Source organism: Sesamum indicum, linkage group LG11 (genome assembly GCF_000512975.1).
Source record: "Sesamum indicum cultivar Zhongzhi No. 13 linkage group LG11, S_indicum_v1.0, whole genome shotgun sequence".
In the NCBI taxonomy this organism is placed as follows: Eukaryota; Viridiplantae; Streptophyta; class Magnoliopsida; order Lamiales; family Pedaliaceae; genus Sesamum; species Sesamum indicum.
This window is the reverse complement of record NC_026155.1, coordinates 4,757,550-4,829,638: the sequence shown is the minus strand read 5'-3', so window position 1 is coordinate 4,829,638 and position 72,089 is coordinate 4,757,550. Positions and strand designations below refer to the sequence as shown.

At 36.1% G+C, this 72,089-nt stretch overlaps 1 protein-coding gene and 2 pseudogenes across 1 annotated transcript; 1 reads left to right on the top strand and 2 right to left on the bottom strand.

Moving 5' to 3' along the window:
• LOC105173760 lies at positions 27,795-30,172 on the bottom strand (annotated as a pseudogene).
• Positions 37,198-39,396, top strand: LOC105173354 (UDP-glucuronate 4-epimerase 3-like). The gene has a single exon (XM_011095059.2). It carries the CDS (start codon positions 37,727-37,729, stop codon positions 39,029-39,031), a length of 1,305 nt encoding a protein of 434 aa, XP_011093361.1. The 5' UTR covers positions 37,198-37,726; the 3' UTR covers positions 39,032-39,396.
• On the bottom strand, positions 40,897-65,933 carry LOC105173758 (annotated as a pseudogene).

Genomic DNA, 72,089 nt, shown 5'->3' with positions numbered 1-72,089 from the left:
GGATAAATATTTTGACTAAGATATGACTGTTTTAAAGGTCTTGTAAGGTCTGTCTATATTTTTGGGAATTTGTTGCTGATAAAAAATGGATTACAGTCGGACCTTTACGAGTTTGTTGGGTAATAGGAACACCGAGGGCGTCCATCAAGCAAAAGAAATTCAAGATCCAATGGACCAAGATTTAACCAATAGAAGTGGGTCAGTGACAAGAGAAAGGTTGAAGAGAATGCAATAAATAATTCAAGCCCAATCCAACTTAGTCTTTGCTAATGGGATCAAGTCATAATCTGAGGCCCAACATGTGAGCTTAATTTCATTAATTCAAGCCCAAGAAAGCCCACAATAGGAGCCCAACTCGTCCAAGTGCTTCTTCGACACTAGTAGAGGTAAGTTATCAATTTTTTTTCTTTTTCTTCCCTACTCTTGTGACCCCCCCACCCATTTTCTAAAAATATTTTCATATATGTTTGACAAAAGAAATTTAAAAGTATTTTCAGAATATATTTCTGAACATATTTTCAGAAAAATATAATTGAAAATTTTTCTAAAATTTTTTGTATTTTTTAGAATTTTTTTCATATTTTCTGTAAATTTACCAATTTTTATCTTCTGGAAATTTTAATACATTTCTGTAATTTAAAAAAAAAAATCAAATATTTTCGATAATTTTAAAATTTTTCTTAATCTTATGAGATTTTGAAACAATGTTTGTAATTTTTATAAATATTTCTAATAATTTTCTATAATTTTTTAAAATTTTAATACATTTCTGAAATTTAAAAAAATCACAATTTTTGGTAATTTTAATATTTTTCTGTAATTATTATAAATTTTAATAATTTTATGTAATTTTAAAAATACTTAAAAAAAATTAAAAAGGTTAACAATTTTCTGTAATTTTTAACATTTTCATAATTTTCTATAAATTTTTGGTGATTTTAAAAAATTTCTGTAAAAAAATTTTATTTTATGTAATTTTTGCAATTATAGAAATATATATATATCACACTGAAATTGTAATATTTTTCTACAATTTTTGTGTAATTTTTTGAAATTAATTGTATAGTTATGTAATTTATGCAATTATTGTGTAATTTATTGAATATTGTAATTATTTGTGCAATTTACTGTATAACTCTGTAATTTATGCAGTGTATCTGTGTATTGTATCATATTGCTTAAATGTTTTGTGAAATTTATTGTATAGATGCGCAATTTATTGTATAATTAGGCTAATTGATGTAATATTATTTTTTACATGACATTAGCCCAATATTCCCAATAAAATAATTTTTACATCATAATATAAATAATTACAAAAAATTATACCAATATATAATTCTAATAATAACATTATTTAAATAATAATGTAAATAATCATAAAATTAAACCAATATTCCCTATAATAATATTTTTACATCATAACATCAATAATCACAAAAATTATACCAATATTTTCAAAAATAGTATTATTTAGATAACAATGTCAATAATCACAAACATTAGGCTAATATTCTCAATAATTATATAACAATGTCAATAATCATAAAATTAGAAAATATTCCAATAATCATATTTTTATATATAATATCAATAATCCCAAAATTAGACCAATAATCTCAATAATAATATTACTTATAAATTAATGTCAACAATAACAATATTAAGGTAATATATTTCAAATTAAAATACAATTACATTATCATTAGAAATAGAAAACAAATTGAGGACAATAACTTCAATAATTAATAATTATTTAAAAATATATAGTTCCTTTGTTACCACATACAAATAGATCATGTGTGCGTTTAAGTTTGTTTAGCCCATCAAGTAAGTAAATTTTGCCAGTAGAACTAGTTAGGTTTATCCATCTTCATCTGTCAACAAAAGACAATGTTAATAAATAAGATGCTAACCGTGTTTTTTCTTTTTACAAGAGGCAGAGCTCAGTCGGCCGCCCAAGCAGATAGAGTTATTTGAAAGGTGCTACAAGAAAAAGGAGGACGACAGCTGGAGCGAGCCGAGGACGGCTGAGGTGGCGGTAAATAGATTATTAATATTATTGTTTTAAAAAAAGAATAATTCTTGGTTAAAAGTACTAATAATTTTATTTATTTTGTAGGAGACGTTCTAGAACTACCTCCGACAAACCTAAAGGGACAAGCGGATCACTTAGGAACGCGCGAGCGGAAGCGGGAAGTGGAAATGCGTAAAATAAAATTTTAAACCAACAAACTAAGGGGTGTACCCTTGGAGTTTCCCAGGGGTTCAATGTAGTATGGAAATAAAAATATAAAATAAAACTATACGAGACTAGCTGGAATAAAACATGAAAATTAAAAGGGTGAAGATGATACCTTATAGTTTTCGTTTACTTAGCCGAAACATTGATCCGTGGTTTAATGTAGCACCCCTTCGCTACAAGAGCTATATCTACCTTAAACGTCATAGTTATAGTAATCCCTGTATTCATATATATATATTTGTACATAATCAGCTAATCAATTTGCATATGTAATCACAACATCATAACGACATAGTCAACCCACAACATCATATATATACAAATCAAACACCACAGGTGATCCACCACAGTTGATCGCTACGCCTATGTTCTCTTTATACAAACAAAATTAGATTTGTACTCTAGCTGACAAGAGGAGAAAACAGCATACTGGCCGGACTTGCCTGAGTATAGTGCGTAGACCTATTCTTCAACAGTCAGATACCTCAAAGTCTACTCCTGAAAGAAAATGTCAACAGAGGGATGAGCCTGCCATTCAGTAAGTAAATAATCAGCCCTATCTATATATGTATATCAAACACAACCCAAACAAGACAAGTAGGCAAACATGCATGGGTTACAGTCAATTTAATTCCAACATAATCAATTGTAGTACACCACATAGCTATCTCATAATAAAATAATCAATTAAACTTCCTTTTTCCTAGTTTGCTTACCAGAAGGTGATCGTGTTTTCCCGTCAACTCAATCACACCGTTATATAAATTTAAGTGAATCCCCTTGACAGCCGGCTCATCAATCTCATTTCGCATCATAGCTCTTTTATTTCGCATCATAGCTCTTTTCACATCACATCTTTTTCATATTGCATCAAAGCTCTTTTCATTTTATTTCTTTCTCATATCGCATGAAAGCTCTTTTCATTTCATTTTGCCTTATAGGCTTTTCAACACATCAAGGGGTATTCACACCACAATTATATTCTTATATAAATTTAAGTGAATCCCCTTGACAGCCGGCTCATCAATCTCATTTCGCATCATAGCTCTTTTATTTCGCATCATAGCTCTTTTCACATCACATCTTTTTCATATTGCATCAAAGCTCTTTTCATTTTATTTCTTTCTCATATCGCATGAAAGCTCTTTTCATTTCATTTTGCCTTATAGGCTTTTCAACACATCAAGGGGTATTCACGCCACAATTATATTCAATTTCCACCACTCCCTCATTTTCATATATCACCATTCTTGTAAGCAACTAGTAACGTAAAACAATATATCATTACATTCTCATTTTCAGACACCCACAACACAACATACAACAAACATGATATTTCAACGTGTCTTCGCATTCCACGTATACAGTATCGTCAATCAAATCAAATCATTCCCCACGCATATATTTTCAGATAAAACAATATCAGCATGAACCACAAAGTCATATAATAGTAATACCACAAATAAAGAGAACATATATAGATAATACTAATTATTTACTTACTGAATGGCAGGCTCATCCCTCTGTTGACATTTTCTTTCAGGAGTAGACTTTGAGGTATCTGACTGTTGAAGAATAGGTCTACGCACTATACTCAGGCAGGTCAGGCCAGTATGCTGTTTTCTTCTCTTGTCAGCTAGAGTACAAATCTAATTTTGTTTGTATAAAGAGAACATAGGCGTAGCGATCAACTGTGGTGGATCACCTGTGGTGTTTGATTTGTATATATATGATGTTGTGGGTTGACTATGTTGTATGATGTTGTGATTACGTATGCAAATTGATTAGATGATTATGTGCAAATGTATATATATGAACACAGGGATTACTATAACTATGACGTTTAGGGTAGATATAGCTCTTGTAGCGAAGGGGGTGCTACATTAGGTGGTATCAGAGCAGGGATTAGATTTCCTTGGGATAGTAGATGAAATGTTATTTTATACGTAAGGTGTATATGTTAGGAATCTACTCACATGTGTGTATTTTATATAGGATAAAAGTGTCAAGAGAAAACGCTGCTGGCCCAACTGAGTCAATAGAGTCTGTGCAGGGTCATGATTCAGGATCAGAACATCAGGTGTTAGAATCCGAAAATAGAAATGCCCCAAAACCAGAAATTAACCCTTTTATGCAACAGTTTATGGAAATGATGCAGAGGATGGCTCCACCGCCACAATCACAACCACAAGATGTAGTTATTGACAAGAATTATGAAATAGTGAGGAGACAGGGGGCAAAGGTATTTGCCGGTACAACTGACCCTGCTGAAGCAGAAGAATGGCTGAGAAATACGGAAAGGGTGTTGGACAGAATCGAGTGTACTTCTGAGCAAAAATTGAGGTATGCAGTGTCCTTACTGGAGAAAGATGCCTTAGATTGGTGGGAAACAGTCCCAGGGAGCAGGAACCGACCAGCCACTTTGACGTGGAATGACTTCTTAAAAGAATTTGCTGACAAATATACTCCACCAGTCTACAGAAACCGTAAAAAAGTCGAATTCCTAGAATTAAAGTAGAATGAGTTATTTGTTGCTGAATATGAACTGCAATTTGTGAGATTGTCAAAATATGCCCCAGAAGAAGTGAGTACCGATGAATTGAGAAGAGACAGATTTGAAAGGGGGTTGAGACTTGAGATTCGGGAGAAAATAGCAATCAAACCTCCAAGTTATGTTGCACTGCTGGAAGCGGCACTGAGGGCAGAAGAGACGTCAATTGAAAGGAGTTCTACTGAAGCTAAACGAAAGAAATTGACAGGTAACCTGAATCCTATAGCGGGACAGAGTGGTGCATTTTCTTTTAGGGGCTCTGGTCCGTAGAGAGGTTGGTTCAAAGGCCGAGGAGTGGATCAAACTAGCAGGCCTTCTTCAGTATTTTTGAGTAGAGGCGAGCCTACTTCGGTTAGATCTGGAGCAAGACCAGGTCCAGCCAGATCGTTCAGTGGAAGATCTATTCCCTCTTGTGCTAACTGCGGTAGGAGACATACTGGTGAATGTTGGGGAGTTCAACCAATTGTATGTTATCGTGCCATCAACCAGGACACATTATCAGGGACTGTCCTACATGGAGGGATAATTCCAGAAGACCTCAGACTTTAGAGTTTAGTAATGTGGAGGAAAACACACAACGGGCAGGTACGAGCAGAGGACGAGGTAGAGGTGGTCGAGGTAGCGGGAATCTTTCTATGACGTCAACAAGACAGGGTAGTCAGCGTCAGCCACAAGCCAGGGTGTATGCAATCACAAAAGAACAAGCTCCTACGGCACCCGAGGTTATCACTAGTTCCTTCTCTATTTGTGATTCTAGTGCACATGTATTGATTGATCCAGGATCTACTTGTTCATTTATATCACGTGATTTTGCATCTCATGTACATGCTAAAATAGAACCATTTGGACATGATTTACATGTTTCTATGCCTGCTAGTGGGTTTGTATTAGTGAATACGGTGGTGAGATCTTGTCCAATAGTGGTGGAGGGTGTTATTTTATATGCAGATCTGGTTGTAATAGACCTTAGGGAATTTGATATCATCCTGGGGATGGACTGGTTAGCTAGTAATCATGCTCTAGTGGATTGTCAAACAAAAGAGGTGATGGTTGAAGTCAATGGGCAGATGAAGATGGTTATAGTGGGGGAAAGAAAAGTGATACCTAACTGCTTAATTTCTGCTGTGACCGCTTTTAATCTAATTAAAGAAGGGTGTGAGGCGTATCTAGCCAGTGTGCACGATACCGTGAAAGTTAGTCCGGGTGTATTAGATGTTCCAGTGGTGAGGGAATTTCCTGATGTTTTTCCTGATGAATTACCTGGACACCAGCTCATCGAGAAGTAGACTTTGAAATAGATACTTCCTGGGGCGGCGCCTATTTCAATTGCAACGTATAGAATGGCTCCGTCAGAATTGAAAGAATTGAAGAAGCAGTTAGAAGAGCTATTGGATAAAGGGTTCATCCGACCTAGTATTTCACCGTGGGGAGCACCAGTATTATTCGTAAAGAAGGAGGATGGATGTATGAGATTATGTATCGATTATAGACAGCTGAACCGAATCACAATCAAGAACAAGTATCCTCTGCCACGGATTGACGATCTGCTTGATCAGCTAAAGGGTGCCACTGTGTTCTCTAAAATTGATTTGAGGTCAGGATATTGGCAATTACGGATTAAGGAAGAGTCAATCCCAAAGACAGCTTTTAGGACCAGGTATGGCCGCTATGAATTTGTCGTTATGCCATTTGGATTGACGAATGCCCCTGCAGCTTTCATGGCTCTGATGAACAAGACGTTACAACCATTCCTTGATCAATTTGTGATTGTGTTTATTGATGATATTTTGATATATTCGAGTAATCCCGAGGAACATGAACAATATTTACGAACAATTTTACAGATCTTGAGAGAGAAACAGCTGTACGGTAAATTCAGCAAATGTGAGTTTTGGATGGAGGAAATTGCTTTTTTGGGCCATGTCGTTTCAAAAGAAGGGGTACAACCTGATCCAGCAAAAGTTAAGGCTATTTTAAAATGGGAACTATCTAAAAATGTGTCGAAGATCCGGAGTTTTCTGAGATTGGCTGGTTATTATAGAAGATTTGTAAAGGACTTCTCTATAATCGCAAAACCTCTGACGAACTTGTTGAAGAAGAATGCACCATTTAATTGGAATGACAAATGTGCTCAGAGTTTGAGGAGTTGAAGAAGAGACTCACTTCAGCACCTATCCTTGCTTTGCCATCTGGGGATGGAGGATATGTGGTATTTAGTGACGCTTCACGACACGGACTTAGGTGTGTTTTGATGCAGCATGGGAGAGTTATAGCTTATGCTTCGAGGCAGTTGAGGCCACACGAGATGAACTATCCGACCCATGATCTGGAGTTAGCAGCCATAGTACATGCATTGAAGATCTGGAGGCATTACTTATACAGGGAGATGTTTCAAATATTTACAGATCACAAAAGTCTAAAGTATATCCCAACACAAAAAGAATTGAATTTGAGGCAAAGAAGGTGGATGGAGCTTTTGAAAGATTATGACTGCACCATTGACTATCATCCCGGGAAGGCAAACATTGTAGCAGATGCTTTGAGTAGAAAGACGGTGGACCAACTTGCGGGTATGATATACTATAACATAGAGTATTTGACTGCCCTCAGAGCTATGGATGTACACTTTAGCATTGGTGGTGATATTCTACTGGCTACGATACAAGTGAAGCCCTCCCTCAAGGATAAAATTAAAGATGCACAGGCTAGAGATCCATATCTACAGAGGATGAAAGCTAAGGTGCAAAAAGGAAAGAGCGATCAATTTATAATCCAAGAAGATGGCACATTGTTCAATGGAAAACATATATGCATGCCGAACGTAGAGGAATTGAGAATGAAAATTATGCACGAGGCACATTACGCACCGTATGCTATGCATCCTGACAGTACTAAGATGTATCGGGATTTGAGACCCTATTACTGGTGGCCAACAATGAAGAAAAATGTGGCAGAGTTTGTAGCGAAATGTTTAACTTGTCAGCAGGTAAAAACAGAACACCAAGCACCAGCTGGTAAACTTCATCCTTTGACTATACCTGAATGGAAGTGGGAAAAGATTACTAAGGATTTTGTTATTGGGTTACCACGTACGTTCAGAACAGATTGACTAAATCTGCACATTTCCTGCCAATCCGTCAAAATGATTCCTTGGATAAGCTCGCCGAATTATATGTTTCAGAGATTGTGAGATTACATGGCATTCCTACCTCTATAGTTTCTGATAGAGATCCTCGATTTACTTCTCATTTCTGGGGAAGCTTGCAAACGGCTCTAGGTACAAAATTGCATTTCAGTACAACGTTTCACCCTCAGACCGATGGACAGTCAGAAAGAACGATTCAAACATTGGAAGATATGATGAGAGCCTGCGTAATTGAATTCAGAGGAAACTGGGATGATCATCTACCACTGATGGAATTTGCTTATAATAATAGTTTTCATTTCAGTATTGGTATGGCTCCATATGAAGCTTTGTATGGAAGAAAATGCCGAAGCCCGATCTGCTGGGATATCGAGGGATTGAGACAGCTTGAAGGGCCGGAGTTAGTCCAAGAAACAGTGGACAAGATAAAAACAGTTAAAAAGTGTTTGAAGGCAGCACAGGATCGACAGAAGAGTTACGTCGATAAGCATCGTAGAGAGATGGAATACGAAGTGGGGGAAAAAGTCTTTCTAAAAGTATCACCATGGAGATGAATCTTGAGATTCGGGAAGCACAGAAAACTGAGTCCGGGATATATTGGGCCATATGAAATTTTGGAGCGAGTTGGACCACTAGCCTATCGGTTAGCATTACCGACAGAATTATCGCAGATACATGACGTGTTTCACGTTTCTATGCTACGGCGATACCGATCCGATCCTAGTCATATTTTGCATGAGCCAGAGATAGAGATTTCAGAGGGATTGACACATGTGGAAGAGCCAATGGAAATTCTAGATCGGAGTATAAAGAAGTTAAGAAATAAAGAAATACCAATGGTGAAGGTCAAATGGAGTCACCACTCTCCAAGGGAAGCCACTTGGGAGTTGAGGAGAACATGAGAGAAAAATACCCCTATTTATTCCATGAGCCGGTAAGTTAGTTAAATTTCGAGGACGAAATTTTTTATTAGGAGGGGAGAATTGTGACACCCCAAAAATAATAATATATAATTGGGGGATTAATTGATAAATTTTTATAAAATTTAGTTAATTAGTAAATAAATTATGGGTCATAATTTGAATATAATAACACTTGAATGAATTAAATTGGAGTTCGTTATAATATTTTGGAACAATTTATATTAATTAAGAAAATTAGGAAGGACATAAATGGTATTTTCATAAAAGTTTAATTAAATAAATAAAATAATAATAATATTATATATAAAAGAAAAACATAATATGTATATATATATATACATATAGCAGGAGAGAGAAAGTGGAGAGTGGGAGGTGGGGGCCACCACCCCACCGCCTCACTCTCTCATTCTTTTCTTTCTTTTTGTTTTATTATTAATAGTACACATACATTCACACACACATGCACAATTATACACACACACATTTTAAGTTGCAATTTCTTCCTTCGGCAGAAAACAGAGGTATGAAATTATAATTATAATTTTATTTAATTTATATAATTATATTATTTAATTAGTCTGTTTATTAAATGTTGTTTATATTGAGTGATGTACCATTTAATCAGAATATTTTACGAGTTTGACTATTTAAAATAGTATCGAATTAAATATCAAATCGAATATAAAAATGATATCCTTGGTTAATTAGATTATTAAATTTATTAGATTTGAATGTTGCTATAGCCAATTTATATAATTCCATCAGAATTGTTAACTAAATATGCAATTCTACATATTGTTATTTAATTAAATTATATAATAGCGAGAAAGTGATAAGAAATCCGTAGAAATATTTCAAAAATTATATTTAATAAATGGTATGTTAATAAAGAGGAAAAACGAAGATTTGTACTTCGATAGAAGTGGAATATTAAAGAATTAGTAGAAATTATACGAATAATATTTAATATTATATTTAAAAGAAATTACGATATTCTTGATATATTAATTGTGTGTGGTATAACTCATTATAGGATACGGGGGTGAGGTGAAAGGACTGACAATTAGCGATTGAGTAGAAAGAAACGTTGTGAGGTTGAGGTAAGTAAATAATTAGTATTATCTATATATGTATCTTGTATTTGTGGTTTTACTGTTATATGAATTTGTGGTTTGTGCTGACATTGATTTATCTGAAAATATATGAGTGGTGAATGATTTGATTTGATTGATGGTATTGTGTACGTGGAATGAAAAAATACGTTGAAATATTATGTTTGTTATTTGATGTGTTGTGGATGTCTGAAAATGAGAATATATGGATATACTGTTTTACGTTATTAGTTGTTTACAAGAATGGTGATATATGAAAATGAGGGAGTGGTGGAAATTGAATATATATTGTGGCGTGAATACCCCTTGATGTGTTGAAAAGCCTATAAGGCGAAATGAAATGAAAAGAGCTTTGATGCGATATGAGAAAAAAATGAAATGAAAAGAGCTTTGATGCGATATGAAAAAGATGTGATGTGAAAAGAGTTATGATGCGAAATAAAAGAGCTATGATGCGAATTGAAAGAGCTATGATGCGAAATGAGATTGATGAGCCGGGATGCGAATTGAAAGAGCTATGATGCGAAATGAGATTGATGAGCCGGCTGTCAAGGGGATTCACTTAAATTATATAACGGTAAGATTGAGTTGACGGGAAAAACACGATATCACCTTCTGGTAAGCAAACTAGGAAAAAAGGAAGTTTAATTGATTATTTTATTGTGAGATAGCTATGTGGTGTACTACAATTGATTATGTTGGAATTGATTATTTTATTGTGAGATAGCTATGTGGTGTACTACAATTGATTATGTTGGAATTAAATTGACTGTAACCCATGCATGTTTGCCTACTTGTCCTGTTTGGGCTGTGTTTGATATACATATATAGATAGGGCTGATTATTTACTTACTGAATGGCAGGCTCATCCCTCTGTTGACATTTTCTTTCAGGAGTAGACTTTGAGGTATCTGACTGTTGAAGAATAGGTCTACGCACTATACTCAGGCAGGTCGGGCCAGTATGCTGTTTTCTCCTCTTGTCAGCTAGAGTACAAATCTAATTTTGTTTGTTTAAAGAGAACATAGGCGTAGCGATCAACTGTGGTGGATCACCTGTGGTGTTTGATTTGTATATATATGATGCTGTGGATTGACTATGTCGTTATGATGTTGTGATTACGTATGCAAATTGATTAGATGATTATGTGCAAATGTATATATGAACACATGGATTACTATAACTATGACGTTTAGGGTAGATATAGCTCTTGTAGCGAAGGGGGTGCTACATTTAACATGGCAACACTCTAAGTGCTCCACACCACACCAGAAATTAAGATCTTTTGAACTCCTTGCTAGAAGAGAACAAGAGAAAAAAATTCTCTAAGAGAAGAGAAAGGGGGGCAGCCGAATGGCTAAGGAAGGAGGAGGGATTTTTTTTTTTTTTTGGTATTGTGTAATAATGTGTAATAATTATTTTTCCAAATAATTATACAACATATATATATATGTACATATATCTTTATTGATGAATAAGAATGTGTCAAGATAATTCTTTCATCTACAAGGTATTCCATTAATGACCAAAATCGTACTTTTCAAAAATACAAATTGTTGGTCAATTTTTTCTTCCATAGAATTTTTCCATGTGCTCAAAAAATTGGGTTGGCCGATTTTATCAAATAAAATTCAAGGCTCAATGAATTTTAATTAAATCCAACTTAAATAAAATCTGTCTAATTGAACCCAACTTATATTTAATCTAATTAAATACATAAACCAAAATTGTGTTTATTATTTAATAAGATCCAACTTATTAAGTAACGAGGACAAGTCCAATATAAATTAATGTTATTAATTTATCCTTGGGACTTCCCATCCTATGGACCTCTCATTTGTATGTAGTCTAATTACTTACGGAATTAATTCCTTGTCCTTTCTCGGTGATTTATGTGTGACTCTTTAGGTTCACCTTTCAGCTACACTTGAGCTAGTGTCCCACACTATTATTAATTAAATCTAATTTAATTAATAATTCTTGATCAACCTTTGATCAAGAAAGCTTGTTACCATGGATGGCCATCTAGCAACGATCCATGGCACTAAAGAATAGGTGAATCTCCGTATGAACATTTAGGCTCTCGAGTACATATGGGTACAGTCATTCCATCTACCGTCTCCCTATTTAGGCTCTCGAGTACATATGGGTACAGTCATTCCATCGACCATCTCCCTGCCATAGTTTAGGGTATGGAATTTGATGTCAGTTCCCATCCTGGACTAGGCATTTATGCTACAATACTTGAGACCGCGTTACGCTTAATTGATCGACATAGAAACATCTTTTCCTATTTGATCAACTATTGTGGCCACAGGTTCATAAAGCATAACTGCGTCTTCAAATGCATAGGAGATACCTTCATCATATGCTGATAGGGGATGGATCCTCTTTTTGGAACTCATCGTTCTCGCTACATACTTTGATTGCATTGGATGAGGCTTATGATGATTATGCCTGTGACACAATCACCTCTCGTGCACATTCAAGATACAACCATCGTATGCACGTCACTGCCATGCATTCCTCAAGTTCGAGGACTACTCCCGCATTATCAAAATTGGGGATTCAAGTTATACCGACTAGGCCCTCAAGGATTCCATATGACGATCCCGACGAGTCAATTCAGTTGATTTGACACCTAGCCAATCAATCCACTAAGATCGCATAGAGGAACCTTGTCTGTCATTGATGAATGCGGCATTCATCGAATGAATGTGACTCTTAGTGAAATAGGACACTCGATGCCCAATCCGAGGTCCTCGACTTGGAACGTTTCAGACCCAACCCTTTGGCAGTTGATTTCATGACCGCCATCTAATGTGTGATCTAACTGCATGATTGTTAAAGTGATCTGTGGGCTTTGTTGTGATGTTCAAGCATATGTAAACATACAGATGAGCACAACCAATAAAGATGCCAATAAAGTGAATACTAATTTTATTGACTAAACAATATTACATAACAACCGAGTATTGTCAGAACATATTACATTAAAGCCAATCTAATTGGCTCTTTGGTCATTTATCCTAACAATCTCCCACTTAACCTAAAGCCAATCATCCATTAACCTCAAACCCATCTTGTCAAGATGTTGAGTATGAGTAATTTGTGACATCGGTTTAGTAAGTGGATCTGTTGTATTTTCTGCTGAGCTGACTCAGTTCATTTAAATGCCACCTCTGCTTACCATCTTTTTAAGTAAATGGTAGCGTCTAAGAATGTGTTTGGAATAATGATGAGATCTCGGTTCCTTTGCTTGTGCTACACCCTATTGTTATCGCAGAAGATAGCTATTTGTTTAGCAATACTAAGCACCACACCCGACTCTTGGATGTAGTTTTTCTTCCAAACCGCTTCCATAGCTGCAATGTATTCAACTTCTGTGTTGGAATCCACTGTGCTAGTCTGCTTGGATCTCTTCCAAATAACCACACCACTATTCAGTTTGAATATAAAACCCGATTGAGACTTAGCATCATCGTCATCTGACTGAAAGCTAGCGTCACTGTAGTCTTCCAGTATCAACTCTCCACCGCCATACACAAGAATATATCCTTAGTCCTTTACATGTATTTAAGTATGGTCTTGACTTCACTCCAGTGTGCCTCCCCGGCACACGCCTGATATCTACTCGTCACACTAAAAGCGTATGCGACATCGGGACTAGTGCACTTAATAACATACTGAATGCTATCTACAGCCGAAGCATAGGGGATGTCAGACATCCTCTTAAGTTCCTCATCAGTATTGGGAGACTACTTCTTGGATAACTTAATTCCATGCCTCATTGAAATGAATCCTCATTTTGAATTTTTCATCTGAATCTCTTCAAGACTATCTCAATATACGAGGATTGGATTAATCCTAACATCCTTTTAGATTTATCCCTATAGATCTTGATGCCAAGGATGTAGGAAGTTTCACCCATATCCTTCATGGAAAATTAAGAGGACAACCATGCTTTTATGTCTCCCAACATCTTTACATCATTTTCAATGAGCAAGATATCGTCAACATAAAGCACAAGATATGCAACTAAGCTCCCACTGATCTTCTTGTATATACAAGGATCAAATTCATTTTTGATGAAATCATATCCCCGTATAAGTTCATCAAAACACATGTTCCAGCTTCGGGAAGCTTGTTTGAGGCCATAGATGGACCTTTGGAGACGACAGACCTTCGTCTCTTCTCCAACAGAGGTGAAACCCTCCGGCTGATTCATGTAGACCTCTTTCTCGATGAAGCCGTTGAGGAAGGCCATTTTCATGTTCATTTTCCATATTTCATAATTATACCATACTACTATTGCAAGCAGTATCCGAATGGACTTGGTCATGGTTACTGACGAGTAGGTTTCCTCAAAGTCAACCCCAGCTTGTTAAGTATGTCATTTTGCCATGAGCCTTGCCTTGAAAGCAGTAACCTCCCCATCAGCTCCAAGCTTACGTTTGTAGACCCATTTACATCCAACTGGCTTAATGCCTTTAGGTGGGTCTACGAGGGTCCAAACTTGATTTGAACCTATTCAGTCCATTCCGGATCTCATGGCTTCAAGCCACTTATCCGAGTCAATGTCAGACATCGGTTCTCCATATGTCCTTGGATTATTATCCAATTGGTCAATCATTCCTAGGAATCCGCATCTATCAGGTGGATGGGACACTCTGGTTGATTTACGGAGAACTAGAGCATTATTAGTGGGAACCATAGGTTCGGATGGTGTCGCATTATTTTGCTGAGGTGTCTTACTTGACTCTTCAAGTATTACTTCATCTCGTCGGCTATCAATAACTCATAGTAATTACTTATATCAATATTTTTCATGCAAATCTTGATAGAAGGGGTACAATTGTAAACAAATCATTCTTACAAGAGGTGTTGGTACAATTTAAAAAAATGAACAATCTAAATTTCAAGTAATCTAAAAAATATATTTTTTATTTATATATACAATTACATACATATATACTTATAATATTATATATATATATACATAAAATAAATAGTGCCGACAACGATGACGGTCGCCCTTTTTGAATGTCGCGGAGCAATGTCGCCTTCCAATTTGGACGATGACAGGGGCAATTGGTGCTATTTCACCAAAAACTAAGGGGTGTTATGCTACTTACTGTATAATTTATTTAAATAAATTAATTTAAAATATATTTAAATATAAAAAAAAGTGGGCAAAATGGATATTTATGCACTTATAGTAACTACGAAAATGGCCAAAAATGAAGCCCACTCACACAATAGGCAAGTGTACAACACTTAAAGGAGAGGGATATTTTTATTGTATTTTATAAAATACGAGGAAATTTTTCCTATAAAATTAAGGATAAATTGCATAAAACCCCTATGTATTTTAATTTTTAGCTAAAAACCCATTGTGTTTATTTTATAGGCAAAACAACCCTTATGATTTTTATAATAATGCACACTCTCTCCTTCCGTTAATTAGGGTTAACGGCATTAAATTTTTAAAAAAATTGACCGTTATGCCCTTGTGATGAAGCTATTGATTTTCATTGGATAAGTATGAATGGTCCAAATTATAAATTATTTTAAATATATATTTTATATTATATGTACATATAGTTATGTATATATATGTATATATTTATATATCTATGTATATAGTTATATATATATATTATAAGGCGGTGGTTATCGACGGTGCCACCCAGTCTGTGGGAGATGGCAAGGTCACCGAGTCCTTGCAAGTAAAATAGGCGACAACTTCTGGGTGACCTCGCCATCGCACCAAGACGACCTCCGTCGCCCAGATCCATGGCAAGGCGATGGCGCTAGTAAATTTGAGAACAACAGGGAAGACGATGCTTTTTTTTTAGTTTTTTATTTTATATAAATTTTGTAATATAAATATTTATAAATAAAATAAATATGAATAAAATTTTATTTTTAATAATTTAAAAATCCCGTACAGCTTTGAGGGTAAGAGAGCTGAACTCCTTGAAGCAAATCTCTGCATCAAAAGGCTTTTCGACCAATCGGGATTCAAAGGTCCCGATGGATATGGAAAAAGATTCTTGTGCCAAGAGAAATCCTAAGTTTGTGGACACAGCTGGATGGCTAGAATTAGTTAATTGTTGACTGAACTTTGAAATATCTATGTTCATACATTTTCAAGTATATCTGCACACTTAGTGCAAAAGTACTTGCTATAATTGATTTGATGCTCTTAGTCTATAATTCGTCATGAATATAATCATCCACTGCATTGCATTCCATCCTCTGAAAGAAAGTTTCTTTTCTCTTATAAGATAGTAAGCTATATAAAAGTACTGTTGCATCAAACTACCTAAAAGACTAGAGGTTCCTAGAGTCTCCGATGGTAAGATTGCTAAGCAAAAAGTTCCCTAATAAGTTTGTTGAAATATGTTATTGTCAGTTAGTTCCATAGTCGCGTCACCCTGGAATTGAAATTGTACAGTTGGGAACCACGTTAGGTTTCTGGTTAGAACACCATTGTAGCACAGCCTTGTATACTCCTGATTGTCCTCATTGTCGCACTCGCTTCCAACTGTACTAGTTGCCCCACACATTTCAGAATCCCCACAGAGTTGCACCTCATAACTAGAAGAGTTTAGGAGATGATATAGAGATTTAGGCACATATAGACGCAAGGCTCACAATTTATCCATAGCAAGCTGTTGTCTAAACAAGCTGGTTGATGTATTGTTGTCTGACTTCCAAGTGTGCAAGAAAACCGCGTTGCAATGTAGGAGTAAGTTGAGAGTCGATGTCTGTCAAATAAAATGAAGTACTAGTGCTGCTGAACAAATATGTCGCACGAGAAATAGAACTCTTTAAATCGATGTCAACACGTTCTTTAGTTGTATTCTTTGGATTAAAATATAGAGAATTAATGGAATGGTGATGTATTAACTTGTGTCCAGGAGAGGTGGAACTGGATCTTGAGTGGCTAAGCCCATCTTTAAGACACAAATATGGATCAAGATTGCCAGATAAAGTGCTGATTCAATAGAAACAACTTACTAAATTTTGTAATGAATACAATAGAATAAAGGGAAAGTTTTTTTCTGCTGTATGAATACTTTGAACATGTTGTTTGTAATATAAATAGTTAACAGTGTGATGATGATGCATCCTTTTACTTGTGATCTCAATACTATACAACTGTTCTTTTCCTAATCCTAACAAGGTGGACAACATTAAACACACCCATAATATAATAGCAACTTATATTGAGACGGATTGACTTTATAGTAAAAAGCAATAGCTAAAACATAGTTTCTTGTTCTCTCCAGTTTCATAGCTCTTTCATTTTCGGGTCCTTTTCCAGATCAGAAAGATCCTGCACCACAGTCCCGAGAAGTGCAGCATAAGCGGAATGGGACTTTCAAGATAATAGAACGGAGCCGTGATAATAGAATGAACCGACCAATGAAGTGGCTCGCAAGAGATGTATCGCTGCCCTAGCAGTGATTCAATATGCCAATACACGCCAATCATCACTCACAAGCTTATTACATATGCGAATACGAGTTATACTGGACCTTTACGAAGGTCATGCTTTCCTTTGAGGCTCAAGCTTTCTAGTAGCTTTGACTAAGACGAGTCTTTGTAACCGAAAAAGTACACATGCCCTAGGGTGGAGTAGTAAGCTCTTGAGAACTTATCCGGTTCGGAGGTTGTTCTGCGTTTGCACAGTTCAAGGCTTCCTCCCTGTATACAAAGCCGCACCGAAGCACAACTTTTTCCAAGCTTGGTATGGAATAGGATCTGGTCATGCAATCTACGATCCAAGCGCTTTAGTAGATTGTTGGACCAAGGTTCGTAGCCTTTTAACATAACAGAAGGGAGCCACGTCTCAAGCACACAAGCCAGCTCTCGCCGTCCCACGACAACATATTTAAGCATTGCAATGGACAAATGAAGCAAGTGCGCCAAAGCATGTCCAGATAGACATGAAGGTTTGGACAAAACTGAGTTCGGGGCTAGCCCAGACCTGCAAGCTGTAGCAGACCACTGACAAATATTTTTTTCAAATAAATATAACTCATGAAATATGCAAATATCAGATACTTGGATTGAAACAAACATCAGAAATAATATTTGTAATATCCCAAATAATAGAAAATTTACTTATAATAATCTCAAATCTGAAGATAATGCAGTGTAGCTATCCCTAATAATTTTAACTACACTAAATCATTTTAATGTGGGCATCGGACAAATATGAGTCGAGATTGGGAAGAAAAATGGAAGGGAAATGGATGAGTGAAACTAAGACATACATTATTTTTCTTATGATCCAAATTTCCAACTAATTTAGTAGTGTTGATATATAATTAAAATATAATTAGTCATGAATTCTAAACTAGTCTTAAAAGAATTACAATAAGGAGCATCTATATAAGCTAGAAGGGTAGATTGCATGACACTCCTCTGTGTTTTAGGAAAAAAGTGCGAAATCCCTTATGTTATGTCTATAGGCAAAAAAATCCCTATATTATCTAAAAAACAGCAAATATAAGAATCTAATTATATATTTACTTGCATATAAGATGATTTGTCCTTTTCAGATTATTAATGAAAAATTTTAAATTCTCAGCATTATATTTGTTAAGTGATTACAAATATGTAATGAGTATGCCTGAAAAATATAATTCATAAACAAAAACTGATCAGAAAAATCAAGAAAATAATATTCTAAAGTAAATATAAAGATCAAATAAAATATATGCGTATCTAGTATACTTGTGATAAATGTGTTAAGAATGAAGAAGATTCAAAATTGCAATCATTAATATTAAAAAAGGGTAAACTGCATAACAACCCTATGTTTTGGTGAAGTAGAGCGAAATTCTCCTATATTAATTTTAGGATAAATTCCAGGAAAATACAGAGAAACCCTCTGTATTATGTTTATAAGCAAGAAATTCCTGTATAATTTAAAAGGCAGCAAAATACTCCTCTCAGTTAGAAATTAATGAATAGTGCATTTCACACACCTAAAATGGGAGTCTATTTCTCTTTTTAAAACTTTTTGACATTATTTTATATTTGCAAATATCTAGTTTGCCCCTTTGTTTGATATATAAGAGAAAATCACTATTTTAGTTTAAATATATTTTCATAAATTATATCTTATTGATTAATTTTATTTATTATTTACTTTTGATATATTTAATAAATTATACTTATTTATTAAAGATATTAACTATATATTAAAATACCTAAAATATATATAACTTTTAGTTTCAAAATTTAAATTAACAAATCACACTACAAGATTTATATACTATAACTTTTCAAGTTTAAATGTTTATATGAATATAAATAAAAAAGTTGACTATAACAAATATAAATTATTATTTAATTTAAATATATTTTAATAAATTATAAAAAATTATAAACTATTTTTAGTATATTATTTATAAATTATATTATAAAAATTTAATAGTTCTTTTATTATTTTTAAACTTTAAAAATTAAATTATTTTTACTTATTTTAAAAAATAAAATTTTTAAATTCAGATTCATTTTATTTATATATATATATTACAAAATATAAAATTAAAAACTAAAAAAAAAAAGAAAACGCATCGCGTCTTTCCTGTCATTCTCAAATTTACTAGCGCCACCGCCTTGCCATGGATCTGGGCAACGGAGGTCGTCTGGTGTGATGGCGAGGTCACCCAGAAGTCGTCACCTGTTTTACTTGCAAGGACTCAACGACCTCGCCGTCTCCTAGAGACTGCGTGGCACTGCTGGTAGCCACCGCTTTATAATATATCGTAACTTTTATATAGATTTCTTTATTGATATTTTGAATTTTTATTAAATAAAGATATAATATATCCAACAACTATCTTAATTTTAGGAAGCTCGTTGATTGTTTTATACTTTGTGGAATGGATTATATGAATTATTTATTGTGTAATTTGGAGAATTGTCATTGCTAAAAGCTATGCAAAGACAACATATATATAATCCCTTTTGTATTTTACTATTAAAACCTGCATAAATTTAAATTTTCATTTTGAAAACTTTTCCCTAAGTATATCATACCTTTTTCACTGCACATAAGTTAGTTTTTGACTATCTTTATCATTATTTATATTTTTGTATATTGTTTGCAATTTTTTTCTCTAGCATTTCTATTCTAATTTACTCCACATTTGGGGTTCTAATGAATTTATATATTCTTTTATTATTATTTTTATTGCGTTTATTCATGTTTTACAAAAAAATATTTCTTTTGTTATTATTCTAATTTTGGTGTATGTTTTTTCACTAATTGCTCATTATCGTATCTAAAATTTTAATGATAATTATATTATTATTTTTAAGCTATTAGCTTCTTATTAGATAAATGACTCGTACAATACTCAGTATTTATAAAAATCTATATTTTGAGTAATACTATTTTTAAGATTCATTCATTATCCAATAATAGTTTTATTCACTTATATATTTACCTTTCTTATGTTTTTCATCTTTTTGCATTTTCTCAAACTTCAAACTGGAGATATATAATTCTATGTGACTAAAGATTAATGTAACTTAGTTTTTTAAATTATTCTAATACAAATTGAATTTACATCGATTTGAATTTATTGATGGACAATTTAATAAAAGTAATCAATATTTATTAAGGAAGTACACAACATTTATTATATGATTTTTCTGAGTATGGTTATATTTGATTAAGAATTTTCACAAAAATTGCACCAACCAATTAAACCAATTCAAAAATTAATGTTATACAATTTTCTGAAAAATGTTTTAGAATATTATACAAGTTTTTCTGAATATAGAAATATGGTTTAGAATATTCTGGAAAATCTCTCTCCACCATTTGATATAATTAATTTCTACCATCTACATGTGCAAATGATACTATAAATAGATGTTAAATGTTTTCATTTGTGCTTAAGTTAGAAGTTCGATGCAACTTCTTTTACCAAAGTCACTTAAATTAGAGTTTTTCATTTTATAAAATAAAATAAAATAAAAGCAATAAAAAAAACCGATTCAATAGAAACAACATACTGAATTTTGCAATGAATACAATAGAATAAAGGGAGAGTTTCTTTCTGTTGTATGAATACTTTGAACATGTTGTTTGTAATATAAATAGTTATGGCATTGCCAATCATTCTCCTCGAGGTCTCATCGTGAAATTTATAGTGAGAATAAAAAAAAGTAATATGAAAATTAGAGGCATGTTTGGAAATATGATGAACATATTTAAGTTCTATGTTCTATGAAATTCTTATTATGCCTTTTCCAGCAGTAGTTGATAAATTACCACATGAAATTTTAAATTTTTTATTTGTGGAACAATGTGAACAGTTATGAAATAAGTATTAGTGTGCTTACCTATTCTTGTTCGCTGTAGAAAGCCAAATTTTGACATTCAAAATCGCATCATCTCTACAAGGGTGTCACTTTTGGTCCAGGTGCACATTGGTGAGCTTGGGGTGTGGAGTCTAAACCTGCACAAGAAATATTTTTCTTCATCAATCACAATGGCATTTAATCAAGAAGAGCTAGAAAAGATGGTCAAAGGACTCGAGGTGCCCACATATGATGAGAGCTCGCGAGTATTTAAGGTATTGGTTCAGGAGGAACGTCATGACTATGTTCTGAAAGGAGATGGATGGAGAAGACTGGCACATAGGAACGACTTGCCAGAGGAAATGGTTATTATGATATGGATCTATCGGGAGAGTATGGCACTTGGACCGATTATGAATCTGCCTCACTTTCTTGTGCGGGTTGAGGATGTTGACGAGCATTATTGTGTCGAGTGCAAAATACTATATGCTTGTATAAATGCCTATGCATAGACTGATCTTGATGAGTTTCCGTCTTTTATGAATTGGGGTTATGTTGTTGCGTCGTATGTGAAAATACAGTATTCCTTAATTACGGATGCTTGTGATTGTTTTGAAAACTTGCAATTGTGGGGTTTGGATAACTACTCTTGTTATTTCTGTACCACTGTTTCTGAATTTGCTTTAAGATATTTGGTGTTTGTTCTCCCACATTATGTGTAGAGTTTCTTTATTGGTTCTTTCCCACCATCGATCTGATTGAGTATCAAGAATAGATGAGGGAGAGTTAGATAGAAATATTAATAACAAGCAATTTAGATGATGAATATATGAAGCGATTTGTGGCAGTGAAAAGGCAATGTGTGTGAATGTAGATACTAGTTTGATTGACATTCCCATACTTGTTGCAGGCGCAAAGATGAATAGATATCCAAATCCACGGTTTTTTTTTGCTCCCCTTTCTTCCACACTACTACTCCTCGATTTCCTTGAAAATGTTTTGGAAGTAAGAAAAATTCTCTTAAAATCATTCAAAAGCTGTTACATACTTCAAGACTCGTGTTGACATCCTGTTAATCAAATATGACATTGTTAAAATGATTTCTCCAATAAAATTTAGGAACATGCACAGAGAACGTCATTGTACAAGCTACTTCAAGAAGATGCTTGATTTCATTTTCAACAATTCCGGTTTGTTTTAGGGGTATTGCTACGTGTAAATTGATGGTGGACGACTTTTCCTTTAAAAAACTTCCCAGGCACATATTAAAATATTTTGTTCCATTGTTAGAGCTTAATATGTTGATTTTTAACCATGTTGTAAGATGCTTTGGCAATTTTTCCACTTCATATTTTTCATTCATCAAATATACCCAACACAACCCTGTATGATATCTATGAAAGTCACAAACCATCCTGTGATTGTGTTAATTTGTGAAGGCCCCCAAACATCACCGTGCATTAAATTTTATAGGTTTGTAGGACGATATGATATGCTAGCACGACTACTTTCTGACATGAGACAACTTTCACATTCAGTGATAAACTATCCAAATTCTTAAAATCAGTAGCGCACATATGTTTGAGATAAGCGAGACTAGGATGCCCGCCAATGTATGATTTGTTTGTAAACCAGGGTTTGAACGACTCAGTGTGATGATGATGCATCCTTTTACTTATGATCTCAATATTATACAACTGTTCTTTTCCTAATCCTAACAAGGTGGACAATATTAAAAACACCCATAACATTAGAGCAACTTATATTGAGACGGATTGACTTTGTAATAAAAAGCAACAGTTAAAACATAGTTTCTTGTTCTCTCTAGTTTCGTAGCTCTTTCATTTTTGGGGCCTTTTCCAGATGAGAAAGATCCTGCACCACAGTCTCAGGAAGTGCAACATTAGTAATGGGACTTTCAAGATTATAGAACGGTGTCGTGATAATAAAATGAGTCGACCACTGAAGCAGCATGCAAGAGATGTATCGTTGCCCTAGCAGTGATTCAACATGCCAATACAAGCCATTCACCACTTACAAGCTCATTACATATGCAATGCTCAAGCACACAAGCCAGCGCTCGCCGTCCCACGACATCATATTTAAGTATTGCAATGGACAAATGAGTAAGTGCGCCAGGCCAGCCCAGACCTGCAGGCTGTCTCACACCATTGACAAACATTTTTCTCAAATAAATATCTCATAAAATATGCAAATATCGGATAATTGGATGAAAACAAAATCAGAAATAATATTTGTCATATCCCGAATAATATAAAATTTACTTATAATAATTTCAAATCTCAAGATAATGCATATAATTATCCCTAATAATTTTAATTACACCTAATCATTTTAATGTGAGCAACTGACAAATATCAGTCGAGATTGGGAAGAAAAGTGGAAGAGGGAAACGGATGAGTGAAACTAAGACATACATTATTTTTCTTATGATCCAAATTCCTACGTAATTTAGTAGTTGATGGGTGTCGAGACCACAAAAAATAATTCCAACAACACTTGTGAAAGTGGGAGTAGGGTCGATTCCACAAAGACCGGCTTTAAGTTGATTTCTTTGAGAAAAAGAAAATAAAAGAGGGGAGATTTGATGATAAAAAGAAGTAATCGAAAACTAAATAAATTAATTGAAATTACCTGACGAAGATATGAGAGAGATTTTTCCGTTAAAGTTAGGATCATGCTTGATTCTTGTAAGTTGATCATTGATGCAAGAATAACACATGTATAAATGAATAAATCAGTTATAGTGTTGGTACGACCTAACACCTTATCTTTTCTTACCTATTCGTCAGCCAAGGTACGACCGTTGACTAGATCCCTAATTAATAGACAATCCTAGGAACGTCTACAAGATTTAATATATTAATAGCATTAAGAATTAGAAAGGCCTGATTCTAATCAACAAACTCCTACGAGGATAATTCATTTAAACTAGATCATACATTGCCCATAACACAACTAATTACTACGACATAATTAATCATGCTATGTTGCTACTAAGCATTGAACTAAATAAACAATTACGCGGATTTATAAAGTCCAATTAGCTAAGCAAACCTTCTTGATGATGAATAACCGACTGAATCATTCATAAATCAGACGTTTGTAATAAAAGCACAGAGAATAGCATGAGTATTCATTTAAAAAGTGTAAAAGGGACAGATTAGATCTCACAACATATTACGAATCAAGCAATCACCATACCTTAACCAAAAAATAAGGAATTTAGCCGGACATGTTAATGGAAGAACACACTAAAAGTGGAATTTCATTAATTCTGGTTATAAAATAAAAATAAAAGAGAAAGAATGAACAAAGAATTCTATAGAGTTCCAATCAATAACTGACTCCTTCGAATGAAGAGACCCCCTATTTATAATAAAAGTCTCCTACGAATCTAGACGTAGGCAGGGGATAAATACATGATTAACTCTAGAAAGGTAAATAAATCACAAGATATAAGTTTTAAAGAATCATTTCTAAACTTAAACACTTCATTCCTTTTTCTTTTGCGGAAATTACTCGTTTTCCTGCTTGACCCGAGTTGACCACTCCACTGAGCGTGGGCACGCTTAGTCAATTCTGCAGCAATTTCCTCATAGTCTACTTTTTTCCTTTTTGATGCCTTCAATTTCGATTTTAGCTTAATTTTTGCCATATTTGCCTCATATCTTCCTTTTTTGCTGAATATGCAATAAAATCATATAATTAGGGATGTTTTGGCTTAAAAAGAAAGATTAAATTGTTATAAAATTGTGACAATTGCAGAGTTATCAAATACCCCTACACTTAGCTATTTGCTTGTCCTCAAGCAAAATCAGGATGCATTCAAAAATTCCCTCCAAATTTTGAACTACTCAAGGCAATTTGTAATCATGTGCAAAGTAAATGACATACTTTAAGAAGGAGATAATTCAACATGTATGAAACAAGTTTTCATGTGATGACCATTATCAAAACCAATCGCATAAAACTAGTGGACTATTTTCTCTCTGTTTTCCATTCTCTCAAGTGTATCTCTTGACACTTACTACAACAATGCTTCACCATAGACTTGCCTGTACACCACATCTCCACCACTTTTGAAATATGCACATATATAGATCAAAAGGTCTTTAATTTTGGTTGTAATGGGGCTTTGGTTTGGGGTAGGATAAAAGGACAATGAGGTTAAATTTCAAGAAACTAATTAGAGCACCAAAAAATTTGGGTGAACAATAATTCGAAGCTCTCAAAGTTCACTCATCTATCTTCAAGATTTTTTTGACAATATCTTGAATTATGCCTTTCTTATTCCTTTTGGAGAGTTCATACATTTTCTGTTTTTCTTTTTTTTTTTGTGGCAAGAAAATTGCTTTCTTTTTTTTTTTTCCTCTTCTTGCCACTTGGGTTTTTCTTTTTCTTTTTCATTTCTTTTTATCCTCTCCATTTTTTTGTGATAGGCATAGAACAAGAAAATTGATGTCGGCTTCCACAAAGTAAAGAGGATCATAATATTGGAACCCCCACACTCATTTTGAGGTACATATTTTAAGCATGTAAATCACAAAGGTTTTGAAAATCCCCCATTTTGAGAACTTGTTCTTTTGAACATAAACCCATTTCCCTTGATGCTCCTAATAGTTCTTAGAGGGATCAAAATCAAGGTTTTAAACAAACGATGGGATAGGTTCGTATATGACGGGTTATTCAACAAAATAGGTCAAAAGGCTCAAAGGGGTTCTCTAAAGTTAAAATATGTTGGGTGGTTAAAGAAGGCCGAAAGTGTTTTCTAATGCCTTTATCATATCCAGATAAATGCACATTTGTGTGGCCTCGATGTGGTTCAAGGCAAGTTCTTGTTTTAGTCCACTAATCCTACATCAGAAGATTTTAACTCAAGTCATTTTGGTAAAAACAAGCTTTCAACTGGTGAATTATCCTCAAACATAAAACATGTATTCTTTTTGCACATAGCACCATCAGGCCAAGATTAGTCCAAAATTGAAAGGGTTTTATCATGCCAAAGTTTTTTTTTTCACCAAAACTTGTCAAAAAAGTTTCTCTTTTCAAGTCAACTTGAAAAAGAAAAAGCAAAAATTTTCGCTAGGCACAAAGAAAATTCATCTATCACCAAGCACATCAACAAAAATTATCAAATATAAACAAGTATAAGCTCAACAACCATACCCCCACACTTAAAATTCACATTGCCCTCAATGTGGACATTGACATGCAACTCAAGGATTAAAAATTAAAATGAGAGAGAGTTTAAGGAAGCGTTCCTGAGTGCATGTAGCGAAGAGTTCAGGGCGTGGGGGGTTTGGTGGCAGATGGTGCGGCGACTTCCGGTCGAAGTATGCTACGGGAATGGGGTCCCAATCTGGAGGATCTTCCTTCTTCTCGGCTCATTTTTCGGCTACTCATCCTAAATCAACTGAAGAGAAAATAAAGCAAAAAAAAAATAAAATAGATGAAGAATGAGAGAAAAGAAGTAGAAAAACCATGCACAGATGGTCTCAAAGACGCGACAGCAGCAGCAACAGCAGGCAACGACGGTGAGACAAGAACGGTGGACATGGGTCAACGACGGAGAGCGATGGACTGTTGAGATGACGGCGGAGGGTTCCGGCATCGTGGAGTTGGTGAGCTTTGAACAGCGATGGCGAGAAATTGAGGCGGTTTTAGAGCAGCGGCGCAACAGCGGATCTGGGTTTTTCTCCATCGGGAGAGAGGAAGGACGCAGGCGTCGTGGTGGACGAGAGAAACAGCAATGGAGGCCGCGGTTGTGGACGAGAGAAACAACGACAGTGGTTGGAGGCGAGAAATAGCAGATGGTGGTGTTGGGTTGGACGACGCGACGGTGAAACAACAGCTGGACTTCGTGAGTGATAAAGGCAAACAACAGATAGAGGAGAAATCATTGTGGGCGGAGTTGGGACGGCGACGTCGAGAGGGGAAGAGCTTGGTGGGAGATGGCAGATTTGAAGCTGTTGGTGATGAGCTGAGAGAGAGAGAAAGATTGTTGTCAAATAGTTGAATAAGGGAAGAAAATTATTGACCTATATATATATATATATATATATACTTTTTCCGATTTTCTGATTTTTTTATTTTTTTATATATAAATAAATAAATAAAATCAAGTAAATGAAAGTAAATTAAGTGAATAACAGTCTATGAAGTGCGACTAAGCGTGGGCACGCTTAGTGGAAACTCCAAGTCTGTTTTGGTGAAGTAATTTAAATAGTTTTGAAAGATCGACTAAGCGTGGGCACGCTTAGTGGGAACTTCAAATCTGTCCAATTTAGCCATCCAAACATATTTGGATGCTTCATTAAGAGTGGCACGCATCGCAAAACTTGAATAAAATTACAAAAACTAAAATCAAACGAAAGAGGAATGAAAAGGATAGAAATTTCATGGGTTGCTTCCCATGCAGCTTCTTTCTTTAATGTCTTTGGCTAGACATTGTTGTGCCTCAACTTGAATAAGTTGGGCACTTTAAATTCTCTTCTTCTTCGTCGTTCTTCACCCAAAGATGGTGTGGATCAAGGGAAATTTTGAGGTTCATGAGAGAATTTTTTCTCGAACTTATTTTGTCGTGAAATGCTTTGTTCTTATAAGTTCTCAGACAAGAGCTGAAGTCTTTATAACCATCGAATTTAGCTTTTTCTTGCACCAACGGATCTATAATCATGTTTTCTTCCAAAATTTTTGCTTTCTCTAACGTGAGGCTTTCTTCCAATCTGTACTTCACATGGTCCTCATCGTTAATTGTTGTGGAATCCTGCATGAGAGGGTCAAAAATATCTACAAGAAAAGCGGTAGGTAAATCAGTCGGATACCTCATGGATTCATAAATGTTGAATCTTATGATTTCCCCATCGAATTCCATGGTGAGACTTCCACTATGCACAACGATTTTTGTTCGAGTTGTCTTGAGGAACGGTCTTCCTAGCAGGATTGACGTAGAATTCGGGGAGTTGTCCTCCCTCATGTCCAGCACGTAAAATTCGGCGAGAAACACCAATTCATTTACTTGTACGAGAAAATCTTCCAACACTCCTTCCGGATAGACTACAGAGCGATCTGCAAGTTGGATGACTACCCCTGTTTCCTTTAAGGGACCAACATTTAAGGACTCAAAATAGTGAGGGGCATAACATTTATAGACGCTCCAAGGTCACACATAGCACTCTTCATTCCAATCACACCAATTTTACAGGGTATAGAGAACGTACCTGGGTCCTTGCATTTTGGGGGTAGTTTTCGTTGGAGAGTTGCAGAAACGTTCTCCCCCATACTTACCAGTTCGTTTCCCTTGAGTTTACCCTTACTAGTGCATAGTTCTTTGAGAAATTTCGCGTAGCGGGGTATTTGCTTGATGCCATCGAGTAAAGGGATGTTTACCTCCACTTTGCGGAATGTCTCAAAAATCACTTTTTCCTCCTCTTCCTTCTTTGCTTTGGTGAATCTTTCTAAGAAGGGTGGTCTGGTTACCAAAGGCTTCGGATGGTCTTCTTCGGGTTCGGTTTGTTCTTGTTGGACCTCAATTTTTTTTCTGGCTTCCTTTTCACACGTGCCCACAGTGCCATCTTCGTTCATATTTTCCTGCAATTCTTTTCCACTACGAAGCACAATAGCACTAGCATTTTGTCTAGAATTAATGACAGATTGAGAAGGTAGCTTACCTTGAGACTTTAGGTTACAAATAGACGACGCCAGTTGACTGATTTGAGATTCTAGGTCTTGAATGCTCGTCTGGGTCTGTTGCTGGAATTGTTGAATGCTCGTCTGGGTCTGTTGCTGGAACTGCTGTGTGTTGGTCACTAGTGCTTTCATCATGTCTTCGAGAGATGGGCTAGGCGTGGGATCAGGCTGCGGAGGTGGTCTGTATTGGGGTTTTTGAAAGTTTTGGTGTTGGTTACCGTAACTCAGATTCGGATGATCCCTCCATCTGGGGTTGTATGTGTTGGAGAAAGGATCTTATCTTTTTTGTTGTTGTCCAGCGAATCCTCCTACAGCATCGGCATGCTCGGTAGTTGACTCTTGAAGAGTTGGGCACATGTCGGCAGCGTGCCCCGTTAAAGTGCAAATACCACACGCTTTGACTTGATGATTATCTACAACAACTTTTTCAATAATAGATGTGAGTTGATTTAAACGATCTTCAAGGTTACTTACCTCGTTGCTTCTCCTTGGTGGATCATCGTATCTAACCCCAAACTGTTGCGTGTTGGACGCAATAATCGAGATCAGGTTACGCGCTTCGGTAGGGGTTTTATTGATCAGTGCTCCTCCACTTGCCGCGTCTATCAGTTTCCTATCCATACTTGATAGACCTTCGTAGAAATACTGGATCAACAAGTGGTTCGGGATCTGATGATGGGGGCAACTTCCCACTAGTTGATTGAATCTTTCCCAATATTTGAAAAGACTCTCTCCTGCGAATTGACGAATCCCATTGATCTCCTTCCGGATTGTTGTGGCTCTTGAGGCTGGGAAATATTTCTCAGAAAGCTGCCTCTTGAGATCATTCCATTTTGTAATGGATCCTGAAGGTAGAAAATACAACCAATCTTTCGCTTGGTCAGCAAGAGAGAAGGGGAACGCTCTCAGTTTGACTTGTTCCTCGCTTATGCCTTATGGTCGCATTCCAGAGCATACCACATGGAATTCCTTCAAATGCTTGTGTGGATCTTCACCTGCGAGGCCACGGAAAGTGGGAAGTAAATGAATTAATCCAGACTTCAGTTCAAAGTTTACCTCCAAATTTGGGTACTCAATGCACAGTGGCTGTTGGTTCAGATCGGGCGACGTCATGTCATTGATCGATCTTTCAGGAATCAAAGCCATTATCTCTTCTTTGGATTCGCTTGGGGATTCCTCAAATTCCAAAGTTATGTCTTTTTCGTCTTCGTAGGGACCGGATGTTCCTTCCGATTGTTGCTTAGTCTCCCAACGAAGTCTTCGTGCAGTCTTCTCGATTTCGGGGTCTTATACCAGTTTACCTGTATGAGAAGACCTTGACATCAATGGTGATAAAAATCAAGTAATTAGAATTAAAAAAATCTACTTAATAACGCCAGTCCCTGACAACGGCGTCAAAATTTGATGGGTGTCGAGACTACCAAAAATAATTCCTACAATACTTGTGAAAGTGGGAGTAGGGTCGATTCCACAGAGACCGACTTTAAGTTGATTTCTTTGAAAAAAAGAAAATAAAAGAGGGGAGATTTGATGATAAAAAGAAGTAATCGAAAACTAAATAAATTAATTGAAATTACCTGATGAAGATACGAGAGAGAGAGAGAGATTTTCCGGTTAAAGTTAGGATCATGCTTGATTCTTTTGAGTTAATCATTGATGCAAGAATAACACATGTATAAATGAATAAATCAGTTATAGTGTTCGTACGACCTAACACCTTACCTTTTCGTCAGCCAAGGTACGACCATTGACTAGATTTCTAATTAATAGACAACCCTAGGAACGTCCACAAGATTTAATCTATTAACAACATTAAGAATTAGAAAGGCCTGATTCTAATCAACAAACTCCTACGAGGATAATTCATTTAAACTAGATCATACATTCCCCATAACACAACTAATTACTACGACATAATTAATCATGCTATGTTGCTACTAAGTATTGAACTAAATAAACAATTACACGGATTTATAAAGTCCAATTAGCTAAGCAAACCTTCTTGATAATGAATAACCGGCTGAATCATTCATAAATCAGACGTTTGTAATAAAAGCACAGAGAATAGCATGAATATTCATTTAACAAGTGTAAAAGGGACAGATTAGATCTCACAACATATTACGAATCAAGCAATCACCATACCTTAACCAGAAAATAAGAAATTTAGCCGGACATGTTAATGGAAGAACACATTAAAAAGTGGAATTCCATTAATTCCGGTTATAAAATAAAAATAAAAGAGAAAGAATGAACAAAGAATTCTATAAAGTTCCAATCAATAACTGACTCTTTCGAATGAAGAGACCCCCCTATTTATAATAAAAGTCTCCTACGAATCTAGACGTAGGCAGGGGATAAATACATGATTAACTCTAAAAAGGCAAATAAATCACAAGAGACAAGTTTTAAAGAATCCTTTCTAAACCTAAACACTTCATTCCTTTTTCTTTTGTGGAAATTACTCGTTTTCCTCCTTGACGCGAGTTGACCACTCCACTGAGCGTGGGCACGCTTAGTCAATTCTGTAGCAATTTTTTTGTACTCTACTTTTTTCCTTTTTGATGCCTTCAACTTCGATTTTAGCTTGATTTTTGCCATATTTGCCTCATATCTTCCTTTTTTGTTGAATATGCAATAAAATCACATAATTAGGAATGATTTGGCTTAAATAGAAAGATTAAATCGCTATAAAATTGTGACAATTGCAGAGTTATCAGTAGTATTGATATATAATTAAAATATAATTATTCATGAACTGTAAACTAGTTTTAAAAGAATTACAATAAAGACCATCTATATAAGCTAGAAGGGTAAATTGCATAACACTCCCCTGTGTTTTAAGAAATAGTGCGAAACCCCTTGTATTATATTTATAGGCAAAAAAATTCATGTATTATTTAAAAGACAGCAAATATAAGAATTTAATTATACATTTACTTGCATATAAGATGATTTGTCCTTTTCAGATTATTCATGAAAAGTTTTAAAATTCTCAGCATTATATGTGTTAAGAGATAAAAATATGTAATGAGTATGCCTGAAAAATATAATTCATAAATAAAAACTGATCAGAAAAATCAAGCAAATAATATTCTAAAGTAAATATAAAGATCAGATAAGCTATATACATATCTAGTATACTTGTGGCAAATGTGTTAAGAATGAAGATCATCCAAAATTGCAACCATTAATATTTAAAAAAAGGGTAAATTGCATAATAGTCCTGTGTTTTGGTGAAATAAAGCGAAATTCTCCTATATTAATTTTAGGGTAAATTGCATAACACTCCCATGTGTTTTAGAAAAATAGCGTGAAACTTTCTGTGTTACGTTTATGGGCAAAAAACCCCTGTGTTATTTAAAAGGAAGCAAAATACCCCTCCCAATTAGAAATTAATGGAAAGTGCATTTCACACGCCTAAAATGAGAGTGTGTTTCTTTTTTTTTTTTTTTTAACACTTTTTGACATTATTTTATATTTGTAAATATCTATTTTACCCCTTTGTTTGATATATAAGAGAAAAACACTATTTTAGTTTAAATACATTTTAATAAATTATATCTTTTTGATTAATTTTATTTATTATTTAGTTTTGATATATTTAATAAATTATATTTATTTATAAAAGATATTAACTAAATATTAAAATACCTAAAATATATATAACTTTTAGTTTAAAAATTTAAATTAACAAATCACAATACAAAATTTAATATGCTAAAACTAACTTTTCAAGTTTAAATGTTTATATCAATATAAAGAAAATTTGATTATAACAAATATAAATTATTATTTAATTTAAATATGTTTTAATAAATTATAAAAAGTACAAACTGTTTTTAGTTATATTATTTATAAATTATATTTAATTACAATTACCATATTTTTAAAAATAAAAATTTAATTGTTCTTTTATTATTTTTAAATGCTTACAAAAGTAATTTATCCATTAACATATAAATGGGCCTTATAACTCCTCCGTGGGCCTTCTTCCCCGTGGACCTTATTTTTCATGGATTTGCTTTATTACAAAAATATAAAACCTCACCAAAAATCCTATACTACTCTCATTACAATTGAAAAGAAACCGCAATCAAAAGTCGGGGGAGTACATAATGAGGAGGATAGAAAACCTTATTACAAGGAAAAAAAAAAAAAAAAACGAGAGAGAGAGAGAAGAAAAATTACAAGGGCATACGAGCCCAACCATAAACATAAGCATACAAGTGATCAAGGACCCCATGATCATCCATCATCACATAACATACATTCTATGTAAAATCATTGACCATGATATCCAATAAAATAAATCATATAAAGAAAACACAAGTTCGAAATTCGCAAGTAAAAGAATGATCCAAAAACGATGTGCATCCAATGCACATATTATACCAAATTTAATTTTGGAAAAGATCCAATTTATTCCAAAATTAAAACAGTAAAGTTTAATAATTTCTCAAAAAAATTCAGAAAATCAAAATTTCAGAAAATTTGATGAAAAGCGGCCCAATTGCCGGTCGTTAGCCTGCAGCCGCGTAATAGTGTGTGCGCTCTCCAGCCCGCGCGACACACCCAACGCTGCTGCTGCATGCGTGCGTGCTGCCAGTGCGCGCGCTGCCTGCACAACGCGGGCGATTTGCGGGCCCGTTCGCCAGCCCGCACGTAAGCGCTTGCCTGCGTGCGCCCTGGCCTGCTAGCGTGCAGGCTTTCCTTCCACCTAGCACACCCGCGTGCGCATCGCGCGGTGCTGCCGTATGCTGCTGATATAGTTTTAATTTTTTTTTGTTTCACCAAATTAAAATACAAATATTACCAGAGAATACTAATATTTCAAAATTACTTTAATCATACAAATAATTGCAAAATTCAAACAAGTTATTTCTTCATACAATTGTCAATAAGGAAAGTAATAAAACATGCTTTAAAAAAAATTGTAAAAGACACGTTAGCATGCTAATCACACAAAACCAATATTCTCTAATCGAACTAGCTATGATGTCACTTGAAGGGACAACCCGATTGACCCAAGCATGCGCGAGTGGAAGCGGGAAATGAAAATGGGTAAAATAAAATTTTAAACCACCTAATCAAGGGGTGTACCCTTGGAGTTCCACGGTGTTCGATGTAATATAAAAAAAAACATAAAAATAAAATTGTATGAGATTAGTTGGTGTGAAATGAGAAATTAAAAGGGTGAAAATGATACCTTTTAAGAATTTCAAATTAATTCCTTGTCCTTTCTCGATGATTTATTTGTGACTCTTTAGGTTCACCTTTCAGCTAGACTTGAACTAGTGACCACACTATTAGTAATTTTGATCAAGAAAGCTCGTTACCATGGATGGCCATCTAGCAACGGTCTATGTCACTAGAGACTAGGTGAATGTCAATATGAACATTTAGGCTCTCGAGTACATATGGGTACAGTCCTTCCGTCTACCGGCCATAGTCTAGGGTATGGAATTTGATGTCGGTTCCCGTCCTAGACTAGGCATCTATGCTTTAATACTTGAGACCGCGTTACGCTTAATTGATCGACATAGGAACCTCTTTTCCTATTCGATAAATTACTGTGGCCACAGGTTCATAAAGCGTGACTGCGTCTCCAAGTGTGTAGGAGATGCCTCCATCATATGCTGATAGGGGAAGGATCTTCTTCTTGGAACTCACCGTTCTTGCTACATACTCTGACTGCATTGGACGAGACTTATAATGATTATGTTTGTGACACAATCACATCTCACGCACATCCAAGATACAACCATCATATGCACGTGACTGCCGTGATTCCTCAAGTACAAGGACTACTCCCGTACTATTAGAACCAGGGATCCAAGTCATACCAATCAAGCCCTCAAGGCTTCCATATGACGATCCTCGCCGGTCAGATGAGTTGATTCGATACCTAGCCAATCAACCCACTAAGATCGCGTAGATGCACCTCGTCTGTCACCAATGAAATGCGGCACTCATCAAATGAATGCGACTCTTTGTGCAAGTTTCCATATGACACTTGATGCCCAATCTTGAGGTCCTCAACTAAGAACGTTTCAGAGCCGACCCTTCGGTAGTTGATTTCATGACTGTCATCCAATGCGTGGTCCAACTGCATGGTTGTTGAAGTGGTCTGTGGGCTTTGTTGTGATGTTGAAGCAGATGTAAATGTATAGAATGAGCAAAACAAATAAAGAAGCCAATTAAGTGAATACTCATTTTACTCACTAAATAATATTGTATAACACCGACAATTGTCAGAACATATTACATTCAAGTCAATCTAATTGATTTTTTGATTATCTATCCTAACAAAACCCCCTCAGCCTCGAACCAGGACAATATGGACGTTGCTGACGAGGAAGAGTTAGATTAGGTTTTAATTTTTTTTATTTTTTTAATTAGATAATTTTTTATATTAATATAATATGTTTTCTTAATTATTCATATGTCATAATGTTTATTACATTGTATTATTTCTATTTATTTAATTAATTAAATTTATAAATATAATTAATTATAAACGTATTAAATTAATTTAATTATATATTAAAATTTATTAAAATATATATATATTTTTATTTATTATAATTTATTAAATATATGAATAAATTATAAACTTATAAAATAACTTATAATATTAAAATATTAGGAACGGTCTTAGTAATGGTCAAGAAATGCTACAAATCTAAATAGATAACCGTTCCAAATGCCATTACTAAAATAATTCTAAGCACGTGTTCCTAAACTGCATTGACCGTTCCAAATACTATTGCTAAAATAATTTCAAATAAGTGTTCCTAAATAGTGGTTGACTGTTCCTAATACCATTATTATTTGAGTTTTGAGTATGTGTTTCAAATTCAAAAAGATCTTTCCTAATACCATTACTAAAATAATTTTATATACATGTTCCTAAATAAGACTAACTGTTCCTAAAACCGTTTCAATTAAAAAAATATTTTTTTTGACAAATTCAATATTAGGGACGATTTTCATAAAATGTTGCAATTCCCTTCCCAAATAGGAACGGTCTTACCTGAACCGTTCCTAAAAATTTTAACCTATCGTTCCAAAGACCAAAAAAAAAAAAAAAAAAACCGTTTCTAAACCCACTTCAAATTCTACTTTTATTTGTAGTAATAAATATTGGTCTAAGATAATAATAATTATTTATTAGTTATACATGTTTGATATGAATAATCAACATATATATATTTTGATTCTTGATAATTGAAATTAATGATATAATTATAAACGAGTCATTCAAAAATACTCACAACTTTTACATGATTTTTAACCGCATGAATGAAACAGTGTAAAAATCAAAGTAAAATTGGAAGAATAAAAAATCTTATATATATCTCGATACTTTCACATTAAACGTTGCAATAATAACGATAGTGGTTGCAACTGTCGTGATTGCTTTCTTATTGTTCCTCAACCGTCTTTTATCACGCAGTTTTCTAATCGTTTTGTTATCTGTAATATGATTACATGATATTATCGTAATCGTGTAATGTAACAGTATCTTGTTATGATGGCATGTAAATATTTAGAAGCTATAATACGGCAACGTGGTATTATCATAATCGTTTGAAAGGAAAACATAATCGTGTATGCGTTTTTTAGATAGTTGAAGTTAAATCTCTTGTTATGATGTCACGTTCACAGTGAGAACCTATAATATAATAATATGATATTCTCATAATAATGTAATATGGAATAATGAAATGAACTCTCAAACTTAGGGGCATTCAAAGTCAGTTAAAGTTAACTGTCTTCTTACAATTATCGCGTTAATAATAAAAATTTATAATACGATAACATGATGTTATTATAATCGTGTAATATGAAATACTGAAATAAATTTCAAGAATTAGGGAGTTAAAGGCAAATAAAGTAAACCAACCCCCCCCCCCCCCCCCCCCCCCCCCCCCCAAACACACACACACACAAACAAACACACTTGTCTTTACTATTTATCCTTTGAATTCATTGCGCACTTAAAGGAAAAGTAATGATCTAGGAACAAGTCATGAAAGAGAAAAGGGAAAGAAAGGAAGAAAGTAAGCTAGCCCATTTGCATTAACTTATTAATCATGTGAAACAATTGCATTAATTACTCTCCGTTTGACTCTCTTAATTAACATTAGTCCACTCTTACTCAAGTTAATCCAACTTTAAATTTCAAACCTCATTCCTCTGCCTTCTCCCATCCTCTCAAATCTCTTTCTTTCTCTTTCCCAATCACCCATTCTTGTTCATCAATCATCAAAATCTCAAAATCTTTTTTTCTTTCTTTGCAGAGAAGAATAAAAAATAAAAAGAAAAGAAAATAAAAAAGACCCTCCAACACAAAAAGGGACAATATACCATCACCACCAACAAGAACCAATCCCCTCCCAAGAAAACCATGAGATTCCACATGAATAGTAGTGTATAACCCTTCATATCCAGGCACTCTTTTCTTTGTTTCCCCAATCTTTAACGCCACATTCATTATTTGTTCTTGAAAGAAGAAACAAGAAAGAACACATTCATCAAATGTTATCTGAAAAGAATCAAATCTTTGTTTGATATATTGATCCCTAGCCCCAGTTTGTGGTTTGAGGATAACTCCAAGAAAATCGTCAGATTGGACAAGAAACAGGGGAATTTCCAAGTGGGCGCTTCTCAAATCTCCAGGATTTTCAGTGGATTATGTTACACATGAAGCACATTGACAACACCCCATCAACCCCAGGAAAGTTCAAGATGGAGAAGTCTGCATACAATAGGCTGAGGCTGCATTCTTCCCTGGCCAAGCTCACTTTCTGGTCTTTTGTTTTTCTTGGCCTGATCTTTGTTTTCTTTTTTAGATCACCCTCTTCATCATCCCATGTTCCCTCAGATCTCTCTAGGAGGTCTCTCAGAAGCTCCTATGGAGGTCCAAACTTTGAGAAAAGGGTTAGAGCCTCAGCTAAAATCAGGTCAAGAAATGGGATTTCCGTTTTAGTAACAGGGGCTGCTGGTTTTGTTGGCAGTCATGTCTCCGCAGCCCTTAAACGGCGGGGCGATGGTGTTTTGGGGATAGATAATTTCAACAACTATTATGACCCCTCCCTCAAAAGGGCTAGACAAGCGCTATTAGAGCGTAGCGGGGTGTATATTGTGGAGGGTGATATTAATGATTCTGCTTTGTTGAAGAAGCTTTTCGATATCGTCCCGTTTACTCATGTTATGCATCTTGCGGCTCAGGCCGGTGTGCGATATGCTATGGAGAATCCTAGCTCATATGTGCATAGTAACATTGCCGGCCTTGTTAACCTTCTTGAAGCTTGCAAGAATGCCAATCCTCAGCCCACCATTGTGTGGGCATCGAGTAGTTCTGTATACGGATTGAATACAAAGGTGCCGTTTTCTGAGAGAGACAGAACTGATCAGCCTGCTAGTTTGTATGCTGCAACTAAGAAGGCTGGTGAGGAAATTGCTCATACTTATAACCACATATATGGGCTTTCGCTTACTGGATTGAGATTCTTCACGGTTTATGGACCTTGGGGTAGGCCAGATATGGCATACTTCTTTTTTACCAGGGATATTTTGAAAGGGAAGTCGATTCCAATCTTTGAGGCAGCTAACCATGGCACAGTGGCCCGGGATTTTACATACATTGACGATATAGTGAAAGGTTGTTTAGCTGCGTTGGATACTGCAGAGAAGAGTACTGGCAGTGGTGGCAAGAAGAAGGGCCCAGCTCAATTACGGGTCTATAATTTGGGAAATACGTCGCCTGTGCCCGTGTCAGATCTTGTGAGCATTTTGGAGAAATTGCTCAAGGTGAAGGCGAAGAGGTTGGTTATGAAGTTGCCAAGGAATGGGGATGTGCAATTTACTCATGCCAACATAAGTTCAGCTCAGAGAGAGCTTGGATATAAGCCGACAACGGATTTGAAGACAGGGTTGAAGAAATTTGTTGAATGGTATCTCGGTTACTATGTTGAAGGGAAGAAGAGCGCACAGTGATTCGGTTTCTTTCAATTGTGCGGTAGAATCGTTCTATTCTTGTTCTTTTTGATTCTTGTGATTGATTTTTAACCTATTTTGCTCGTCTTCCCAATTGTCTTGCTTTCATATATCTTGATGATCCCATTTAAGGATGAATTTCCTGATCCCATGATGAAGAATTTTTTTTTTTGGTTGGTGGACATTGATTCCCCTGATGTTCTCATCTGCATCAAAGGACAAACCAACTCCAGTCTCTCATGGGATTGTAATTGTTGTATTTTTATCGTTTGTAGAATTTATGACTGATAGATATTACTGATTTGGTGGACCCTGTATCATCTGAATCCCGATTCAAATAAAAATAGCTCATGGTAGTTTGGCTATTACAATTGTTAATGTAGTTTCGTTAGATGATCTTGACTCACTTGCTGCCTAGTTGTTGTTGCTGTAAACTTGAAACAGTATTGGTTTTAACCGACTTTGTTGTCTCTTTTATTACTGAAGTATTATTACATTCTTTATGAACTTGTCATGCACCAGCTAACAATAACTTCCATTGTTATCTTCTGTAACAACACAATCTTGCAGCTAATACTTGGAACCATTGGACAGCTCATCCCGGTAAGAATCTTTGTTTGATCTTTGAGAAGCAACATTTGTCAGTACTATAGTTTTCCCGTTAGGTTCACTAACATTAGCATCAGATATCAATGAGTTCAGTGTGATCATTTAACAAGAACTTCATTTGAACTGGATTTAGGAATACGGTTCTGTGTTATTTGTATTCTTTTATCCATTTACGTAGGGACAAGTCATTTAGAAACAACATAAACCTCAAAATATGTGTGTGGGTTGAAGTGATGATGCAATGAGAAGATCTTGGTGGAATCATTCATGTTACAAATGCTACCAACTGCTTCCCATATTAATATGCCTGGATGAATATCATGCAGATAGATGTTAGTCCAGAAAGCTATCTTTGTAACTTGTGAATGTAAAAGGAACCAAAGTTTTGCGAGCTGATTGTTACTTGTTGAAGGAGCGAATTAGGTTTGTGATCTCCTTCGTGCTCTTGATTCTGGATTACTGATATGAGAAAAATGAAAGAAATGAAGGAAAGAGGAGAATCTTGTTGTTCATTCTTGTTCAAATAATCAAAATACTGAAAGTGCCGGTGGAAAAGTTTGTAATCTCGTAGAGTTGTTGGTGTGTATAAAGTGACGCGGAAGAGACGGTTGCTGCTTGGCAGGTAAGAGACGGTTGCTGGTGTGTATAAAGTGAACGGAAGAGACGGTTGCTGCTTGGCAGGTAAGAGACGGTTGCTGCTCGAACATGGCCTAATACTTAAGCTCCTGGTCATGGATTTTTTTTCACATAATGTCGTGTTAGATATCGTTTTGGTATGTGTTGAGTGTTGCTAACAACTTCATCTGTACATTTGCATATTTCTGGTTTCATATTTTATCATCCTGTCTATTTGTGTAGTATATTGGACCACCTCGATCTCTTCAGTACTATCATAGTTCCACAAAGATGTTCACTCTTGGAATGAAATGATTGTCTTCTGTTGTCTGCACTGAGAAATCCCAGTCATGAGATTGTAATGTTGTAAGCAGAGGCACAGGTGAATCAAAAGGTGTTAAGATTTTTGTTTGGCATTGCCAAAATTGAGGGGTATGATTGATCAGATCTCCTTACAAGTCTCAAGTAACATGGTCTTAACAAACTACTATTTTAAGTATGGCAACAAGAGGACATCAATGTCCAAATATGCACAAAAAATCAATCCATGTTCATTCAATCTTAACAAACAACAATGTTGGACCAATCTTTTGTCACATTTTTGGCATCACATTAACAAGCAACATCGACAAGTGTATCATGTAAGCACAACAATAGCTGCACTTTTGTTGTTTTCCAATTAGTGAGAATTCTCAACTCCCCAACAAAAAAGACACTTTCAAGGTTCAAACTGAAAGAAAATGGGAAGACACTCATGATTGTGGATCGGCCCAAATCATTTGCATCACTCTAGACCTCAAAAACTTTCTCAAACTGTGAAGTCCAAACAAGCACCTAGGAAAGAAGATTACATAAGAGTCCCAGAACAAAAGTTCGTTGTTTTCCCATCTTGTACCACCCACACACACATATACATATATTGGCGAGAGAATAAGTGGCAAACAGATGTTTGCAGCGGAACAACGAGATTCTTGTAGATATTAAACTGTAACTGCTTGTATGCAGGGGAAAAATAAAAGAAAATGAAAAACCCTACTGGGCAGGAAACTTAAAAGACAATTCTACTTGTGTTTCCATTGACAATATGCCATCTAAAAAGGTATGGGCTCTCTCCTTGTCCATGATTCTATCTTCAGGAAGTATTTCACAGGGACCATTCCATCGAACCCTCTGTTAAAATTACCCTGTTATCTGATATGTAAAGCTTCATTCCCTCTGAGTACAAGACAAGAAGGTGTGAGAATAGAAAAGCACAGGAGCCCATTTGTTCTCAATAGTAAGAGGTATTCAGATGTAACAATATTGTACCTTCCAAAGACTTTCTTACATAAAGAAAGATTAACACGTTAACATCTCGTCTCATACCTGAAAAATCATGTTTACATATCAACACGAATAATGCACTAATGTGAAGGTCTTCTAATGTAAAAATTGAATTCTCAGATCCATCTCCATATATTCACCTTAACTAACTTTTTATCGTTTTGTTATTCTCACCAAGTCTAGTAACCTGAGCATGTGAGGTTCTCAAGCAACAAATTGCACACGACCACTTTAGCATGTGGTTCTAATATCAGATATCTTACCACTAATGACTTCCCTGTCTGTCGGCAAGCCATAAGAGAAATGTGCATGCAATCTCTTCATGCGCTTGAGACCCGCCTCTAGAATTGATTCCAAGTTCTTCTTGTAGGTTCCATGCACACAAACTGTAGATAACCATGGCGCTCTACACCTCTTCAAGAATGAAACAGGCGAACACAGTGGTAAATCTAACCTGGAACTTCATCAGGTGAGACTATAGGTTTAAGCAAGCTCTCAGTTTCAGCTGTCTGTCAAAGCATTAAGAATGAAGAAAGAGACATTAGGAAAGGTCTGAAACAACCAAATGCCCCAGCCAATAAAACATGAAATTAGCTTTGCATAGAGCTTTGAAGAACGACATATATGTGGAGAACAACTGGTGGATTGTCTGGATAAAATTGCCCTCTGAATGCTAAGAGAAAATACTCAACAAATTTCAGCACAGCATAACCACACAGTTAACATTCTAAAAAGTAAAACAGCAAAGCAACTGATGATGCATTGACTTTGTCAGATATAAAGTAGAAGGTTAAATAAGTGTTATCACAATTGATCCAAGACAACTGCTCAATCTTATGGAAACAACAAGTCGGCTGATTCTGCCTCAAGCTCAGATCTGAATACTGGCATGGAAAGTCTATTTTCATATTTTGGATTCCATCCAACAGCAACATAAATATAGCCAGTACTGATTAGAGTGATGATGCCCCCATTAGCAATGCTAGTTTTAGGGCCCATCATGTCAGAAGCTTTTAAAGATTGATTTTGAGTATTTTCTAGAGATACTCTCAAGAAAACCACCCATAAACTAACACAAAAAATACATTCATTCCCTGCCTCCATTATCCATAATTGAAATTCTCCTAATGTTGTTTCAACTTTTAACTTCTGCTATCAATAAGAATTTTTAATATTTCAGCATCCACCATCCTAACCCAATGCATAAATAAAGATCATTTTTACGACCAGCAAAAGAACGAGAAAAAAAACAGATGAACAGTACAGAACATTTAGAAGATATCAGATGGTCTGCTTTCATATCCTGTTTCCATCTGGATATCTTACAGAAAAATATAGTCATGGTTGCACTTTTTCAAATGATATGTTACCGCTATAGTGTGACCTTGGTTTGCACGTACAAGAAGCTCCCCATTTTCTTCCAATAGGCTAAACCGCTGCTTATTATCCTTTCTAACGGCCTATAAAACAAAAAAAATCACCAAATCATAGCATTGTCAGGCATTAGGTGATGATGTATAAAATAACCGAATACATTGAAGAAAACATGCATAACAACACAATGACAGCAGAATACATGCTATATATCTCAACAAGCTTGAAAGTGTCATACTCCACGGCACGCAACAAAAAAATTTGAGAAAACTTAAAAGGTGATCACTTACAAATAACTCGAAGAAAATCTTAAGATGAAACGTATAACTTGCAAACATGTTAGTGTAAGATCTTTTCACACGAATGGTCAGGCTCAAACTAGCCACCACTGCCTTGGTTTTATGACAGATTGTTGGATGTGGATCGGCCTCCGGCAAGTTTACAATATAACGAATTACTGAGACTTAAAAATATTACAGACCTTTCTAATACAAATTACAAGAAGCCTATAGAATAGAAATAAGCTTACTTGAAATAAATCGGGAAAATGCAGTAATACAAAATAAGGGGTCATTAACAGTTTCAGAATAAATGGCTCAGAGGCCTAATACCCAGGGCCTAGAAAGGCCGAAGGCCACAACCCTGCTCACGGTTGCACAGATCTCACAAAAGCTACAAACGCTTATAACCACAGAGGTTATACTCAAGAATCCACCAAGGATTTGCCACTAAGGCTTTTAAACCAAAGGTTTTCGCCACAGAGGCTTTAGAGATTTAGGGAGGAAGAAGACAGTAGTGTAATCTGTTCGTTAACCATGAGCCAGCAAGAACAAGTCATTTAAAGAGGCTGGCTCTTAATGGCTCATTAACAGCCATTGTCTGGAGAATGAAAGAACACAGAAGACGAAGAACAGGTGAAGGACCCAAATGGTCGTTTGAGAAGGGGAGAAGATGAAGACGGCGGATTAGGGTTAAGAATAGAGGGAGAAAGGATTAAATAAGAGAGCTGTCGGGTCAAACCTTTAAGTGGGCCGGGTAGGTGGATTAATGAGGTTTGGGCCTTAGTGAATCCGGCCATCCAATGATTCAAGGCCCAATCATATTGGTTTGGGCCATTTCATTTTAAATTTTCCACCTTGGTCCCAACCAAGATGGTAGGTCAAGATGCGGTCATTATTGCCTTAGCTTCCATTACCTGCACAAAAGAAAAGTTAAGGAATAACAGTTTATAGATGTAGCATATCAAGACAATTTTTAAAATTTTCAATTGCTAAGCATTTTGTTCCCATATCTGCAGGATTTTCTTCCGACTTTATTTTCGCAAGATTGATTATTCCATTATTTATAACATCCCTAATAAAATGGTACCTTACATCTATATGTTTGGTTCTATAGTGGAAAACTGGGTTTTTACATAGTTGAATACTGGATTGACTATCAGAGAAAACTACAAGTTTATTTTCCAGAAAACCAATTTCAGAAATTAAACCTTTAAGCCATATTACTTCTTTAATTGCTTCAGTAGTTGCTATATACTCAGCTTCAGTAGTAGAAAGAGCTACAACATTTTGTAGGTGGGATTTTCAACTTATGCATGCATTACATAGAGTAAAAATATAAAAAGTAGCTGATTTCCTATTATCTTTGTCATTAGCATAGTTAGAGTCCACAAAACCTTCAAGTTTGACACCATTAGTGTTTTTAGAAAAGGTTATTCCACGGTTTTTAGTCTCATTTAAATATCTAAAGAGGCATTTTACAGCTTCCCAGTGGGGAGTACCTGGATTTGACATATATCTACTTAGACAGCTAGCTGCATATGCTATATCAGGCCTAGTACTTACCATTACATACATGACAGATCCTATAGCATTTGAGTAGGACACATTTTTCATTTTATCCTTTTCAAAATCTGTTTCAGGACACTGTTCTTTACTTAATTGAAAATGTACAGCAAGAGGTACTGAAGATGGTTTGGATATTTCCATGGAAACTTTTCAAGAATGCTTTGAATGTAAGAAGTTTGATTTAAGAAAATAGTTGATTTGGTTCTGTTTCTTTCTATATTCATACCAAGTATTTTCTTAGCATCTCCTAAATTTTTCATTTCAAAATTCTTGTCTAGATTATTTTGTAAGTATTTAATCATACTAAAACTGGGACTAGCTATAAGCATGTCATCCACATATAAAACAAGAAACAAAGGAACATTATTTTCATACTTGAAATATAAGCATGGATCATAGGCACTGTGATAGGATCGTATTTTGTGCTTATTTTATATAATATTTTAGCCTATTTTGTGACCAAATGCTCCTAATTAAATATTATTTTGCAGCATTAGGACAAAAGAAACGAAAAATGAAGAAAAACACCAAAATGGAAATTCAAACAAGACTCAAACTCAATTTTTGGCAAGAGTTTGGAGATGCTTGGACTACCTCTGATGAAGGAGGAGTTTAACTAGAATTATAATTTTATCTCTATAAGTTTTTTAGTTCAACTAGGAATCTACTTCTAATCCTAGTAGAACTAGGTATCTAGCTATTATAAATAGGTGATGTAATTCACTTTCAGAGACAACTTTGGAACTCTTCTATTTCTCTATGTTTTTATAATATTTTTTTATTTTGCTTTTCATGCGTTCTTCCATTAGCATGTCTAGCTAATTCCCTTATTCCGGTTGAAAACTTGGTGAACGTTTAAATCCAACGGGTTGTGAGATCTAATTTGTGCTTTCTACTTTTATTCATACTGGTATTTGTGTTGTTCTCTGTGCTTTTATTACAAATAATCTGATTTATTGTCAAGAATATTTGCCTAGCCAATTGAACTTTCAAATCCGTAATTGTTTGTTTAGTTCGATAACTAGTGGTAACACAACATAATTGATTATGTAGAAATTTTCGATTATGTTGTGGGGAATGCACAATCTAACTTAAATAAATCCTCGTAGGAATTTATTGGTTAGAATTGGGCCTTTCTAGTTCTTAATGCTGTCTGTAAATTAAATGTTGAGGACGTTCCCAAGGTTGTTTACTGATTAGGGATTTAGTCAACGGACGTTCCTTGATTATCCACAAGGTAAGGAAATGTGAGGTTGTTAGGTCGTACCAATTGCCATAACCAATTTATCTATCATGAATAATTGTTATCTTTGCATCTATGATCAACCGTGGAATTAAGCGTGATCCTGTCTTTAACTGGAATACTCTCCTCTTATATTTATCTCTTCTAATTTTATTAGCTTTTTAGTTTTATTCTTCTTCACAATCAAAACTCCCCCTAATTATTTTTATTTTTGAAGGAATTAATTTAAAATCAATCTCTGTGGATTCGACCCTACTCACACATCTACAAAAGTATTCGTAGAAATTATTTTTGGTGGATTCGACACCCATCAAATTTTAGGACAAAAGAATCAACCGACGCTTGTCCTACACTTCACGAAGAATCAACTGAACATGCTGACGCCGTTGGTAGATTTTCTGGGCAACAACAAAGGAGATAAGACCCATTTTCCAATACCTATAACTCCGGATGGAGAGATCACCCAAATTTGAGGTATGGCAATCAACCTCAAAACTTTCAAAGGGTTCCACACCAACAACCACCACCACCACCTCAAGCCAATCCCAATAATGGTATGCCTCTGGAAGATATCGTGAAGACACTCGCCTTGAGCACCCAACAATTCCAACAAGAAACCCGCTCGAGCATACAAAATTTGGAATCCCAAATGAGCCAACTACCTCCTCCGTTAGCCGTTTGGAGTCTCGAGGTAGGTTTCCTTCCCAAACTATTATTAATCCTAAGCAAAATGCAAGTGCTATTGTTTTACGCAGTGGAAAAGAGCTACAGTCCGAAATTAGCATTGAGCATGGAGACGCTCAACAAGGCACAACAGAGGAAGAGCTTGAAAAATCCAAACAAACTAGCAATGACATTTCTAAGGCATTGATGACAAAACCACCCTTCCCGGAAAGGTTTGCTAAGGGTAAAAAAGAAGGAGAAGAGAGGGAAATCTTCGAAACTTTCCGTAAAGTGGAGGTAAACATTCCATTACTTGACGCAATTAAACAAATACCCCGCTATGCCAAATTTCTCAAAGAACTGTGCACCAACAAAGGAAAGTTGAAAGGCAATGAAAGGGTAAGTATGGGGGAGAATGTGTCCGCAATTCTCCAACAAAAACTACCCCCCAAATGTGCAAAGGCCCTGATATGTTTTCTATCCCTTGTAAAATTGGTTTAATAGGTATTAAGAGAGCCATGTGTGATTTGGGTGCTTCTATAAATGTCATGCCTCTTACTATCTTTAAATCTTTGAATTTTGGTCCATTAAAAGAAACGGGTGTTGTGATTCAACTTGCTGATCGTTCTATTATTTATCCTGAAGGAGTCCTTGAAGATGTTTTAGTAGAAGTTAATGAATTGGTTTTTCCTACTGATTTCTTTGTGATAGATATGAGGGAAGATAACTCCCCCAATTCTACATCTATTTTGTTAGGAAGGCCATTTCTTAAAACCGCTAGAACAAAAATTGATGTCCACAATGGTACTCTCACTATGGAATTTGATGGTGAAATTATAAGATTTAATATATATGAATCCATGCGATATCCTAGTGATGTACCTACTGCTTTCTTTTTGGATGCACTTGACCCTGTTGTGTAGGAATTGACAAATTATGATATTGAAGACCACGCAAAGTTAGTGCTAGAAAGGAGCCTCACACCCACACAAGTGCAACTTTTGGAGGACTTTATAGCACTCGATCCAAATATAGGAGAAAGCGTCTTCGAATTTGAAGCCCTTCCACCTTTACCCTCCAATCTTGCTTTCATTGAGTTGCCACAATCTCATACTAAACTTGTCCCTTCTATCTGCCTTCTTAGGAGAAAACGACACTCTACCGGTGATCATCTCTAGCAAGCTTTCCTCCTTAGAAGAGGAGAAGTTAATCCGTGTGCTTCGAGAGTTCCGAGACGCCATTGGTTGGACCATAGCCGACATCAAGGGGCTAAGCCCTTCTACGTGCATGCATAGGATTCTATTTGAAGAAGGAGCCAAACCATCACGAGAGGCACAACGTCGATTGAACCCGCCTATGATGGAAGTGGTAAAGAAAGAAATCTTAAAACTTCTTGATGCAGGTATAATCTTTCCTATTTCTGACAGTGAATGGGTAAGTCCTACTCAAGTTGTGCCTAAGAAAACGGGTATCACTGTGGTTGAAAATTCTTTTGGAAATTTGGTACCCACTCGTGTTCAAAATGGTTGGCGTGTATGTATGGATTATAGAAAACTCAATGCATCCACTAGAAAGGATCATTTTCCACTTCCTTTTATTGATCAAATGTTAGAAAGGTTAGCTGGGCGTTCTCATTATTGTTATCTTGATGGCTACTCAGGTTTTCATCAAATACCCGTGGCACCAGCCGACCAAGACAAAACAACCTTCACGTGCCCCTTCGGCACATTTGCCTATCGACGAATGCCCTTCGGTTTATGCAATGCACCCGCCACATTCCAAAGATGTATGGTAAGCATTTTTTCTGACTATGTGGAACAATTCATAGAGGTATTCATGGATGATTTTACTGTTTATGGAAATTCTTTCAATTACTGTTTGGGAAAATTGGCTAAAGTTCTTGAAAGATGCATAGAGAAGAACCTTGTGCTTAATTATGAAAAATGTCATTTTATGGTTGATCAAGGTTTGATTTTGGGGCATATCATATCTTCTAAAGGAATAGAAGTTGATCTAGCTAAAATTGATGTCATAAAATCCCTACCTTACCCCGCTAGTGTGCGGGAGATTCCCTCTTTTCTTGGTCATGCAGGATTTTATAAACGGTTCATTAAGGATTTCTCCAAGATAACTCAACCCCTGTGCAAGTTGTTGCAAAAGGATGAGACTTTCGTGTTTGATGAAGCATGCAAACTGGCATTCGACAAGTTGAAAGATTCTTTGACCTCCGCACCAATAATTCAACCTCCAAATTGGAAACTACCATTTGAGGTCATGTGTGATGCAAGCAACCATGCTATTGGCGCCGTTCTAGGCCAACGAGTTGGGAAGGACCCTCATGTCATCTACTACGCTTCAAGGATGTTAGACAACTCAAAGCAATTATACCACCACGGAAAAAGAACTATTAGCTGTTGTCTTTGCTTTAGAAAAGTTTCGTTCTTATTTGCTTGGTACTAAAGTGATTGTTTATTCTGATCATGCAGCACTTAGGTACCTCTTGTCAAAAAAAGACGCAAAGCCAAGGCTCATACGGTGGATACTCTTACTACAAGAGTTTGACTTAACCATTAAGGACAAAAAGGGGGCGGAAAATCTCGTTGCCGACCATCTCAGTCGATTAATAATCGACGAACATTCACCCCCTTTAAAAGATGAATTCCAGGATGAACAACTCCTCGCCACACAAGGAATAATCCCATAGTACGCTGATCTAGTAAATTTCCTTGCTACTAATGCTTTGCCTAATGATTTGTCTAGAGCAAAAAGAGAAAAAATTAGAAGTGATGCAAAGTACTATGTGTGGGATGATCCATATTTGTGGAAGTATTGCTCAGATCAAATCATAAGGAGGTGCGTACCCGAATCCGAAATTACATCTAGTCTTGAATTCTGTCACTCTCATGCTTGTGGGGGGCATTTTGGGCCTAAACGAACAGCACTGAAAGTGTTAGAATGTGGTTTATTTTGGCCAAATTTGTTTAAAGATTCTTATCTATTTTGCAAATCTTGTAAGAATTGCCAAATGATGGGAAATCTCGGTCCCCGTGATCAAATGCTCCTAACCTCCATACTTGTGTGTGAAATTTTTGATGTATGGGGAATTGATTTCATGGGACCATTTCCCTCATCCTTCGGTAAATCTTACATCATTCTTGGGGTAGATTATGTATCTAAGTGGAATGAAGCAAAAGCCACACGTACGGATGATGCTAAAACTGTCATAGATTTTGTGAAGACTAACATCTTTTCTCGGTATGGGATGCCTAGAGCCATCATTAGTGATCGAGGGACTTACTTTTGCAATAAGATGGTAAGTGCTTTGTTCAAAAAGTACAATGTAACTCATCGAGTCTCCACTGCCTACCACCCGCAAACAAATGGTCAAGCCGAAGTCTCCAATCGTGAGATCAAGTCCATACTTGAAAAGACGGTCAATCCCAATCGCAAGGATTGGAGCGTTCGCTTGGATGATGCGTTATGGGCTTACCGCACTGCATACAAAACTCCAATAGGTATGTCCCCGTACCGTTTAGTTTTTGGTAAACCTTGTCATCTTCCTGTTGAATTTGAACATAGGGCTTTTTGGGCAATCAAACAACTCAACATGACGATGGATGAGACGGGGTGTCAAAGAAAATTACAACTCCAAGAGCTTGAGGAAATTCGAAATGATGCTTACGAGAACTCAAGGATATATAAAGACAAGACTAAAATTTTCCATGATCAAGCCATCTCAAGAAAAGTCTTTGTTGTTGGGCAAAAAGTGCTGCTTTTTCATTCCAAACTTAAACTTTTTCCAGGTAAGCTGCGTTCTCGTTGGATTGGACCTTTTGTTGTGACTCATACTTTTCCTCATGGTGCAGTTGAAATCAAAAGTCCAACCACTCAAAAAGTGTTCAAGGTGAACGGGCATAGGCTTAAACCGTTCTACGAAGGTTTTCAATCAACCTTAGTAGACACAATACAACTCATGGAACCCACCATCACCTAGAAACACCATCCCGTCTAGCCAAAGACGTTAAAGAAAGGTGCTTCTTGGGAGGCAACCCATGTCCTTTTTTCTTTTTCTCAGTTATTTATTTCTCTCTCATCTATCCTCTTGTGAATGTTGTGATACCACTAAAATCGAATTTACACGTCAAAAGGTATGAGCATCCACAAGGGACTCTCCTTCTCATTCAAGGTCTCACAATTCTCGAGCTCCCCCAGTTCCACTACCTACCCCCGAATCACTAAGGGACGCTCTCTTTCTCCCTTTCTCTTATTTTATCATCCTAGATATGCATGCTTACCACATTGGGGACAATGTGGAATTAAGTGGGGGGAGGGTGTTTTGATTGCTTTGATAGAAAATGAGTCTTGGTGGATTAATTATTTTGATTGATGCTTGCTACCCCTTCCATAATTGTTGAAGCAAATATCACTTTATCTTGTCCTCACACTAGCTTTATGATCAAAGACTTAGGCTAATCAAGTAATAATTTGGTAATGTGTGATAAGAATGTGCATCTAATGACTCCTGACAACTTACGATTAAGAACTTATTTTTGCAAATGGTGATTTGATTTAAAAATTGAATGTGGAAAATTGGTGGACATAACCTACCTAGAGAGGAATTTTGAGCCTATACACTCATAAAAATCTACAATTTTTCTTTTCTCGAGAGATAATGCTTCATGATTTTGTCTTCCTAGAACCTCCTTTGAACCATATCGAGGCCACATCTTTATGCATACACTTGAAAATGATAAAGGTGCTAGGATAAAAACCCCTTTAGCTTAAAAAGACCACCTACATACAAATCCCCTTAGTAAGCCCATTTGAGCCTTATAAGCCTTAATTCCTTGTTATGCAACCCCTGGTGGACATAACCTACCTAGAGAGGAATTTTGAGCCTATACACTCATAAAAATCTACAATTTTTCTTTTCTCGAGAGATAATGCTTCATGATTTTGTCTTCCTAGAACCTCCTTTGAACCATATCGAGGCCACATCTTTATGCATACACTTGAAAATGATAAAGGTGCTAGGATAAAAACCCCTTTAGCTTAAAAAGACCACCTACATACAAATCCCCTTAGTAAGCCCATTTGAGCCTTATAAGCCTTAATTCCTTGTTATACAACCCCAAGTATAAACAAACTCTACCGTCTTTTTATTATCCTTATTTGGCCCTTCCAAGGACTAGTAGAGCGTCAAGGAAACAAAGATGTATTCTAAGTATATGTTTTGACATTAAGTGGGGGGATATTTCAATTATTGTAAAGGACATTTATGAGCTAACATGTCACATGAAAATCTTGTTCTATGCCTTAAAAAAAAAAAAAGAGAAAGAGAAAATGCCTTACAAAAAAAAAAGAGAAAAAGAAAAAAAAGGGAAGGCAAGAAAAAAAAAAGAAGAAAAAAATATATTTTCTCTCTTTGAAAGAAAGGCATAGTTCAAGTCGAGGAAAGTGGGACATGAAAGAGCATGAGATAGATTAATTTAGAAAAGCTTGGATTCCTACATCTATTACTTGGTGCTCTAATTTAGTTCCTTGGATCTTCACCTCAATATTTTCCTAATTCTTCCTACCCCTAAAACAAAGCCCCATTACAACCAAAATATAAGACCTGTTGATTCAAGTGTGTGCATATTTATAGGTGGTGGAGATTTTTGGTGTATAATCAAGCCTATGGTGAAGCATTTTCATAGCAAGCATTTGAGCGAAACACTCAACAACCAAAAATACTCGAGAGATTGGGAGATATGAGAGCATAGCCCACTTGTTTCCCATGTTTAGTTTTTTATGAAAATCATCTTGTGAAAATTTGTTTGAAGCTTGCTGAGTTGTCTTTTATCATATGAAGTACTATTTTTTGAACACTTAACTAGATTCTTGCTTGTTACTTTCGTCTGCGATCCATAAAGTTTGGAATGAACTTCTTCAACTATTTTATCTCTATCTCTTTGCATCGAGGATGAGCAAAGGGTTAAGTGGGGGGAAATTTGATAGGATCGCATTTTGTGCTTATTTTATATAATATTTTAGCCAATTTTGTGACCAAATGCTCCAAATTAAATATTATTTTGCAGCATTAGGACAAAAGAAATGAAAAATGAAGAAAAGCACCAAAATGAAAATTCAAACAAGACTCAAACTCAATTTTTGGCAAGAGTTTGGAGCTGCTTGGACTACCTCTGATGAAGGAAGAGTTTAACTAGAATTATAATTTTATCTCTATAAGTGTTTTAGTTCAACTAGGAATCTACTTCTAATCCTAGTAGAACGAGGTATCTAGCTATTATAAATAGGTGATGTAATTCACTTTCAGAGACAACTTTGGAACTCTTCTATTTCTCTACGTTTTTATAATATTTTCTTATTTTGCTTTTCATGCGCTCTTCTATTAGCATGTCTAGCTAATTCCCTTATTCCGGTTGAAGACTTGGTGAACGCTTAAATCCAACGGGTTGTGAGATCTAATTTGTGCTTTCTACTTTTATTCATATTGGTATTTGTGTTGTTCTCTGTGCTTTTATTACAAATAATCTGATTTATTGTCAAGAATATTTGCCTAGCCAATTGAACTTTCAAATCCGTAATTGTTTGTTTAGTTCGGTAACTAGTGGTAACACAATATAATTGATTATGTAAAATTTTCGATTATGTTGTGGGGAATGCACAATCTAACTTAAATAAATCCTTGTAGGAATTTATTGGTTAGAATTGGGCCTTTCTAGTTCTTAATGCTGTCGGTAAATTAAATGTTGAGTACGTTCCCAAGGTTGTTTACTGATTAGGGATTTAGTCAATGGACGTTCCTTGATTATCCACAAGGTAAGGAAATGTGAGGTTGTTAGGTCGTACCAATTGCCATAACCAATTTATCTATCATGAATAATTGTTATCTTTGCATCTATGATCAACCGTGGAATTAAGTGTGATCCTATCTTTAACTGGAATACTCTTCTCTTATATTTATCTCTTCTAATTTTATTAGCTTTTTAGTTTTATTCTTCTTCACAATCAAAACTCCCCCTAATTATTTTTGTTTTTGATGGAATTAATTTAAAATCAATCTCTGTGCATTCGACCCTACTCACACATCTACAAAAGTATTCGTAGGAATTATTTTTGGGGGATTCGACACCCATCAAATTTTAGGACAAAAGAATTGCAAAATGAAGAAAAGCACCAAAATGGAAATTCAAACAAGATTCAAACTCAATTTTTGGCAAGAGTTTGGAGCTGCTTGGACTACCTCTGATGAAGAAAGAGTTTAACTAGGATTATAATTTTATCTCTATAAGTCTTTTAGTTCAACTAGGAATCTACTTCTAATCCTAGTAGAACTAGGTATCTAGCTATTATAAATAGGTGATGTCATTCACTTTAAGAGACAACTTTTGAACTCTTCTATTTCTCTACGCTTTTATAATATTTTTCTATTTTGCTTTTCATGCGTTCTTCCATTAGCATGTCTAGCTAGTCTTCTCATTCCGGTTGAAGACTTGGTGAACGCTTAAATCCAACGAGTAGTGAGATCTAATTTATGCTTTCTACTTTTATTCATATTGGTATTTGTGTTGTTCTCTGTGCTTTTATTACAAATAATCTGATTTATTGTCAAGAATATTTGCCTAGCCAATTGAACTTACAAATCCGTAATTGTTTGTTTAGTTCAATAACTAGTGGTAACATGGCATAATTAATTATGTAGAAGTTTTCGATTATGCTGTGGGGAATGCACAATCTAACTTAAATAAATCTTCGTAGGAATTTATTGGTTAGAATTGGGCCTTTCTAATTCTTAATGTTGTTGATAAATTAAATCTTGAGGATGTTCCCAAGGTTGTTTATTGATTAGGGATTTAGTCAATGGACGTTCCTCGGCTATCCACAAGGTAAGGAAATGTGAGGTTGTTAGGTCTTATCATTGACCATAACCAATTTATCTATCATGAATAATTGTTATCTTTGCATCTATGATCAACCGTGGAATTAAGCGTGATCCTGTCTTTAATTGGAATACTCTTCTCTTATATTTATCTTTTCTAATTTTACTAGCTTTTTAGTTTTATTCTCTTCACAATCAAAGCTCCCCCTAATTATTTTCGTTTTTGAAGGAATTAATTTAAAACCAATCTCTGTGGATTCGACCCTACTCACGCATCTACAAAAGTGTTCGTAGGAATTATTTTTGGTGGATTCGACACCCATCAAATTTGGCGCCGTTGCCGGGGATTGGTGTCTTTAAATTAATTTCTTTTTCGTGTTACTTGGTTTTATGTCACGTTCTTCTCATACAGGTGAACTTGAATTTAATCCAGAGATCGAGAAAACCGCTTGTAGACTTCGAAAAGAAACCAAGCAACATAAGGAAGAGGCTTCTACTTCTTCCAAACCAGCAACAAATTCTGAGTTAGACGTGTCCACGTCTAACGACTCTAAAGACGAAGTCATGGCCCATAATCCCAAACGAACGATCAAAGAGATGACTTCGCTTGACTTAAGTCAACAACCACTCTACATTGAATATCCTAATTTAAATGTTGATTTTGAACTTAAATCCGGTCTCATCCACTTACTTCCCATTTTTCATGGCCTTGTAGGTGAAGACCCACACAAACACCTCAAGGAATTCCATGTGGTGTGTTCCGGCATGAGATCTCAGGGAGTCACCGAAGAACAAGTCAAGCTAAGAGCCTTTCCATTCTCATTGGGAGATAAAGCAAAAGATTGGCTCTACTCTTTACATTCGGGATCTATTATTAATTGGAACGAGCTCAAGAAACTATTTCTTGAGAACTACTTCCCCGCTTCAAGGACTACAAACATCCGGAAGGAAATAAGTGGAATACGCCAATTCTCCGGTGAAAGTTTCTATGAATATTGGGGGAGATTCAAGCAATTAGTGGAGAGTTGCCCTCATCACCAAATTCCCGACCATCTTCTAATTCAATATTTTTATGAAGGGTTGTCCGAGGCAAACAGAAGCTTGGTGGATGCAGCTAGTGAAGATGCTTTGTATGATAAAACTCCTATCGAAGCACGCAAACTAATCACAACCATGGCGGCTAATAATCAACAATTCGGTAGTAGAAACGACAACCCCCCACGAAGGGTGAACGAGGTAAGTACTTCTATTGATGAACGTTTAGATAAACTTACTTCTCTTGTTGAAATGTTTATAGGGGGAGGCATTCAACAAGTCAAGACCTATGGGATATGTACATCTTCGGGACATTGCACCAACGCTTGTCCTACACTTCACGATGATTCAACCGAACATGCTGACGCCATCGGTGGATTTTTTGAGCAACAACAAAGGAGATATGATCCATTTTCCAATACCTATAATCCCGGATGGAGAGATAACCCAAATTTGAGGTATGACAATCAACCTCAAAACTTTCAAAGATTTCCACACCAACCACCACCACCACCTCAAACCAATCCCAATAGTGGTACGCCTTTGGAGGATATCGTGAAGACACTCGCCTTGAGTACCCAACAATTCGAACAAGAAACTCGCTTGAGCATACAAAATTTAGAATCCCAAATGAGCCAACTGGCCTCCTCCGTTAGCCGTTTGGAGTCTCAAGGTAAGTTTTCCTCCCAAACTATTATTAATCCTAAACAAAATGTTAGTGCTATTACCTTGTGCAGTGAAAAAGAGTTACAACTCGAAAATAGCACTAGGCGTGGGCACGCACAGCAGCGCAAAACAGAGGATGCATTCGAAATTCCTCCAAAAGAAATTGAAAAACCCAACCAAGTCAGCGAGGACAATTCCAAGGTGTTCATGTCCAAACCCCCCTTCCTAGAGAGATTCGCCAAGTCCAAAGAGGAGGAAGAGGAAAAGGAGATTCTTGAAACTTTACTCAAAGTTGAGGTAAATATTCCCCTAATTAATGCAATTAAACAAGTACCTCGCTATGCAAAATTTCTCAAGGAATTGTGCACTAACAAATTCAAATTGAGAGATAATGAAAGGGTAAGTATGGGAGAAAATGTATCTGCCATTTTTCAAAGAAAACTACCTCCTAAATGCAATGATCCAGGTACGTTTTCTATCCCTTGGAAAATTGTAAAGATTGGAATAGAAAAAGCAATGTGTGATTTGGGTGCTTCAATCAATATTATGCCTCTTACCATTTATGAATCTTTAAATGTTGGCCCATTGAAAAAAACGGGGGATATTTTTCAACTTGCCGATCATTCCGTAGTTTACCCCGAAGGAGTTCTTGAGGATGTACTTGTGCAAGTTAATGAATTGGTTTTTCCTGCTGGTTTTTATGTGCTTGATATAAGGGGGGTATTTCTCCCAATTCTACATCCATCTTGCTAGGAAGACCATTCCTTAAAACCTCAAACACCAAAATTGATGTTGATGCCGGAATTCTCTCTATGGAATTTGATAATGAGGTTATGAGTTTTAAAATTGGTGGTGTCATGAAATATTCTAATGATGTGCATTCTATTTTTCTCACTGATTTTATTGACCCTTTGGTGCAAAAAGATGCTATGTTCGATGGTGGAGGAGCATTTCAGACAACAATTACCGAAAGTCTCACCTCGAATCCAAAAACTTACAAGAATAAAGTCTTTCATGACAAAATAAGTTCGAGAAAGAAGTCATACATGGACCGCCAAGTTCTCCTAAATCCACACCATCACCGGGTGCATTACATAGAAGAAGTGGATTTGGAGTGTCTAACTCATTTGAGTTGAGGCACAACAACGTCTAGCCAAAGACGTTAAAGAAAGGCGCTTCTTGGGAGGCAACCCATGTCCTTTTATTTTTCTCAAGTGTTTATTTCTCTTTTCTTGTGAATATTGTTATATCACTAAAATCGATTTTCGCAGGTAAAAAGGTATGAACATCCACAAGGAACTCTTCCTCTCATCCAAGATCTCACAATTCCCGAGCTCCTGCAGTTAACCCCGAATCACTAAGGGACGTTCTCTTTCTCCCTTTCTCTTATTTTATCGTCCTAGATATACATGCTTACCACATTGAGGACAATGTGGAATTAAGTGGGGGGAGGGTGTTTTGATTGCTTTGATAGAAAATGAGTCTTGGTGGATTAATCGTTTTAATTGATGCTTGCTACCCCTTCCATATTTGTTGAAGCAAATATTATTTTATCTTGTCCTCACACTAGCTTTATGATCAAAGACTTAGGCTAATCAAGTAATAATTTGGTAATGTGTGATAAGGATGTGCATCTAATGACTTCTGACAACTTACGGTTAAGAACTTATTTTTGCAAATGGTGATTTGATTTGAAAATTGAATGTGAAAAATTGGTGGACATAACCTACCTAGAGAGGAATTTTGAGCCTATACACTCATCAAAATCTACAGTTTTTCTTTTCTTGAGAGATAATGCTTCATGATTTTCTCTTCCTAGAACTTGCTTTGAACCATATTGAGGCCACATCTTTATGCATACACTTGAAAATGATAAAGGCACTAGGATAAAAAACCCCTTAGCTTAAAAAGACCACCTACATACAAATCCCCTTAGTATCCCATTTGAGCCTTATAAGCCTTAATTCCTTGTTATGCAACCCCAAGTATAAACAAACTCTACCGTCTTTTTATTATCCTTGTTTGACCCTTCCAAGGACTAGTAGAACATTAAGGAAACAAAGATGTATTTTAAGTATATGTTTTGACATTAAGTGGAGGATATCTCAATTATTGTAAAGGACGTTTATGAGCTAACATGTCACGTGACAATCTTGTTCTATGCCTTAATAGACAAAGAAAGAGAAAAAAAGAAAAAAGAAAAAAAAATACTTTAAAAAAAAAGAGAGAAACAAAAAAATCAAGGAAGGCATGAAAAAAAAAGAAAAAGAAAATTCTCTCTTTGAAAGAAAGGCATAGTTCAAGTCGAGGAAAGTGGGACATGAAAGAGCATGAGATAAATCAATTTTGAAAAGCTTGGATTCCTACATCTATTACTTGGTGCTCTAACTTAGTTCCTTGAATTTTCAACTCATTTTTTCTTATTCTTCCTACCCCCAAACCAAAGCCCCATTATAACAAAAATATAAGACCTCTTGATTCAAGTGTGTGCATATTTATAAGTGGTGTATAATCAAGCCTATGGTGAAGCATTTTCATAGCAAGCATTTGAGCGAAACACTCAACAACCAAAAATATTCGAGAGATTGGGAGATATGAGAGCATAGTCCACTTGTTTCCCATGTTTAATTTTTGATGAAAATCATCTTGTGAAAATTTGTTTGAAGCTTGCTGAGTTGTCTTTTATCATATGATGTATCATTCTTTGAACACTTAACTAGATTCTTGCTTGTTACTTTCGTCTGCGATCCATAAAGTTTGGAATGAACTTTTTCAACTATTTTATCTCTATCTCTTTGCATCGAGGACGAGCAAAGGGTTAAGTGGGGGGATATTTGATAGGATCGTATTTTGTGCTTATTTTATATAATATTTTAGCCTATTTTGTGATCAAATGCTCCTAATTAAATATTATTTTGCAGTATTAGGACAAAAGAATTGGAAAATGAATAAAAGCACCAAAATGGAAATTCAAACAAGACTCAAACTCAATTTTTGACAAGAGACTAGTAGAGCGTCAAGAAAACAAAGATGTATTCTAAGTATATGTTTTGACATTAAATGGGGGGATATCTCAATTATTGTAAAGGACGTTTATGAGCTAACATGTTACATGACAATCTTGTTCTATGCCTTAATAGACAAAGAAAGAGAGAGAGAAAAAAAATATATACTTTCAAAAAAAAAAAGAGAAAAAAAAAGAAGAAAAAATCAAGAAAAAAAAAGGAAGAAGAAAAAGAAAATTCTCTCTTTGAAAGAAAGGCATAGTTCAAGTCGAGGAAAGTGGGACATGAAAGAGCATGAGATAGATTAATTTTGAAAAGCTTGGATTCCTACATCTATTACTTGGTGCTCTAATTTAGTTCCTTGGATCTTCACCTCAATTTTTTCCTAATTCTTCCTTCCCCTAAACCAAAGCCCCATTACAACCAAAATATAAGACCTCTTGATTCAAGTGTGTGCATATTTATAGGTGGTGGAGATTTTTGGTGTATAATCAAGCCTATGGTGAAGCATTTTCATAGCAAGCATTTGAGCGAAACACTCAACAACCAAAAATACTCGAGAGATTGGGAGATATGAGAGCATAGCCCACTTGTTTCCCATGTTTAGTGTTTTATGAAAATCATCTTGTGAAAATTTGTTTGAAGCTTGCTGAGTTGTCTTTTATCATATGATGTACTATTTTTTGAACACTTAACTAGATTTTTGCTTGTTACTTTCGTCTGCGATCCATAAAGTTTGGAATGAACTTCTTCAACTATTTTATCTCTATCTCTTTGCATCGAGGACGAGCAAAGGGTTAAGTGGGGGGATATTTGATAGGATCGCATTTTGTGCTTATTTTATATAATATTTTAGCCAATTTTGTGACCAAATGCTCCAAATTAAATATTATTTTGCAGCATTAGGACAAAAGAAATGAAAAATGAAGAAAAGCACCAAAATGAAAATTCAAACAAGACTCAAACTCAATTTTTGGCAAGAGTTTGGAGCTGCTTGGACTACCTCTGATGAAGGAAGAGTTTAACTATAATTATAATTTTATCTCTATAAGTCTTTTAGTTCAACTAGGAATCTACTTCTAATCCTAGTAGAACTAAGTATCTAGCTATTATAAATAGGTGATGTAATTCACTTTCAGAGACAACTTTGGAACTCTTCTATTTTTCTACGTTTTTATAATATTTTCTTATTTTGCTTTTCATGCATTCTTCCATTAGCATGTCTAGCTAATTCCCTTATTCCGGTTGAAGACTTGGTGAACGCTTAAATCCAACTGATTGTGAGATCTAATTTGTGCTTTCTACTTTTATTCATATTGGTATTTGTGTTGTTCTTTGTGCTTTTATTACAAATAATCTGATTTATTGTCAAGAATATTTGCCTAGCCAATTGAACTTTCAAATCCGTAATTGTTTGTTTAGTTCGATAACTAGTGGTAATACAACATAATTGATTATGTAGAAGTTTTCGATTATGTTGTGGGGAATGCACAATCTAACTTAAATAAATCCTCGTAGGAATTTATTGGTTAGAATTGGGCCTTTCTAGTTCTTAATGCTGTCGGTAAATTAAATCTTGAGGACGTTCCCAAGGTTGTTTACTGATTAGGGATTTAGTAAACGGACGTTCCTTGATTATCCACAAGGTAACGAAAGGTGAGGTTGTTAGGTCGTACCAATTGCCATAACCAATTTATCTATCATGAATAATTATTATCTTTGCATCTATGATCAACCGTGGAATTAAGCGTGATCCTGTCTTTAATTGGAATACTCTTCTCTTATATTTATCTCTTCTAATTTTACTAGCTTTTTAGTTTTATTCTCTTCACAATCAAAACTCCCCTTAATTATTTTCGTTTTTGAAGGAATTAATTTAAACCAATCTCTGTGGAATTATTTTTGGTAGATTCAACACCCATCAAATTTTGGCGCCGTTGTAATCCAAGGAATGCATGAACTGATCAAACTTTTTGTTCCACTGTCCAGGAGATTGGTTTAATCCATATAAATATTTTTTGAGTAAACACACAAGTTTTGGTTTTTTCTTATCAACAAAACCATGAGGCTGAGACATATAAATTTGTTCATCTAAATTTCCATGCAAGAAAGCAGTCTTTACATCCATCTGTTTAATTCTCATTTAAATTGAGCATCTTTAGGCTTTGAAACTAAAACCCATTTACAATCAATTATAGAAGCATCTTTAGGCTTCAAAACTAAAACCTAAGTAATAATTATCTTTTAAAGCTTTTATTTCTTCATTCATAGCAGTTATCCATTTTTTGAAATTTGAACTTTCTATAGCTTCTTTATAAGAGCTAGGTTCTAAATTTTCAGCATTTAGAGCTAAGTGATAGTCTTTAAACCTAGAAGGAATCCTACGTTCCATAGGTTCTCTATCCCTCACTAATTAGTAAGTATTTGGATTTTCATTTTCAAGTTCTTTTTTGTTATTTTCGTCTTGATTTTCTTCTCTATTTACTATTTCTTCCCCTTGTTGGTTATCCTGATTGCTAGGTTCCACCTTATTAAATGTATTTTTAATATTAAAATCTTCAGTATTTTTAGAGGAAGTGTTTAAACATGACATTTCAGATTCATTAAAAATTACATCTCTGCTAACTACAACTTTAAAACCAGGTTGATTCCTGAGCCATAATCAATAAACCTGGATAATCAATAAATACACATTTTTGGGATCTAGGATCAAGTTTATCACCATTATTATGACAAAAAGCAGTACATCCAAAAATGCGCAGAGAAGAAAAATCAACATTAGAATTTGACCAAACTTTTTCAGGAATATTACCAAGTAAAGGCACAGAGGTGATATATTTATCAAATATGATGCAGTTAACAAAGCTTCACCCCAAAATTTTTTTTGGTAAACCAGAACTGATTAAAAGACATCTTACTTTGTTTAACAGAGTCCTATTCATTCTTTCAGCTACCCCATTTTGTTGAGGAGTATATGGTGTGGTTTTGTGTCTTTTAATACTATACTTATTAAATAATTCAGAAAACTGTTTGTTGCAAAACTCCAAACCATTATCAGTTCTTAAAGCTTTAAGCTTATGACCAGTTTGGTTTTCAACCAGATTTTTCCAGTTCTGAAATTTTTCAAAAACATCAGATTTTTGCTTCATAAGAAAAACAAAAACTTTTCTAGAATAATTATCTATTATAGAGAGAAAATACTTATTACCCCATACTTATTCACATTAGCAGGACCCCATACATCTGCATGTACATATTCTAGGATGCTATTTGGGGAAGTGGGAGACGGGTATGAGGAAGTAGGAAAATGCACATTGTGTTGCTTTCCTAATATGCAATTATCACAAAAATTTAAAACAGAGGGTTTTTCATGCAAGAAGCCATTTTTTTGTAATAACTCAAGTCCCCTAAAATGATATGACCCAATCTTTTATGCCAAAGTTCAGATTTATTTTGTGTGAAAACATTTCCAGAAAAAGAGTCATACCTCACAGTACATAAATACAAATTTCTCTTTTTCACAGCTTTCAAAATAGTCATAGGACACTTAGAAATTTTCATAATCCCCTTACCCCATTTCCCCTCTAACCCTTCTTCTTCTAGGACAGAGTATGAAATCAGATCATGGGCAAGATCAGGGACATACCTAACATTCTTAAGGGTAATTTTTTGAACCATTTTCAAAAGTAAGACATGTATCACCATAACCAAGCACATCACATAACTTTTGATTTGCCATTGATACAAAACCTAGTCTTTCAGTTTTAAAATTCATCAAAAAATTTTTATAAGGAATCATATGAAAAGTACATCCAGAGTCCACAAGCCATTCAAATTTATTCAAAGAATTTTCAACAAAATTTACATCAGATACCATATATACTTCATCAGTTGTTTTTTCAGAAACATTAGCAGAGTCATTATTTTGAGAGTTCTTTTTAGGTTTCTTACAATCCTTAATAAAATGACCTCTACCTCCACAATTAAACACCTAAAATCCTTTTTAGTGTTTTTGTCTTCATCTCTTTTATTATTGTTATTATTGTTATATCTAGTCCTAGAAGGACTTCTTCCCCTACTTCTGCTATGACTTTTACTGTATTTTTTGAACTTAGAATTATTATTATTATTACTAGTCTTAGGTCTTCCTCTAACATAATTTACTTCATTAATACTAGAACTAGGAGTATTTGTTTTTAAATCCATTTCTTTTGATTTTAAACCACTAATAACTGTTTCTAAAGTCACATTATCACAACCATATTTTATTGTTGCCTTAACATCACCATAAGACTCAGATATAGCATTTAATAAAACTATAGGAGTATAATCATCTATATTTTTATCTCCATTCAGTTTTATGTCTTGAATTAATTTGGTGAAATCATCAATATTTTCTTCAATATTTTTAGAAAGATCAAGTTTATACCTGAAAAACTTTTCTAAAAGAAATAATTTACTTGGAAGAGATGTCTCAGTATAAAGTTCCTCAAGTTTATTCCAAAGTTCTTTAGCAGTGTTTTGTTTTCCAAGTTTTCTAATTACAGTATCAGATAAATTTAAAATGATAAAACTATATGCATACTCATCATTTTCAAGTCGTTTTTCCTCAGAAACAGTTTCAGAATATTTTCCATCAATTGCTTTAAAGACTTTTTTTGCATTAAAATGCCTTTCATTTTTTGTTGCCAAATAAAAAAATTAGATTTTCCATCAAACGGTTGTAGATTATAACCATACATTTGAGAAAAACAACAAGTTACACAGTAAAAATATCAAGCACAGGGTAATATCAGAAATACACAGAACACAAAGTATCAAACAGATTATGGAGTATAAATGAGTGGTAGTATAGTATCACAGATTTATAATAGTATATTGCAAGGGCCTTGACTGCCTCTCCACTAGAAACCCGACGGCTTCTCGAGCCCGGCCAAGGGAGTTTAACAGTAAGGGATTGGGGATCTGGGACCAAAAAATTTAAAAGTTTCAGAGTTAGAATAATATTACCGTGTGGTGTTTTTCAGGGCCAGAGACTTAACCCCACTCTGATACCACTATTGGATGTGGATCGGTCATCGGCAAGTTTATAATATAAAGAATTACTGAGACTTAAAAATACTAGAGACCTTTCTAATACAAATTACAAGAAGCCTATAGAACAGAAATAAGCTTACAAGAAATAAACCGGGGAAATGCAATAATACAGAATAAGGGGTCATTAACAGTTTCAGAATAAACGGCTCAGAGGCCTAAGACCCAGGGCCTAGAAAGGCCGAAGGCCACAACCCTGCTCACGGTTGCACAGATCTCACCAAAGCCACAAAGGCTTATAATCACAAAGGTTATACTCAAGAATCCACCAAGGATTTTCCAGTAAGGCTTTTGAACCAGAAACCACAAAGGTTTTCGCCACAGAGGCTTTAGAGATTTAGGGAGGAAGAAGACAGTAGTGTAATCTGTTCGTTAACCATGAGCCAGCAAGAACAAGCCATTTAAAGATGCTGGCTCTTAATGGCTCATTAACAACCATTGTCTAGAGAATGAAAGAACACAGAAGACGAAAAATAGGTGAAGGACCCAAAGGGTCATTTGAGAAGGGGAGAAGATGAAGACGGCGGATTAGGGTTAAGAATAGAGGGAGAAAGGATTAAATAAGAGAGCTGCCGGGTCAAACCTTTAAGTGGGCCGGGTAGGTGGATTAGTGAGGTTTGGGCCTTAGTGAATCCGGCCATCCAATGAGCAAGGCCCAATCATATTGGTTTGGGCCATTTCATTTTACACAGATACAACGGATTTACATGATTCTTGTCTCAATCATATGACATGAAGTCTCTAATGTTGGCAGAACTGAAGGAAGACTAGTCTCAACTACTCAATCACAGTAAAGTTCTGAATTTCATACAAATAAAATGGAAAAAAGAGTCATACCTCTCTAACATCCTCTATTGTGTGCGATCTTAGAGGAATATTAGCGAAAGTCTTCAAATTGAGCTTAAGCACATCTTGGACCTTGACATATCCATTTCACTCCTCATTACTAACTTCAACTCAGAAGCCATGTGCCGCAGTATATGTGTCCTTAATGGCTTTGTCAAAAACAGCTAAGTTAAAATTAAATACAAGTATCTTCACTTTAGTTTAATTCAGTTGCATAGACCAATAGCTCAATAACCCATTTTCTGTCTGTTACACCTAAAATTGATGGAATCGATAGAAGCATAATCTGAAACCCAATAAAACTCTCTTAACTTTTGAATATGTAGAAAGACACTCATCTCCTCTCAATCCAAAAACAAGAAAAAGAAAACACCTCATGTTTAAGACCCTTTTTGCAGCGAAAAGACAACCAAGTATTAAACATGGAACAAATATTAAAAATCAACAAAACAAAAAGAACTTATGTTATCTCTTTATTACTACAACAAAAATGGACACAAAACCTACATTGACACTTTTCGTTCCAAGTTTTCAACCAGTCAGCACAGCAGCAAATCAGCAAAAGAACACAACACAAGAATACACAAACCAATCTAATTCAAAACAGTCTCAGCATTTATTTACAATTTATAAATTCCCTTGAGTGAGCTCCAAAATCTTAGAAACCAACCTGACAAAACTCTTCCTTGATCGCCATCACTTCATTTTCATGAAATTTCAACTTTTCTTTTTTTTTTCCCCATTTTCTGAAAGCTTAATTTGGCAATTTTTTATCATTTTCCTTTTTCATTTCAGTGTATCAGAATCTAGTTTGACATGTGTAATCAGCATCCACCGGGGTCTTAAAAGACAACAAAACATTTTCAAAAACTTAAATAGAAAACCAAATGCATTTGTAAACTGCACACGTACTGATCTTGCACGAATTCAGCGATCTCGATATGCGATCCCGTCACAGATTGCTAACTCCTCCAAAATCAAGTATTGGGTCCCTCAAAATAAAACAAGAACAATGAGTTCGTCGGACACGTCCCCGACAATGACCCTCCGACGCTCAAGTTAGGTTGATCGAGAGAAAAGTTTGCGATCACAAAGTTCGATCTCAAAGAACGTGTAACAGCGCTCAAGTTAGGTTGATCGAGAGAAAAGTTTGCGATCACAAAGTTCGATCTCAAAGAACGTGTAACAGTTGCCTCTAACTATGGCGTCTGGGTCTATTTATAGAGCATAACTGGATACTGTTGATTGGGCCACGTGGTCTTATCCTACTGACTAGCATCCGTGATCGGACGGCTACTGTTGTCCGGGTCTTCAAAGGCGGAGCTGGATCGGACGGCTACTGTTGTCCTTTCCGACCCGTCCGATAGAGGAAGCGTGGATCTGTAGTGAAAAGACGGTAATACCCTTAATGAAGGGTATTTTTGGCATTTCTCAGCATATTTTACTAGATACCCATCATTACTCCCTCACTTATTTAAAGTGCAATTTATTGCTCTTGAAGAAGTAGAACGGTCGCGTCCGTCGATCTCGCCCGTAGGGCGGACACGTGTCAACATCTGGCCAATCTGTCAATTTGTCTGTGGCGCGCTCCCCAGAAGAATGAACCTATAAATACGCCTTTCATTCAAATGGTTTCACTTACCCCACTTACAAGCTTCAGCGACCAGTGTTTTCAACTTCGAGTTCGCTTACGACCTGCAGCTTCTAGAGCCATCCTGTTCTAAGTTACGATGTCCTCAAGCTTTAGTTTAAATTCTGGTTCGAGCTCTCGCTCAGGGTCGTCCGCGACCCCTTTTGGGTCTGCACATGCTTCTGTTTCCACATATCCTAGAGAAGCTAAGAAGCCCCAAAAATTTAAAACTCCTCTTGATAAGCAATCCGGGCCCTCTACCCTTGAGAAGTTCCAAGATATGATAGCTAGAAATCCTTGGGAAGCCATAGTTTGTAATGTCAAAACCCCTGTTTGCAAGATTAGGGAAAAATACTACATACCTCCTGAATATGAAATTATCATTCCTAGGGCTTTTAATCGCATGCATCGTTCTCCCCCGGGTTGCTGTGCTTTTTCTATTAAAAATTTCAATGCCGGATTGAGGCTCCCTTTAGCTTTCCCTCTATCCGCTATCTTGAATAAATCAAAGATTTGTCCTGTGCAGATATCTCCTAATTTCATTTCTCATATTATTCTTTTTATCATAATAATAAAATTTTTGGGGATTAAGCCCAGTTTTGATAATTTCTGGAGCCTATATTCCTTCACCACTTTCAAACGGTCTGGAGATACTAGATTGCAGATATCTAGATACTTTAAAATCGAACGTAGGAGCTTGGCGTGATAGGTTCATTTTTGTTCGACCTCCACCCGGTATAACTTGGCCTTTTAAACTGGAATGGAGTAAATATAAACCCATTCCTAAGACAAGTGGAGGAGGGCTGGAGGGCGACCAAATAAACAGCTTAGCGTCCTATAAGTATGACCCCAAGAAGCTACTCACTGAGAAAGTGTTGCGACTGGTTCGGCTATATCTCTAGCACCCCTCCACATTCAAGAGTCTTTAGGTGACCTTTCTTATCTGATGACGTATTTCTTTGATCTTCTGTTCGAATTTACTCACTAGTCCCTCGGATCTTGCAGATAGTATAGTTATGAATCCCCACTATGCTCTGCGGTTGAAAGCGGCCGAGAATAAAGCAAAGGGAAAGCAGATCGTCCCCCCTGCTAATCCTTCTTTGACCTCGCCTGCGGCTCCAGCCCCTTCTCGTGCTCCTGTCCCTATTAGTCCCGCTCTTAACAATCCAATCCAGGTCGACAGTGAAGAAACCCCTCCCCTTTCTCTGCATGGATATAATTCATCAGATCTAGAGCTGAATTTGGATGATGACCTGAGCGAAGGTCGGAGGGACGACCCTACTGAGAAATGCGACCATGATAGTGGAGAGAAGTCGAAGAAAAGAAAGCGGGCTTCGCACAAGCAGCAGGAGAAGGCCAAGGACAAAGGACCGGTAGAGCCTTCAGGATCTTCAAAATCTTCACCATCTAGCCTGCCCGGTCTAAACAAGTGGGCGAAATCAATGGGCAGGATGGCCAGGGAAGCTGCAGATAAAGCTGAGCAGCAAGATGATCGTGATCGGTACCAGCGACTAGAGCGACTTTCTGCCTGCAGGGAGGAGATGAGAGGTGAACTGAAGGAAGACCAGGCTCATTGTATCTAAACTGAAGGGAGATCGGCTCGTTACAAAGTGGAACATCTCCACTTCTAGCTCTGTCCTTTTCACTGAGCCTGGGGAGGACTCTTGAGAGATATGCGACTCTGGAATTCTTCCTCGCGACCAAGGGTCATTGGTCATGAACACTCCTGCCCGGATAGAAGAATACGGTGCTCATGCCTTGATACAGGTAACCTGTTGTGTTCTTGGTCACGTGGTTTACTTTTTGATACTTGGTTTATTTCCTGGTTTTGATCGTTATTGTAGGTGGGCACTTTACTCTGGGTCTTGTCAATGAAGTGCATGAGCTATCGCTGGAATCACATGGTAGCCGATAAGAAAGTGAAGGAGCTTTCAGCTGAGCTAGCAGAGAGGGATAGGATGGATCAAGTTCACATCGAAGAGATGCAGACTCTGGCCGAGGAACTTCAAAAATTGAAAGACCAACTTTCAGCAGCTGAGAAGGCCAAGGAGGTCACGCTATTAGAAGGGCAGAAGGAGAGATTTGATGCGGGCAGAGAGGTTGGTTTGGTAGAAGGCTACAAGCAGGGATTGGAAGAAGGCAAAGCTGGTCGAATCACCTTGGAAGAACATCGTCAAGCTATGACCAGCTCGCATGTACCCACTGTTCGCGATTTTTTGAAGTCTGACACATTCAAGACTGCTGTAGAGATCAAGTCTGCTAATTTCTTCACCAAGTGCTACAAAACATGTGAAGCTCAACTTGAGAAACTTGGTGGCTTTTCAGAGTCTTTCGACGGAAACCTCCAGCCCTACCCCGATGAACCTACTCTCGAGGATGATGAGTTCGCAGCTCTCCGAGACGAGATAGAACCCGATGCTTGATGTGATTCTTTATATTTTTGTAATGTGGGATTTGATGTGTTTGAACAATTTCTGATGATGATGATATTTTTTGAGCTGTAATTTCGTGTATTGACCCTGAGGGGCACGATTTTTTATGTCGCTCTGTGAATGATGCTTCTTTTGTTAATGAATACACCTTTTTGTAGTTCGCACGTTTGACGACTTCTTTTCTTCTCATTGGTAACAAGCGCATCTTTTTCAGATCGCACTGTATGTTGGATGCCTCTTTTTCAGTTGGCATTTTTAGTGCATCTTTTTCAGATTGCACTGTATGTTGGATGCCTCTTTTTCAGTTGGCATTTTTAGTGCATCTTTTTCAGATCGTACCTTACTGGACGCCTCTTTTTCAGTTGGCGTTTAGGGGTGCGTCTTTTTCAGATCACACCGTATGTTGGATGCCTCTTTTTCAGTTGGCATTTAGGGGTGCGTCTTTTTCAGATTGTACCTTATTGGACGCCTCTTTTTCAGTTGGCGTTTAAGGGTGCATCTTTTTCAGATCGCACATTATTAGACGCTTCTTTTTCAGTTGGCGCTCAAAGGTGCGTCTTTTTCAGATCGCACCGTATTAGACGCCTCTTTTTCAGTTGGCGTTTAGGGGTTTTGATCAAGAAGTCCGATAAAAGATAGTAAACATAAAAATACGCATAATTTTCGAATTGGTATAACATAATAAGAAAATATGAACTTTTTCAGGTTTCGAAAGAGGAATCAGAATTTGTACAAATTGATCAGCTTTTTCGGGCATCAAGGTAAGAACTAGTGACCCATGCTAGCACAAGAAATGCGACGTTTCTAGTCATAGATATGTGATCTCCAAGCAGTTGATGGCCTTTCACAGGCACCTTAGATGCGATCTTCGATCAGTTGATGGCCTTTCACAGGCACCTTAGATACGCGGTCTCCAAGCAGTTGATGGCCTTTCACAGGCACTTTAGATACGCGGTCTCCAAGCAGTTGATGGCCTTTCACAGACTCCTTGAATGCGATCTTCGATCAGTTGATGGCCTTTCACAGGCACCTTAGATGTGATCTCAGTTGATGGCCTTTCAAAGGCACCTTAGATATGCTATCTCCTCGGTCAGGCATAAAACTTTTTCAGATTCTTGATGTTCCATGATCGTGGTAGGTTCTGCCCCTGCATGTCCTGCAACCTGTACGTACCCTATTTCCTGATTTCTATTACCTTGTACGGGCCCTCCCAAGGGGGGTCCAACTTACCAACATGCTTTGAGGCTTCGACCTTTTTCAGAACGAGATGTCCTACTTGTAGTTGTCTTGGTCAAACTCTCCGGTCATGGTTTTTCATCATTAACCCCTTGTGATGTAGGATTCGGACGTATGTTGCATCCCTCATTTTCTCTATCACCGTAAGGTCGAAACCACGCTCGTTCGTGTTGGATTTTGGGTCGTATGCTGATACCAGGAGGCTTCTCTTATCTCTGTAGGTATTATGGCCTCGGTTCCATAAACTAGACAGAAGGGGGTCTCACCTGTTGCCGTTCGGGGTGTAGTTCGATAAGCCTATAGAACTCCAAGCAACTCGTTGACCCAAGATCCCTTGCTCTCCAGCCGTGTCTTCGAATGTTGTAGGATCGTTCTGTTCGTTACCTCCGTCTGTTCGCTGGCTTGGGGATTCGCGACCGCTGTGAAGTGTTGTGCGATCTTGAGTTCCTTGCACCATTCAGTTATTTTCTTCCCCTGAAACTGAGTTCCATTGTCAAAAATTAAAATCTTGGTATTCCAAACCTGCAAATGATGTTCTTCCAGATGAAGTTGATGACTTTTCTTTCAGAGATTTTGGCCACTGCCTCCGCTTCAACCCACTTAGAAAAGTACTCGACCGCTAAAATGATGAATTTCTTTTGCGCTTGGGCAACAGGGAAAGGTCCTACTATGTCTATTCCCCACTGGTCGAAAGGACATGCTATTTTGATCGGCTCGATGGGGGTCGCTGGTTGGTGTATCAGGGATGCATATTTCTGACAGCTCTCGCACTTCTTCACCAGGTCACTTGAATTTTTTACTAGCGTTGGCCAGAAATATCCTTGTCGTATAACTTTCTAGGCTAACGATCTCACGCCCAAATGGTTCCCGCAGCTTCCCTCGTGGATTTCACGCATCACGTAATTGGCTCTCTCTTCATCTAGGCACTTCAGGAGGGGTCCATCCGCTATTCGCTTGTATAACTGACCAGATAGCAGGGTGAACCGTGTAGCTCGAAATTTCACTCTCTTTGCTGCCACAGGATTAGGAGGCAAGGTGTCGTCCTCCAGGTACTTGATAATTTCTTCTTTCCATGATCCGTCTTTCGAGACTACTTGCACTTCTCCCTTATTCGAGATGGCTGGTCGTTCTCCACTAAGGCCGTTATTTTGCGATCTTTGATCCCAGACATTGCAGCTCCGAATTTAGATAACGCATCTGCCTTATCGTTTTCTGCCCTTGGCACCTGCAAAACAGAACACTTATCAAAATTGCCCATTAATCTTTTGACAATCTCTCTATAGGATGTCATTGTTTTTTCTCTCGTCTCATAGGTTCCTTCAATTTGTAATGCGACCAGCTGGGAGTCCATAAAATCGTCCAAATCTCTGGCTCCAGCTTCATACACAAGTTTTAACCCACTACTTGACAGATCTGGGAAAGATAGGCGGGCCGCTACTTCGATCTCCACTTCCTTGGGCCCTTGAATCAATATGCCTGCTCCTCCATTATTAGCATTTGATGATCCGTCGACATGTAGCATCCACATGGAACCATGCCCTTCAGTAGCTTGAGG

Excerpts from the sequence above, each read along its gene's own strand:
- LOC105173354 (XM_011095059.2), top strand. The coding sequence starts at position 37,727 with ATGTTACACATGAAGCACATTGACAACACCCCATCAACCCCAGGAAAG.